This window comes from Diabrotica undecimpunctata, chromosome 6 (assembly GCF_040954645.1).
Source record: "Diabrotica undecimpunctata isolate CICGRU chromosome 6, icDiaUnde3, whole genome shotgun sequence".
NCBI lineage: Eukaryota > Metazoa > Arthropoda > Insecta > Coleoptera > Chrysomelidae > Diabrotica > Diabrotica undecimpunctata.
In genome coordinates, this window is record NC_092808.1 from 22,658,552 (window position 1) to 22,730,640 (window position 72,089).

The 72,089-nt window shown below is 32.6% G+C and overlaps 1 protein-coding gene across 2 annotated transcripts; it reads right to left on the reverse strand.

Moving 5' to 3' along the window:
* Positions 1–2,582: 2,582 nt before the first annotated feature.
* LOC140443282 (uncharacterized) lies at positions 2,583–56,431 on the reverse strand. Of its 2 annotated transcripts, none has more exons than XM_072534436.1 (6): positions 56,247–56,431; positions 24,887–25,041; positions 19,843–21,978; positions 6,798–7,444; positions 3,342–3,960; positions 2,583–3,153 (listed from the first exon to the last, which is right to left on the reverse strand). In XM_072534436.1, exons 2-6 carry the CDS (start codon positions 25,035–25,037, stop codon positions 2,702–2,704), a joined length of 4,005 nt encoding a protein of 1,334 aa, XP_072390537.1. In that variant the 5' UTR covers positions 25,038–25,041; positions 56,247–56,431; the 3' UTR covers positions 2,583–2,701. The 2 variants fall into 2 exon arrangements, with proteins under 2 accessions (XP_072390537.1, XP_072390538.1); XM_072534437.1 differs by lacking the exon at positions 56,247–56,431 and adding an exon at positions 47,225–47,410.
* Positions 56,432–72,089: the final 15,658 nt, after the last annotated feature.

Consider the following 72,089-nt stretch of genomic DNA (forward strand, 5'->3'; position numbering starts at 1 on the left):
CTTTTCCAAATGATTAATTAGTACTGGTTCTCCATGTGATCCACCATATACTTGAATAAAAAAATTAGATTTCCTTCATCATTATACAGCCTTCTGCGTCCAAAATTGGATATAGGCCTCCCCTAATTTCTTCCAGCTCTGTCGGTCTTGAGCTTCTTGCAGCCAATTCCCGGCGATTCTTTAGATGCCGTCTGTCCTTCGTGTAGGTGATCTACTTCTGCTTTTTCTGTCAGCTAATGGTCTCCAAACTATAATTTTTTGGGTCACCGCCCATCATTCATTCTGGGCACATCGCCCCCTCAGTTCCATTTCAGCCATCCTATATGCTCTATGACATCTGTGACGTTTTTCCTTATTTCTTCGTTTCTAACTCTTGAGAGGCAGTCCAAGTAGCGAGCTGAATTTGGTTGCTGTAGCCTGGGTTAAAGAAAGTGTTTCAGCGTAGTAAGTCATAACTGAAAGCACACATTGGTCGAACGCCTTCTTTTTCAAATAATGTTGCTCTTGAACAACATTATAGATAGAGATGTCTGATAGAGCTCCATGTGCGGCCCATGCTAAAATGATTCTTCTTTGCAGTTCAGTAGTTTGGTTGTCCCTAGAAATTTGGATTTTCGCTTGGTACCAGATTTGTCATGTATTGTCTTTCCAAAATTTATGTTCAAACCAACTTCGTTGCAGGTAGCAAACTCAGTAAGAATAGTTCCAATCTCTTTTAAGTCATCTGTTATCAGAACAATGCCGTCTGCAAATCGTAGATGTAAGAGCATTTGGCGATAGACATTGATTCCTTTGGCTTCTTTGAAATCATGTTCCAGAACTGCCATAAAGAGTTTGGGAGACAACCTGTCTTCTTGTCTGATTCCTTTATTAATTTTTATACAGTTTGTACATGTGTGTAGTCTTACGGTTATGGTTGCATTATTGTATATATTCGCGAGCAGTTTGGAGTACCGATAATCTATGTGACTTTCCTCCAAAGCTCTTAAACATGCCATTCACGTTCCGATTTTTAGTCCGACTAGTGGTCCAACTTCCGCTGTTGGATCTGAAATCGGACCGTGAGTGGGCTTGTTAAATTAGTTGGACTAGTGGTACGAGTCGGAACATCTAGAGGGACGACTTGTGACGAAGTGGGAGCGTAAATGGTGAAGTTGGAAGTCGGATCGAAAATTTCCTCAGTTAGTTGACCTTCGGCACCTGTTACGTATGAGATTTCTATGAATTACTTTACGCAAAGATCCCTAGTTAAGCAAATATTTAATAGAAAATAAACTTTCAATTTCACGATTCTTCATCATCTACTTTTTGTTAGAGCAAATCTTTTTCCTTTATCTAGATCTATTTCGGACACTCCCACATAGGTACAATTTCCAACACTTCGGATTGGCTACAGAAAAATTATCAACAAAAAACGAAAATTAAATCATAGTTGTACTGAAATTAGAAGTAACTGTTTCTTTATATTGTTCTGAAGTTGTTTTCTTGTGGCATATTATACAAATTTACTGTTTTAATTGGAAATAAGCCTGAATATTAGTTAGAAATTAAATTTATTTTACGTTTCGACTTCAACTTCGGAATATTTTGATTACTTTGTAACTCATATTTCTTCCCTGTATACAATTTGCTTACATCAGCTCCAAACAAAATCTCAATTGGTGCTGTCTGTCCGACATCGCTAAACAAAGATCCCTAGTTCGCAAATAAATAATAGAAAATAACTTTCAATTGCAAGAAAAATTATAGCCCTACAAGTTTCTGGTATCACCTTTCCCAATAGTTGTGGAGATATTTTACAGCTGAACTTCAGATCCTCAAATGACCTTCCAGTGGCCAGAAAGAGTAAAGTTGCTAAGGCGTTGTTCAGTACTGACACATTCACGCATGACGGTATCTTTTTTGGAAATAAGTAGACCAACTTTTTCCAGCAACAGCGAAAAAGTGAAGTTGTCCATTCTGAGGTAGTTTTTGTAATCATCCTCATCAATGACATTGAGCAATTTCGTGTCACAATGGTACACACGATCAACAAATCTTCATCCAACATTTTTTATTTTTTTCAAATAAGAATAACAAGCACAATGCTGCCATTTTCCTTCTCCTAATTATATTTTGGGTAGTGTTTACTCGATACATTTTTTGGTTAAGCGATGTACACCATCGTGAAAACAAACTAGAACTGAAGTTGGACCGTTAGTGGGATAGCAAGTCGGAGCGTGAGTGGAGACAAAATATCCAACTTGTAGTCCTACTAAGTGGGACCGCAAATTATCAGCTTTATTACGCTGTTAATTTCTATCATATCGAATGCTTTGCGAAAGTCTACGAAAGCTAGGGCCAATGATCGGTTGTATTCGATAGACTTTTCTATAATCCCTTTTATGCAGCGGAGATGAACGTTGGTGCCAAACTTTTTCCTAAAACCTTCCTGTTTACTAGGTTGGTTTTAATTTACCAAAAATTTAATTTTGTTTCCAGTCTACTTGTTATTATTCTTGTGAATAACCTGTAGAGGTGGTTTAACAGACTTATGAGTCGGTAATTTTCGAGATCTGTTGGATCGCCCTTTTTGTGTAATAAAAGATTTGTGTAGATTTCCTTAAAATCATTTATTCGACATAAATAAAAAAAGCATTTTCTTATAATTATTTTTTCTAATTAAATAGTCAGGAAATATATATAATTTAAGAACTATATTTTACAAAATGATTTCTTCTGGATCGCTAAACAACCCTATTCGCTTAAGAACATCTACCGGTCGCACTGCAAAGTAATACTTATTTTTATCTACAAACTGCGTTAATGTGCACGCCATTGGCAATGCAAGGGCTTTAATATCACCAACTTTCCGCCACATATCCGTGCTAGGTGGAGCGCTTGTTTCTTGATACGCGTATAACTGATAGCTTGCTATTGCCTCATAACTATCAAGATTATATGGCATTTTCCATTGTAGCATAAGACCCGTATCAGTTTTTTTAATAGTTAAATGAGGTTTGGGAAGCAACGGTTTCACTGACGAACTGTTTGCTGGAGGAGGTGTATGTGGTAAAGGCGCGGGGTGTTTTCTAGGAAGAACGGGCCTTAACTGCGAATTACTCGTCGTTTTGGAAGGTATCACTGATACAGCCGACCCGTTTAGCGCTGAAGCTGAAAAAAAAAGTTCGTTTAATATTTTTGTAATAAAACATAATTGAACAATTATTTATAGTATTACAACAAACACAATTTCACTTGGATATGTTATTCGTAATGGGTCAAGTTTTAAACGGCGATATAAGTTTGGAATCAGAGATAAAATACATTTTGTTAACGAAATATAATAATGTTTGACTTACTTATGACACCATTTGGGAAATTGACAAGCAAAGCCTTAGGACCATTCGTATTTGTGTTACTTCCGACCCCACCCTGGGGTAGGACATACATAATTTGCGTAGTAGCTGGCGATGTTACAACACCAGCAGGAAGATTTATGCTATTCTTCATTTGAGCTGAGCTTACTCGAACAGTCTGAGGCGTTACTCCTCGAGGGGGCGCAACCTTTGATCCTACTGGAGAGTTTCCAACGGCGACAGTTTTCTGTTGGTTGGTATTTATCTTAGTTGCGTTTTTAACTTTGGTGACCTGTGCGGGTGATTTCTTTTGTATTAAATTAACATTTTTACTAATCATTTTTACTGATGTGCCTAATTTCGTATTTATCGGTTTTTGCTGTACATTGTTTGTAGCTACTGGTTTGGCCGTTTTTTCATCTTCATCGGTTAAATCAATTACTCCTGGAGCAGATGGCTTTTGAGCTTCGCTAGGTTTTATCCTCAAAGGAAGAACTCGTTTGGCAGTTGCTGGGGAAGTAGGGGTTGCAGCCGTGGGTGATGGACGTGTTTGCAGAGCTTGGGATAATATTGGTGCTGCGGCCGGAGGTGTTTTTCGCTGTGCGACAGGGGTTGTAGGAGTCTAAAAAAGAAAAAAGTATTGCTAGAAATATTATTTAACAAAATATAAATGTAGTAAGTTTTACAAAATACAATAATTAAAAATTAAAGGCATTTTCAGAGTTTTTTTTTAATTTACTATTTTTACTAAGAATAAGCCACAATTTTGCTTTAAAATAGGTTCATTTTTTGACGTTTCGATTTCCACTTCGGAAATCGTTCTCAAAATACGAATTAAACAAATTTTGTTTTTGTTACTTGGTAATAAAAAGTCTTCTAATAGTTTAATTTATCAAAATAAACAATGGCATTTCGGTAAATTTCCGTTTCATAAAATTTAAAATTGATCTTTTTCTTTTCGTTCTTCTTAATGCAAGCAAAATGCCTGTTCAATCTTCGGAAGAAGATTGAACCTTGAATCTTTGAACATTGGATCCTCCGGTAAATGCGACGGACAAAGTCATTAGTAAAGGGTGTTTTTTTAGAGGTATATAAATGTAGATTGGTAACACTTTTTTAATTGTCGGTCATTTTGACAGCTGTCAAGTGATTTATGTTAAGTTGGGTTTGGCATTTCAGCATGAATAGACTTGGCACCTGAACAACGCTTCCAAATTGTACAAATTTATATTGAAAATTGTGGTTCTGTCCGAAATACGTATCGCGTAGTAGGTCCATTTTATGGTCCATTAGAGCAAGAGCAAAATTCCATCGGACTGGTTGAAATCTACATTTGTGCCTCTTCCCAAGAAATCGAATTCTAAGATGTGTAGTGAATATCGCCTTATAAGTTTAATGAGTCACACCCTTAAAGGATTCTTGCGTATTATCCATTCCAGAATGCGAGCAAAATTAGAACACAGCATAAGTAAAACACAGTTCAGTTTTAAATGCGGTTTTGGAACTCGAGAGCCGCTCTTTGCAATACAAGTCTTGATTCAAAAATGTCTGGATCAACAGAAATATGTTTACGACTGTTTTATCGACTATGAGAAAGCATTCGATACTATCAAACATGACAAACTCATAGAACTATTACATCTTACAGGACTTGACACTAAGGACATCCAGATTATAAAAAATCTATATTGGAATCAAACAGCCCACATGAAGAATGGACATATGGTGAGTAAAAACGTAACCATTTCGAGAGGGGTTAGACAGGGCTGTATTCTTTCGCCACTGCTTTTCAACCTGCACACGGAACAAATATTTCTAGAGGCACTGGAAGAGTACAACGAGGGCATCAAGATTAATGTCGTACCAATAAGTAATTTTCGATATGCAGATGATACTGTTATACTGGCCGATAACATCGAAGATTTACAGATGATGCTAAATAGAGTAAATACAGCTGGCAATCAATTTGGACTGAAGATCAATAGAAAGAAAACTAAATTTATGGTGATCAGCAAAAAGAACATTCAATATATCGACTTGAATATTGAAGCCGAACAAATTGAAAGAGTATACCGATTTAAATATCTGGGATATACAGTAAATGATAAGTGGGACCCAGACGTAGAGATTAAAATCCGAATTGAAATAGCAAGATCCAAATTCATCAAAATGAGAAAGCTCTTAAGCAACGGCCACCTAAGCGTTAACCTCCGATGGCGCGCCACGAAATGCTACGTACTCTCTACGCTACTTTACGGAGTTGAAGGGTAGACGTTAACAGCAGCAACTATAAAGAAGTTAGCGGTTCTAGAAAGAAATGTGGCTGTATCGACGCATACTGAGAATACCTTGGACAAACATAGTGACCAATACAGAGGTATTAAGACGAATGGGTAAAGAGGTGGAATTGTTAACAACTGTTAAAAGGAGGAAAGCGTCATACCTGGGCCATGTATTGCGTAATGATAGTACAGTCTGCTACAGCTTATCGTGGAAGGCAAGATTGAAGGTAGAAGAGGTTTGGGCAGAAAGAAGAAATCCTGGTTGAGAAACTTGAGAGAATGCTATAGAGCCATGATTACGGCCTTTTTCAATACCCAATTGAACAACCATGTTGTTCAGCAGCTGTCGTTTCAATAAGACGGCGCAACATGTCACACAGCTCGTGCCACAATTGATTTTTTTAAGGAAACGTTTGGTAACCGAATAGTTTCATGTTTCGGATCATGAATTGGCCTCCAAGATCGTGCGATTTAACATTGCTAGACTATTTTATGTGAATATATGTGAAGGTGCTTGTCTACGCCGATAAGCATTAAACGACTACTTGGAGGACAACAATCGCCGCGTTATTGTCGATATACGACAACAAATATTGGAAAAAGTGATCGAAAATTGGACTTCCAGATTAGACTCGGTCAGAACTAGCCATGAAGGTCGTATGCCCGAAATCATATTTAAATTATAATGCCAAAAGATTATCTTTCAAATAAAGTAAATTTCATGTCAAAATAAACAATGGCATTTCGGTAAATTTCCGTTTCATAAAATTTAAAATTGATCCGTTTTTTTTTCGATCTTAATGCAAGCAAAATGCCTGTTCAATATTCGAAAGAAGATTTATCCTTGAACATTGGATCCCCCGGTAAGTGCGACGGGCAAAGTCACTAGTAAAGGGTGTTTAGAGGTATAGAAATGTAGGTTGGTAACACTTTAAGTCAATTTCATGTCAATATATAAAAATCATCTTTATTTTGTTCCATTTTAAAATTCTAAACCTCTAAAAAAACACCCTTTATTTAAATATTTACATAGGAAATAACCTGTACCCCGCACTTCATATTATATCAATTAGAAAAAACTTTATGGTCTAAATCATTATACCGTAACAATAAGAGTACAGTGACTTAAGTTGTTTTGGTCAAAAATATATAAATATAATTTATAAAAATATAATACCTGTGCTCCTTGAACATTATTAGGTTTTTGAACAATTCTTGGACGATTCGCGTTACTTGCAGCAGTATTTGGAGTAGTAGTTGGTGGTTTATTAGTAGCTGCAGGTACTGTGAACGACTTCCTTTTGTTTGGGTCTTCCGAAACATTTAGTTTAACCTGTAAGCCTACCGACCGTGTAATCTTCAAAGGAACTAACGGTTTCGAAGTACCATGAATACGAATGTCGTTCATGAGTTTTTTATGAACAATATCAAGATCTTTGGCCTGCTTAGAGATCTGTTGAACCTCTTTTCTTAAATTATCTATTATTTGTGCTTGCCTTAATATAATCTGATGTAATTCTCCAGCATCTGATTTATGAATTATTGCTTCACAAATTTTTTGTAGACAAAACTGTTCTAAATCGGACCTGGTTAGTGTTTCCTCTCCTAAATTTTTCTCCTTCATGTATTTTTCAAAAGCGGTAAGCGTTTTGATTTTACGCTTTTTTTCTTCTGGTTTCGCCTTTGTTTTGTCTTTGCTTTTTTCTTTTTCGGGCACGGGGTCTTTTTCAGATCTTTTTAGTTTTTTAGTAGCTCCTGTTTCATTATCATTATCACTATCTGGTAACGGCCGTTTTCCGACGGGAGCAGATTCAGTTGGTTCTTCTAAAATAAATTATGTAAATTTATAATGGTTCCAATAGACTCATACAATAAATTTTATAAATAAAGCACTTAAAAAAAAAAACAAATTGATTCAATGGCAACCTCCAGTAATATTTATTTGTTACAAAGAAGTGAAACATCCACCGTGAGCGTTTTTTAAGTCAACTAGGGTTTCACAGTACATTGCATTATCATTAATGTTGATTCTTTTTGGACCGAAAATCAACCAATAGGCCAATTATGTTTTTTTACTCGAGACAAGTGTATAGACTGGTTTGACAGTTGAAATGTGTACTATGAGTACAAAAAGACTCTCATCTAGGAATTCATCAATTTTTTAGTGGAACTATTCTAATAACTCAAACTAATAACTCAAAAACTTGGACTATTTAGAGATTTGATATCAACAGACAACTTTTTCAGAAAAAAAAGGTACACAAAATGAGATATGCTAAATTAAAATTGGTTAATTTAATAATATGGGGGCTTATTTTCTTCGTTAACCCTTCAGTGGACGCAGCTTGTCTAGAAGACCGGTGGGAGTCAATGACGGTCAATTCTAAAGTCAATCGGTAGCTTTCGAGTTTCTCCGGCTCTGTACCTTCTTTTGATTGGTACATTTATCGACTGTATCATTGCAGTGTTGATGCTCAAACTGTAAATTTTTAATTTGTAAAACCGGTGCAGTGGACCGTGTGCGTCTAGAGAAAAAATAGAATTTTGTGACTTTAAGTAATTGTTTTATAATCAAACTTTATTTTTCAGATGGATTATGAAAGAGCAAAAAAGATTGTTAGCACTTTTTGAAGAAGTTTCAACGGGTGATGATGATGAAAAGGAATCGGGAGATCATGTAGAAGAAAACTTGAAGTAAGTGATACTGGACAGGAAAATGAGGAATTAGATAATGAGGCAGATTTTGCCATTGGTCCATATTTTTTGGGCAAAGATAATAAAACAAAATGGGCTAAGCATATTGCCCATAAGACCGTCAGAAATCGAAGTAAAAATAAAAATATTTTAGGTCTCTTATATCTTGCAGGTGTAAGAAAGGCAAGTCACCTTAGAAAAAGGACGACACTGGTATAGAGGTTTTCCGACTGACAATGAACATCACGAGATTCAGAAATTTACTAAGCTACATGCGAACTGATGATATCAATAACCTGAGTTGAGTTAATATGATTAATAAACTGAGTTAGTTTGGATAAATTAGCGCCAATAAGAGATCGTATTACCAAGTGAAACGAAAATCAGAAAAAATGTTTCTCTCATTCGCAATACGTAACGGTGGACGAAATGTTGGAGGCTTTTAGAGGACGGTGCTCTCGTTCCGTCAGTACATACCAATCAAACCCAATAGATACGGTATAAAAATATTTGCACTGTCTGAGGCGAAGTTATTTTATACCAGTAACATGGAAGTATACGTTGGCAAAAACCAAGGGCGTGGTCCATACTATCTAGACACTAGTACCAAGGCAGTGGCCGAACGAGCCTGTCAACATCTCTACGGATCTAAGAGAAATATTACCACCGACAATTGGTTCACCAGCATTGATCTTGGTGCCTGAAGGAAAATGGTTTAATTCTCTTGGGAATAATAAAAGTAAATAGAAGAGAAATTCCTGTATATTTATCTAACAATCAAGGACGACCTATTGGCTCTAGTACATTTGGGTTTGGTTCAAGAGTAACTGGAAAACCAGAGATCGTATTGGCATATAACAGCACAAAAAGCGTTGTAGTAAAAGATGGCCTATGGTTGTTTTGTACAGCCTTTTAAATGTTCCAGCAATAAATTTCTTTGTTATCTACAATTGCAACATTCCAAATTCCGCAAAGACCAGACGGGAAGTTTTGACAAATTTAGCATTTTTAGCTTTATTTACAACTCACCAGAAGAATCGAAGCCAAAATGTCTATATACCAAGACTATAAGGAGTCGACTAAAGGAGATCTATCATTTAGATGAAGATGTCGTGCCAGTTCAAAGAACTCCGGGAGCAATTGGGAGGTGTGGTGACTGTGGATGGAAATATAATAAAAAAACTAAATATTTTTATTCGATTTGTAAAAATTATCTTTGTTTGGAACATGTAAATCATGTAAATAAACATATGTCATGATCTATGGCTAAGATGGCCTATGGTTGTTTTGTACAGCCTTTTAAATGTTCCAGCAAAAAATTTCTTTGTTATCTACAATTGCAACATTCCAAATTCCGCAAAGACCAGACGAGAAGTTTTGACAAATTTAGAATTTTTAGCTTTATTTACAACCCACCAGAAAAATCGAAGCCAAAATGTCTATATACCAAGATTATAAGGAGTCGACTAAAGGAGATCTGTCATTTAGATGAAGATGTCGTGCCAGTTCAAAGAACTCTGGGAGCAATTGGGAGGTGTGGTGACTGTGGATGGAAATAGAATCAAAAAACTAAATATTTTTATTCGATTTGTAAAAATTATCTTTATTTGGAACATGTAAATTATGTAAATAAACATATGTCATGATCTAATTTTAAATTAATTTTAATTTGTTTAGTAAAAAGAGAATAAATCAAACTATTACAAAAATTGTGGACTTTTTTTGTGCTACGTAAATAAACATTCTAAATAAACGAAATATGTCAATAATAATAAATAATGTTAAAAAAACTACAAACAATAGATTGAAATTTAAACAAAATGTATCCAGAGGACTATTTTTATGACCGGTGTAGTAGACCGTGTGCGACTACTGATACACAAAATTAAACTGCGTCTACTGAAAAGTTAAGACGTATACTAATAACCTATGGAAAAAAATTATTAAAACGCTGCTACGTTAATTAACAACATTAAATGCTAAAATTAACCAATCTTTTATAAGAAAAGTCAAAGTTTTTACAAAACTTTAAGCAAACAAAATGATTAAAAATTGTTTAAACAGAAGTGTTGTAATCAAAGAGTACTTTGCGTTCGTCTAGAGTAAAAGGAATGGGGGTAGCCGATTGAAGGGGCAGCCGCTCTCTTAAAAAAATTAGACACGGTTTCAAAACAGAGCGATCGGAGAAAAAAATGACATATCTCGGGCTCTACTGAACTAAATTGGCATATTCTTTTTTAAACTGGTGTAAGACATTGCTCTGGGATTAAAATAATAAAATTTATCGTATTTTCACTGCAAAATTATCCAAAACAAAGCAGTTAATGACTACGAGATGTACAAACCCGCAAAAATGGCAAAAAAAATATTCGGCAAACTAGTTAAAAAACACAACTGTCAGAAAAAAAGGTCCTACGGCCCTTAGGAGCCAAGATTTTTTTAATCTGTAACGTCAATTAACAACACAAGGGCTGAAATTAACCAATCTTTTATGAGAAAAAAAAGTTTTTAATGAAATTTTCAGCAAACAAAATGATTGATAATTCAGTAGTGTTGCAATCAAAGAGTACTTTGCGTTCTGTGTAGAGTACCAAGAGTAGGGGTAGCCAACTGAAGGGCCAGCGGCGCACTCCAAAAACTCACAACACGGTTTCAAAATAGCGCGCGGAAAAAATAAATAATAACATTGCACATATCTTCATTTCAAAATTATCTAAAACAAATCAGCTATTGACTATGGGATGTACAAACCTTTTCTTAAGTCGCTTTTTATTGTTATTTATTTATTTAAAATATAAATATAATAAATTAATGTTATTTAAAACATTATTAAATTGTTATTTATTTTTAACAATTTTTTCATATACTCTTATTAAATTTGAACAAATCAGCTTTTTATTATAAAAAAATTATTTTCAAAAAATCGTATACATAATATTATATTATAAGAAATTATTATAATATAATATCTTCTTAAATATCTTATATGTGGTTTCGACACCGTATTTATGTATATAGTGGTCGGGAAAATCAGCGAGCTACGAAATTAATAATTAAAAAACAATCGGTTGCTATAAAGCTATTGTTAAAAAATCTTCGGGATTTTATAAAATGGCGTTTTAGGTTTAATCTGACGATTCCTAAACTTAAAATTATTAATTTTTCACTGAGGTATCGAATCTTGAAAATGGCTATTTTCGCGCTTTTGAAGATATATTGTTTATAAGCAACGCCAGTTATAAACAATTCCCTCAAGTATAAAATTTAAATTTAATATATACATATATAAATATCATCCCTTTAATTATAGATAGGAATAATTGCGAAGTCAAGGAATAAAAAAAAAAAAAATCAATTGAAGAAAGTTAAAATTAACCAAGATAATGGTTACTTCCGGTATAAACGGAAGTGCTAGATGGTTCAAGATATTTTAACTTCAAAGTGAAGGTCATAAAACATAACTGCTATTTTTTTCAAATATTTTTATACATTTAGATGCATGGTATTTAATAACAAATTCATACATTAGCTTGTACTACTCACAGTATTTTCGTTTTTATTAAATTTTGTGAAATTTTTGAAAACTGTTTATGAAAGTAGATAATCTAATCTTTATTATAAAATAACTTTTATGCAGTATGGATGAGTAAAGAGTAACTAATAGCATTTATTTATATTGAAAATTATACAAACAATTGGATTAATTTTGATTGATGTCCTAGAAGGGTAATGTTTTAACAAATGGTTCAATATTGAGTATTTACTTTCCTCTGGCAAATTCTTAACCACCGCTATTACAAAAATCAGTTGAATTATAAAAATAAAGAAATCGCAAATCGTAAAAAAAAAATGGAGTAAAATATGAAAACTAAACCAGCCAAAACGAGTTAAGAAGTGACAGCTGTCAAATAGTTTGGTAAGGTTATTTGGAGAGGGGAAAGAGCGTGAAATAGCGTCACATATAACTACCAGAATCGGTCTGAAATACTATGTAGTTTTTGAAATTTTGGTTTTGGCCAACTTTTTATGTAAAATGCCACTCCGTGCGTTGATTCTGAAATGTTTATAGTTTTTTTATATAACAGAATTAGCCAAAAATACCACAAAGGCAATTTTATTACATAAAGTTTATGGAAACAGAGGAGCAATCGAAACAGGAACGAGCGTTTTAATGTATTTGGAGGAATTATCAAAAAAACAACCAGGACTGGAAATAGTTTTTGTTTCCGGATAACTGCATCGGACAACAAAAAAATAGGTATGTAAAAACCTAAAAAATTTACCAAATAAATGCTCATTATCATTATTTTATTTTCAAGTTTCTCATCGCAATGTATATCTACGCAGTAGAGCACTTTCAAATTAGTTCAATAACACATAAATTTTTAATACGTGGGTCATACTCAGAATGAAGCTGATTTAATCCACAGCATTATTGAAAAAAAATCGCTAGCTAAGAAACCTGGACCCATTTATACTCCCAAAATGTATATTTCTAAAATTCTTGAGGCCACAAAAAGGAAATAAAATAGATGTGAAATAAATCAGTTTTTAAAGTTTTTTTTTTGACGTTAAGACAGTATCAGATAATATGGGTCTCAATATCAATAAAAATACCGACGGAAAAATTTTAAAATTAACCCTCGTAAGACGGTACTAGATTCTTACGTAAACAACTGTGCGGGGGTGGATTTGCACCTCATCCGTATATCCATTTTTTTTAATCGTATACATCGGGAAATTTATTTGAAAGATAATTAGAATTTGTTTATTATACTATGAAACATAATTTTACAAAGTACTTATTTGCTCATTACAAAAAAAATAATTATCGTTTGCAAGACAAACACATGAAATTTTTAACAGAGTGAGCAATACAAACAAAGATTTTACACACAATATAATAATGCCGGGACTTTTGGTCTTTCAGGCTTATAGGTGTCTTTCAGGTGTTATTTCAGGATTATAGGTGTCTTTTCTTCACCAACATTATCATCAAAATGTTCCGTTCACAAATCGTGGGGTACATTTGTACCTCACAGTCACTTTTCCAAAAAAACACGTAAACGCAATGAGTTTTAAATTTATTGGATGGAAACATTATTCTAAGACCCTAATTGGTACACAAGTAGATATGGAAGATGAAATGAGTACTAACTACGTAGAAGAGAATGAAGTAGAGAATAGAGTAGAAGCTCCAACCATAGAGGAAGGTCTCGAAGCTATTAAGGCCCAGAAAAACAATAAATCCTCGGGAGTTGACGAAATACCAGCAGAATTGTATAAGGTATGTGGCGACCATCTAGCAAGTCACAAAAACTACCGTGGAATTTCTCTACTATGTACAGCATATAAAGTCCTCACGTATAATATAAACCAGCTGCTCCAACCACTAGCAGAAAATATTATTGGAGAGTATCAGACGGGCTTCCGACGGGGAAGATCGACACTATATCAAATATTTACAGTCAAACAGATCTTGAGTAAATCATGGGAACATGACATTGATGTTCACAACGTGTTTGTAGATTTCAAACAGGCATACGACTCAGTCAAAAGGAACAAACTCTACAATATATTGGCTGAATTGGCAATACCATACAAGCTAATTAGACTCATTAAAGCCACAATGGATGAAACTCAGGCATGTGTACGAATACAAAACCACCGGACAGACTTTTTCAAAATTTCGCAGGGATTAAAGCAGGGAGATGGGCTGGCTCCAATTTTGTTTAACCTGGCACTGGAGTATGCGGTTAAGCAAATGCAAACTGGACGAGGAAACCTACTGACCAACAGAACGGTTTAACTGGCCGCTTATGCCGATAATATTAATATTATGAGTAGAACATCAACAGGAGCACAAGAAACATACGCAGAGTTAAAAACGCAAAAATGCAGACGAGAAGAAACACAGTCCCACAAAACATTATACATGAAGATGACATTGAAACAACTGGAAAATTTACATAACTGGGAGTAGAGATATATGCCTATGGATCAGAAGATGGAGAAATCCAGAAGAGAATAACGCAGGCAAACAGAGCTTATTTCGCCCTCTCCCATATATTTCGGTATAAAAATGTCCACCGAAATACAAAGATGAGAATCTATAAAATCCTAATTCGACCAATAGCATGCTATGACAATGAAGCATGGGTCCTGAAAGAAACATCCAAAAGCAAACTCGACACATTCGAAAGGAAAGTACTGAGGAGAATACTATGAGCTGTGAGAGAAAACGGAATCTTCAGAAGTCGAGACAATGAGTTTTATCAACTTTATAAGGAAGCACCACTGTCAGACTTCATTAGAATACAAAGATTGCAGTGGGCCGGACATGTGATAAGAATGGGAGAGGACAGGCTACCAAAAAGAGCACTGAATGCTAGAATGCAGGAAAAGAGACCGGTTGGAAAGCCAAGAAAGCGCTGGTAAGACACAGGAAACAGCGACGCACAAGCCTTTTTAGGAGTCCGTGTATGGAGAAGATCAGCCACAGACAAGAAAGGGTGGGGGCAAAAGATAAAGGAAGCCAAGGCTCAATTTGGGCTCTAGTGCCGTAGAAGAAGAAGAAGATCCTAATCTTTAAAACCTATAACATGAAATTTCGGTTTTGAGGTATGGCAATAAATGTGAGGCATTTAAAATATGCCTAAAAAACCCCGAAATTAAACTTTCACATTACAATCGATCTAAAACGTTTAAAACTGCTCCTTTTTGATTACACACGAACGTTTTTCGAAACTAGATAATTTTAACTACAATTTCACTTAATACTGCCTTCGTGGAGACCTTTCTCATGACGTTTCATTGTTTTAACTTTAAAAGTTTAAATTCTGCGTTTTTAGACATATTTCAAATGCCTCATATTTGTTACCAAAACTCCAAATCGTTATTTCATATTCTCAGTTTTGAAGATTAGGCTCCAACAATGGAAATTCCATAGTGACCGGCCAATGGAAGTGACAAATTTTATTGATCTCATAAGAATCGTAAAAAATGACAAAAATTGCGCAATGTTTATTTATTTAACACCTTTATAAAAACCGACTTTATTATACAAATTACGTATTTTGACTTTTGTCGATAGGACACTCCGATCAGAAATTTTATTTAAAATTGATTCCGCGCGCGTAACTAACATTCAAAATAGCCGGTCGCTTCAAGCGTTGTTTCTGAGAGAACTGTTCATTTTACAGAAAAAATGCTAATTAACATTTTTATTCAGAATTATCTCAGCTACATTTTTTATTTGAAACATTTTTTTCTACGGCGTACATATTCTTGGTGAATCGATCCCCACCCCCCCTACGATGGAGCGTTTTAGGGGGAAGCCTGGGGTAAAAGTGGTAAACTTTTTGCAGTCTCAAAATTGACATTTTCAGCAAAATTCAGCTTGTTCGTATGATTTTTGACGACTGGACGAAGTAAAGGGTCCACAATTTAAAAAAGGAGAAGTAAATTTTGTAACACTTTTGTTACAAAACAAGCTACAAATAAGAAGAATGGTATGAGTAAATTTTATCCAAAGAAAAAGGGGCAAACTAGACTTCAGAAATGTTATTATCACAAAAGCCTACAGCAAAAAAATTCAGTTATATATACAGTGTGTAAAAGTCAAATGGAATAAATTCATTATTTAGGTTACTGTACATATTTATAAAAAATCCCGAAATACGTCAAATTTAAATTATAACTTGACATTCTTTAACGTGAAAATGCAACCCCTACCTTCAACCCCCTTAGAATGACAGATACAACCCCCAATTTTTAAAATAGGAAGTATAGGCTTGTGATATATCATTTGAAAGGTCTTTTCATTCTCCATTCAAAAATGTTGTCGCTTTTAAGTTTATTAAGATTAATTAAGATAAAATAAATTAAAATCATGTGGTTACCGAAATTCGCTACAATACAATCAAAAATTAAAAGTAATGCAAAACGTAATAAAATGTAGAACACGAAAAAGAACTATGAATGTTAATGAAGTAGATGTTCAAAATGTTCACCGCGAACGTCTTGGCAACATCAAAATCTCAAATAAAACTGTCTTCTAACATTATTTAACATAACAGGCGTGATCGACCTAATCGCAAGCGTTATTCGTTCTTTTAAGTCATTTAAATCAGAAGGTTTAGTTTTGTACACATGGCTCTTCACACATCCCCATAAAAAGAAATCTAATAATGTAAGATCAGGTGATCGCGCTGGCCATTCAATCGATCCTCACCTCCCTATCCACCGATTGGGAAATATTGTATCGAGGTACTGCCGGACATTAAGTTGGTAATGTGGTGGTGCTCCATCCTGCTGAAACCATATCGTATTCGCTGGAACTTGAGGGTTTCCTGGATCAGGATATAAATTTGCCAACGTTGGAATGACATAATTTTGAAGTAGTGCCAAATAATTGTTGCCATTCAAGTTGCCCTCAATGAAAAAGGGACCAATGATATTGTTTCCTACAATCCCTGCACAAACATTAACCTTTTGAGGGTATTGAGTGTGTTCTTCTCTCATCCAGTGAGGATTTTCCGTGGCCCAGTAGCGGCAATTTTGCCGATTAGCATGACCGTTAAGTGAAAAAGTACACTTATCAGAAAACATAATGTCTTCTAATTGGATAATATTGTTATCCAACATGTCCATCATTTGCTCACAAAAAAAAGTTCTATCAAAATCGTCTTCCATGAGCTCCTGAGTAGGTATCATCTTATAGGGATGCAATTTATTTTCTTTTAATATGTTTACTATCGATGTATGGCTAGCATTGAATGTAGTGGATGCCTGTCTACTCGATGTATGTGGATTTTCCTGAAACTCAAGCAACACATCTAATTTGAGTTCATCACTCAGTGCATTGGCAGCTGCTTTTTTTATCTGCCTTACATGACCAAACTCGCGAAACTGCTTCTCTATTTTACTTATTGTTCCTTGGGATATAGGCGGTAAATTAGGAAATTTCTCATGAAATAGGCGAGTTACTTCCTGTTGTGTTCGGGTGTTATCTCGGTAACCAATCATTTGTAAAACTGTTATTTTATGCATTTCCGTTAATCTAACCATTTTTCAGAATTGAATTGAACGAACTTTTTACTTAAATTAAAATACTGACAACTTAAATAAAACAATTTACTAATGCGTGTTAAAATAACGTTGCCACGGAAATTCTTTTAATGGTTACCACCTAAAAACCACATTGCTATGGTTTTTGTTCACTTTCTCATTATCAAGACCTAAACGGGAAATAAGTTTTGAGTATATTTTAGCGAATTTCGGTAACCACATGATTTTAATTTATTTTATCTTAATTAATCTTAATAAACTTGAAAGCGACAACATTTTTGAATGGAGAATGAAAAGACCTTTCAAACGATATATCACAAGCCTATACTTCCTATTTTAAAAATTGGGGGTTGTACCTGTCATTTTAAGGGGGTTGAAGATAGAGGTTGCATTTTCACGTTAAAGAATGTCAAGTTATAATTTAAATTTGACGTGTTTCGGGATTTTTTATAAATATGTACAGTAACCTAAATAATGAATTTATTCCATTTGGCTTTTACACACTGTATAATAATATGAAGAGATTTAAGGAGTTTATTAAATGCTGGCCTTATCCCAGCATTTCATAAACCCTATTTTAAAAGTATTTTACAATAATTACCAGCAATTAATTATTTTGTTTTATTTTTTAACTGTTTCTTGTTTAGAATCATAAGTATCTCTTGCTTGCATAAGTCGTATTACTCCTGTCATTTCTGTCATATTTTTATATTTTAAGAATCACTATGCTTTAACGGATCACTTCATTTCACCAAAGTTAAATAAAAAGAGACTGAAATGAATGTATCCGATTCAAATTATTCATTTTTTCCGATAAAACAAAGTCACAACTTCAAATTTCACTTTCAATTTTATTCAAAGAAAAACCATCATTACCTCATACTATTCTTTGCATATTATATAGGCTTACACTAAAATTGAATAGTAATTGGTTAATTATACTCTTAGCAACAAATAAAATTAAAAACACTTTTTCCTTTTGTGCGTCTCCTGTAAAATGTACTGATTTGCAGTTACGTCGATATTCTACTGGAGCAGCGACATGGAAAAATTGTTTATAAATAAAATTTAATAATGTTTATAAATAACATTTATTTATTATAATTATATTTTAAATAAATAAATAAATAACAATAAAAAGTGACTTGCAAGTTAAAAACAATTTAATATTTCAAAAGCACGAAAACAGCCATTTTCAAGACTCGATAACTCAGTGAAAAATTAATAATTTAAAGTTTAGCAATCGCCAGATTAAACCTAAAACTCCAGTTTATAACATCCCGAAGAGTTTTTAACAATAGTTTTATAGCAACCAATTGTTTTTTAATTATTAATTTCGTAGCTCGCTGATTTTCCCGACCGCTATATACACAAATACGGTGTCGAAACCATATATAAGATATTTAAGAAGATATTATAATATAATAATTTCTTATAATATAATATTATGTATACGATTTTTTGTTCTAAAAATAATTTTTTTATACTAAAAAACTGATTTGTTCAAATTTAATAAGAGTATATGAAAAAATTGATTATAAAATAAATAACAATTTAATAATGTTTATAAATAACATTTATTTATTATAATTATATTTTAAATAAATAAGTAACAATAAAAAGCGACTTAAGAAAAGGTTTGTACATCCCGTAGTCAATACAATTTGTTTTGGATAATTTTGCAATGAAAATACGTACAATGTTATTATTTATTGTTTCCGCACGCAATTTTGAAACCGTGTTGGATTTTTTGGAGTACGCAGCTGGCCCTTCAGTCTTCTACCCCCACTCTTTTTACTCTAGACGAAACTTTTTTAAACAATTTTCATCATTTTGTTTGCTGAAAGTTTTATTAAAAACTTTTGACTTTTCTCATAAAAGATTGGTTAATTTCAGCCCTAAATGTTGCTAATTAACGTAACAGTGATTTAAAAAAAAGTCTTGGCTCCTAAGGGTCGTAGGATATTTTTTCTAAAAGTTGTGTTTTTTAACCAGCTTGCCGAATATTTTTTTTTGCCATTTAATTTAAACTAAATTCTACGGAGTTATTGTAATTCTTTATAAACCTAAAATGTGGTATTTATTTTTAAATCATTTTGTGTACATAAAAATTATCTGGAGCAGCCTTGGAAATTAAATTTCGCAAAAACTATTACTGATCTGACCCATCTTTTGCACACAATTCAAACACGATAAGGCACTTAAGTTCAGGTGTATTTAAACAAATTTTAATAAACAATAAAAGTTATTAACAATATTCAAAAATAGCGATTTTGTTATTCATTTCGCAATACCTTTTTTGTTTATTAATCTATTTTAATTCAACATATTATCTCATTTTGTGTACCTTTTTTTTACTAAAACATAGTGATTAGTTAATTTTTAAGTTGAGTGTATATTTGAAAACATCTGAATAATTTTTTGTGGCAATAAAATATTTATATTTAAAATACACTTACCAGCAGTACTCGGGATCTTTTCTGTGGGTTCATTTATATCCCCTTTAAGAGTTTCATCTAAAGTTGATTCAGTCTTAGTATCTGTGTCCAAAATGGAATTATCATTGCTATTCATTTCTGACAAATCGTCAGCGCTCAAAAGATGACTTTCAGTCTCACTCTGTTCATTTTCAGTTGCTTCATTTTCTTTATTTTCGCTATCACTAGTGTTAACACTGATCATATCAGCATTACTCATATCTTGATCACACGAATTAGTGTTTCCTTCATCAAATTCAATGTTTTCATCTTTATCACTTGAAGCTAAGTTGTCATCTTGATCTACTTCCATTTCCTCTAGATCATTATCTACTGCTTCCTCTTGTTCATCATTTTCGATGGTCTGCAATTGTATCATAGCTATTTCTCGTATGGCGGAAGCGTTGTCTTCATCAACGTCTCTTATTACAGAAATATCTAACAAACTCTCGCCTTCATCTTTGTTGGATTCAGCTTCTTCTGCTTTAGAATCAACAGTTTCTGTAGAAATTTCTTTATTGGAATCTGCATTATTATCTGATGAAAGTTGATGTTCATCTTTAGATTCCTTAGAATCAGATACTTGATCATCCTTTATAGAATCAGATATTTGATCATCCTTGATATGTGTATTATTATCGACCAGATGATCAATTTTTTTATCAGCATCATCGATGTCTTTGGATACAAGTGTATCATTGACGGTCTCATCAGGTTTGCTATTTTCTTCGACAATTTCCTTCACAGAAGAATGTGTACTGTCGTCTGTCTCATCCATTTTATTTTCTTCGACAATCTCCTTCATAGAAGAACGTGTACTGTCGTTTGTCTCATCCATTTTATTTTCTTCGACGATCTTCTTCGTAGAAGAATGTGTATTATCGATTGTTTCCTCCATTTTATTACTTTCTTCGACAATTTCCTTCGTAGAAGAGTGTGTATTATCGATTGTTTCGTCCATTTTATTACTTTCTTCGACAATTTCCTTCGTAGAAGAATGTGTACTAGTTAATTCAGTGGCATTTTCTTCCGTAACCTTTTCATGTTCCCTAAGATCTGATTGCGATTCTTCAATTGGACAGTTATCTTTACTACTTTCATTTTCATCATCTAATATACAAAGATCATCATCAATTTCTTTGATGTTTTCTTCCTGTTTATCGTGGTTTTCAATTTTGTCATCTTCGGTAATATCGTTAATAAGTTCTTGGTCTAAAACATTATTTTCATTAGATATGCATCCGTTAGCTTGATCAGTACTCATTTCCGAATCATTATCTTCAATAATAGTAGCTGCATCTGTATTAGCATCTTGATCATTTTCGCTCTTATTTTCGCTTTTTTCTGTTACGTCGCTCTTCTGATCATTGTCATTTGAAAGTTCTTGGTCTAGAATACTGTCTGCCTTAGGTATGCACTCGTTAACTTGATCTATAGTATTTTCTGACTCTTCATCATCAATAATGATAGCTGCATCTATATTAACATTTTGATCATTATCACTTTTATTGCCGCTTCCTTCTCTTAAATTATTAGTCTCTAAATCATGATTCTCATCATTGTTTTCCAAATGATCATCATTATCATTGTTCTCTAAATCATTATCCTTATCCTCTAAACCATTATAATTGGAGGGGCTGGGATCCTCTGAACAAGTCTCTTTATTTTCAGTTTCTACGCAATATTCTATAGAGTTTTCTTTTATGTCTTTATTTACTTCGGTAATTTCATTACACTCTAGTTTAGAATTATCAATATTGGCCTCTTTCGAGTCTTCTTCACAACCGGACTCAGTTTCATTTTTTTCATTTTCGATTTTAGTATCGGTATCATCAGGGATATTTTCTGTTGTTTTCTCTTCTAAAATCTCATTATTTCCTACTAATTCATCATCTTTATTTAAATCATCTATCCGATTATCTTTGTTTAAATTATCTATACCATCTAGTTTTGTCTCTTCTTCGCTAAGTTCAACTTTAAGTTCTACAATATTGTTTTTAGAAACATCGCTGTCTTCTTTGTTGCTACATTCATCCACATCCATTCCTTCATCGCGTATATCAAATTTATTTAGTATAGCATCTTCGTCTTCTTCGTTTAGTTCAGATATTTCCATGCCTAAAAAAAACAAATATTAGACGTTTTACTTATTTGTTAAAGTAAAAATTAGAAATTGAAAGAAAAAACCTAAAATTTTTTGCGAACGTGAACGAATGTATTAAAACCTATCAATCTAAATAACAACACGTGAAAGTTGTGTTTATTAGTTTTATCACGCCCCCTATTTAGTTTTATTATGCCTCCTAGGGGGTGTAGGGTTGTGTTATAGAGGTAGTACCTTTTATTGGAACGACCACATCGAGCGTCATAGACGGGAGATTGTTCTTGATAACTGGTCCTCATAAGACACCTAACTCTCACTTATGGCTCCACGCCATAAGTGAGACAATTGCATTGGTCTGCGGGCTAAACTAAGTAAGGGTAGCCATATATGGCGAAAATTTCACCGAGTGATTGCCGGTATAAGCAGTCCCCCACTTACTGACCAACGGCTTCGGACGGATGAGTTAGTAAGTGTTTAGGGCACTCTTTTGTCCTGAGACTGAGAAATCGGTCTCGAAGGCGGATGATCCCTACAGAATGGTCAAGGGCATAAGGATGCAGAAGGCACTGCATTAAAGACTCATAGAGTACCCCTAGTAACAATCATCATGGCAGACATGCAAAGGAGAAGTACTGATCATGGACATCGGATAACAAGATCCTACAGGGGAAGACAAATAGATAAATACAAGTCTTCCTCGGTCGTAAACCTGCGAAACCCTTGTAATAATAAAAAGACAACCATAAAAATTGCTACATGGAATGTAAGGAGCTTATTCTCTTCGGGAAAATTAGATAACGCCGTGTTGGAAATGAATCGTTTGGGTATAGACATAGTAGGCATGAGTGATACACAATGGCCAGGAAATGGCAAATGTCCCACAAATAATCATGGAATGTTTTATTATGCCGGAAGTGACACCACAACCCATCGATATGGAGTTGAAGTCATCATCTCAAAAAAATGGAAAGATGCCGTAGTAAACTTTACTCCATTCTCAGAGCTTGTAATGTTAATACAATTGAAAGATAAGAAGAACATAATAAACATCATACAAGTGTACGCTACTACAACAGACAAAGACGAAGAGGAAATAGAACAATTCTATAATCCTTTAAACGAAGTGATGAGAACAACAAAGAGACAAAACATTAACATAGTAATGGGCGATCTGAACGCCACGGTAGGCCAGGGTAAAGTTGAAGAAAATGTCGGTGAATATGGCTTAGGTAACAGAAATCAAAGGGGTGACCGTTTAGTTCAGTTTTGTCAAAGTGAAGATTTAATAATAACTAATACATTCTTTAAATTATCCCCAAGGCGACTGTATACGTCGACGTCACCTCAACACACTCAAGAAAAAGTAATCAGAAACCAAATAGATTACATAATGGTGACAAAAAGATACCGTAGGCGATACCAGCGTTAGACTTAAGCCAGCTAAAAAGTGAACACCTACGACAAACGGTGCAAGAAGAAATAAACACCAGCCTCAGAATAGCAGAAAGTCAAATCCGCAGAACAGACAACATAGATGAAAAACTTAAGTATATAAACAGTACAATAAGAACTACGGGAAAGAAACACCTAACCAGATCTGCAAAGAAACACAAGGTATGGATGACACCAGACATACTAGAACTAATGGATGAAAGACGTAAAATGAAGAATAATGCACAAAAATACAGAGAGGTTGATAAGAACATAAAGCAAAGAATAAAGAAGGCCAAAGAATTATGGATTGAAGAGCAATGTGTAGAAATGGAAAACTATGAAAGAAAATATGACACATTCAATGTACATAAAAAAGTAAAAGAAATTACAGGAACTCATAGAAGACATCAAATAAATTTGCTTAAGAACAAAGACGGAAAGATTATTATAGATTTAACAGAAAAAATTAATAGATGGAAAGGTTGTAAATAATATTCGATACGCAGACGACACTGTACCAGTCGCGTAGAAGAATTACAACGATTACTTACAAATATAAATATTGCCTGCTACAATTATGGCATAAGTATCAATATCAAAAAAACCAAGTATATGGTCTTCAGTAAGAGCATGACACAACCAGCACATATTAGCATAAACGGCATTCAAATTGAAAAAGTATCAAGTCATAAATACTTGGGTACTTCAATAAACGAAACTGGAGACTAAAACAATGAAATAAAAAGACGTATCGAAATTGCCAGGGCCATTTTCATAAAGATGAGGAAATTCTTCTGCAACAGAGATATAAGCATCCCTCTCCGATTAAGAATGCTAAGGGGCTACGTATTTAACACGCTATTATATGGTGTAGAGGCCTGGACTCTCAAGCAGAACAATATAAAAAATATTGAAAGTTTCGAGATGTGGTGCTACCGTCAAATGCTGAAGATAAGTTGGGTTGAAAGAGTTACAAACCTGGAAGTAATGCGAAGGATAGAAAAAGACCCAGAAATTTTGTCAACGATCAAACGAAGAAAACTCGAATATTTGGGTCACCTGATGAGAGAACATAAATACGCATTACTTCAAAACATAATGCAAAGAAAAATTGAAGGAAAACGGAACCCAGGCCGTAGAAGAATGTCATTGTTGCGTAATTTGAGAGAGTGGTTTGGCTGTACCACTGGCAAGAAGAAGAGAAGAATGCCTCCTAGGTTGGCGTGCACCTAAGGTTGAGAATTCGAAGCATAAGCTTTCAAAATTTGCAGAGAACAGACAATCTAGAAACTATTGTAAAAAATGGTGTTTAATAAAGTGTTTTATATAACTGGCATCGATTTAGATATGTCCGCGCACGCACACTAATAAACTCTAATATTATTGCCTTGAATTGCCTAGCAACCACGTACATTAGCTTTTAATCTCCGATAATATAAATTATACTATTTAAAAAAAAACAAGTCTAATGGTATTAAAATGATTTACCGTTTTCTGCTTCATCATCACATCCTAATAACGGAAGATGAAAGCTTTCCTCGTCTGACTCTTTGTCATCTTCCTGAGATTTAAAAGTGTCAAAAATTTTTAATGTACTTGGTAGAGGTTTAGCCTCACATTGTTCCATTGCAGATTCCATTGCTCTAAAATAAAAAAAAAATACCTTCATTTATAGTTCTAATCGTTCAAAAGAATTCAAATTCAGTGAAATACATTAAAATAATTAATTACCAGCATACAGTTGACATGGTAACAATGACGTTGTCGGCTACTATGAAATAATATCCCATAGATTTAATGACGTCACAAATAAGTGACACCAATACAATATAAAAAAATGCCTCGTTCAAAAGACTCGCGCATTCCTTAGGTTGCCCTGTACAACATCACATTGTGGTACAATTTAATTCCACTGTAAATCAAATGTGTGAAAATTTTAAGAAATCGAACTTACGTTGTAGAAAATGCATGTCAAAAAATTACATACAAAGTGGAACAGCCCAATGGAATAAATTCGGTAATATAAATGAGGGCAAAGACACTCGAAACACATCGACTGGTATTTTTAGTTCTGCATTTTTTGCAATAAATACTTTTCATACAGGGTGCATGTAACATTGGCCAATACCAACTTTCTTATTTCAAATGCAAATACCCTGTATATTAATCGATTTTTGGATTCCTCAGAATATTCTAGACATACCTCATGTATAATGTCGTATGTCTTTAGAATGTCTGTCAGAAATATTAAGTGTTTTATGATTTATTTGATACAACAAACTCAATGCTTATTTTCCACGCAGGTCTTGCTAATGAGAAAGTAAGCAAAAACTATTTCAGATTTAAAGTAATCAGCAATGTTATAGTCGATATGCGTAATAACTTTTTTTTGGTAAAGAATGTTAGAATATTCAACATTAAAAGTGGATGTTGTTCTATGATTGTTAATTTATGTATTGACAGTATAGACAGTTCTGAAGTAATGTCAAGAAAACTATAGAATAAATTGTCAGTCAAGTTTATTGTCCTACAGTTGAGAATAAATAAATTATAATTGTTGATGGTCAGTTCACCTAAATTAAATTATAACAAAGAATATCAAATAAGCTTATAATTATTATTGATAACATTGTATTGAGTAACTCATTGCTTATTTGGAAAATTTGGATCCTAATTGCAGTTTTTTTGTTATTCTTAACGACTGATTTCCAACCTGAAACTAATGTCATTTTAATGTGTTTACACCCTCATTAAAATTTAGTGTAAATTCTAAACCTGCAATTAATTTTAGTTAGTTCATTTTTTAGTTAAGAGCGTAGGCGCAAAATTTCGGGCCAATGCTTTTTAAATGCATTCATTTTTTTCGAATCCTGAGAAAACTAACAAATATTTTTGAAAAATTTAAACGCAGAATGAAAGATTACATTATTACCGAGGGCCGAAAGTCCCTTAGAATAAACAAAAAGTTTTTGTGAATGAGATATTTGAAATTAAAAATCACACTAAATTTTCTCTTTTTTTTTCACCCCTGTAACTTATTAAAATAAACATAGAAGTTTTCAGGGACTTTCGGCCCTCTGTAATGTATTCATTCATTCTGCGTTTAAATTTTTTAAAAATATTTGTTAGTTTTTTCAGGATTCGAAAAAAAAGAATGCATTTAAAAAGCATTGGTCCGAAATTTTGCGCCTACGCTCTTAAGGTGCGTTTTCACGGTACACTTTGGATGATCATCCCCGATGAATCATCCAAAGTGATTGCGACGATGAAAAGTAATTATTGACGTACGTGCTGGAATTGGCATCATAAGTGAGTATCTTTTAAATGAACTTAGACATGTACTTGAAAAACAGAAGATTAAAAAAAAAGCGACGTTGGTGGGTAAGGCCGTGGATAAATCGACGCTACAAAATAGGGGCGTCAACGTGTTTGTTAAAGGAATGGTCTACAGGATATCAAGCCATGTTAAAAAACTATCTAAGAATGTCTGAAATGCAATTTGAAGAGCTGCTTGCAAAAGTCACACCGTTAATTCAAAAGCAAAGCACAACCATGAGAGAATCTCTTCATCCGAGACTGAAATTGCAAATTTGACTAAGATATCTTACAGCTGGAGACTGATTTTCAACACTCGAAGCTTTGTATCGTGTACCTAAATGCTCCATTTCCTATTTTCTGCCGTTCACTACTCACTGCCGATGAATCACAGCAATAAATGCATGTTTACATGGTTCACTTTGGATGATTTATCCGCGATGCATTCTTTAAAGTGAACAAAAGTAAAACTCGGTTCAACTTCGTTCAATATTCATTTTGGATGATCATTTTCGATAATTAATAGTTTAGGTACACGATTCATTTATTTTTCACTTTGGATGATTCATCCTGGAGGATCATCCAAAGTGTATCGTGAAAACGCGCCTTTAGTTCATTTGATTCGTTGAAGTTCATATCGACTATAGTTATTGTTTTTTGTGTTATAACGATTGAATTTATTAATGGAGAACAGTACTCTGAAACATCCCCAGGAGAAAGCATTGTCATTAGGGAGAGAAACAAATCTTAGTCAACATGGTGAATTATCGTGTAAATCAAGGATATGATTCACTTTCAAAAATAATACAAACAGTGGCAGTAGAAACCAGCATTTCCGAAAAAACAATTTACTCTGTAAGAAAAGAAAATTCCTCGGCACTTGGATTACAACCAGCAAAGAGACGATCCAAGAACAAGCTAACTTCATTATCAAGTCATAAAACTTACGATGAAGGAACAGTGTAGCATTCGTTGAATAGTGCATGATTTTTTTCGTAAGAATACTCCCCCAACATTACAAACTCTATTAGCAATAGTAAATAAAGAGGAACATCTACCTCATTTTTCTAGAACTACACTGCATAGACTAATTAAGGACATGGGATTTGTGTACACAAAACGAGACAGAAAGACAATGTTGATAGATAAACCCCAAAGTATTTCTTGACGCCATCGATATTTGCGAGAAATTCGTACATTTCGGGAACAAAAATACAAAATTGTATATTTGGACGAATCATGGGTAAATATTGGTCACAGTGTCAACTACGAATGGAAGGACACTTCCGTATCGTCACATAGGGATGCATTTGTTCGTGGACTCACTACAGGCTTGAAACCCCTTACCGCACGTGGCCCACGCTTCGTTTTACTGCATGTAGAAAGTAAAGATGGTTTTATTAATGGAGCCGAACTAACTTTTTTAGCAAAGAAAAATACAGCAGACTATCATGACGAAATGGAATTGGTTTAAAACTAAACTTTTTCCAAATATTCCCGATAAAACTATAATAGTAATGGACAATGCGTCGTATCACTCCAGGAAGTTGGAAAGAATTCCGAACAATTCTGACAATAATGAAAAATAAAGGAGTGGTTGCGTTCAAAGGATATTTATTTCGAAGAAGATTACCTAAAATCCGAACTGTTGGACGTTGTAGCTCATTTTGAATCGCAGTAGCGTATCGTAGATAAAGCTGGTATTAGGTGAAATAAAAAGGTTCGTGGCAAGACATAACACAAACTTTAAGAAGGAACAAGTAGAAAATCTAATAAATGAAGCGTACTCTCAAGTTACTCCACAAAAATGGAATATGGAATGGAATTAGCATAGAAAAACAGATGTGGAATATCGATAATTTACTGGACAATATCCACCCAGTTATAATAAAACTTAATGACGGCAGTGGGAAGTGAAAGTGTGGAAGACGGGAGTATAGAAGAAATGTAAAATACACAGTTTAAACATATTTTAATTATTTACGTAGGTACCTATGTATTTATTAACGTTTAACATATTTGTGCGCTTAAATGCATTATTATACAAATGTTTTATATTTATATATAAATATTATTATTAATATATAATATTATTATACAGTGATGAGTGCCTTAAGAACCGGCAACATAACGCAAAAGATAGAAAACATAACACGTTGTGAAATAAAAAGAGATGAAAGTAGTAGAGGTGGGAAATTGTCGATAGAAACCTCTAATTTACATTAAATTACATTAGGACTATCGATAGTTTCCCACCTTTAGACGTTAGCTTATGAGCTAGTTGAATTCAGTCATAATCACGATACACAGACTAAAGTCATAATATTACAAGTATGACGTCGAATATTTATATTTTTTAAATTTCGCATAAAGTAAAAAACTGATGTTGGCAATAAAGCAAATGTAAGTAAACAGTTTAATTAGTAGTAATTTGATAATTAATTCTGTTTTGACGAATACAGAATAACAAGCTATGATAATTCTGTATTGAGAAGAGTGTATGCGACGTCTCAAATCATAGTTTATTATTGATCAATACTTTAATTTTGGATAAAAAAATACTCCTACTTAAACTGTTTTTACCTACATTACGTGATACGTATTACTATGACTGAAATCAACAAACTCATAAGCTAACGTCTAAAGGTGGGAAATTTTCGATAATTCTAATGTAATGTAAAGTAAATTATAGGTTAATAGATAATTTCTCACCTCTACTACTTTCATCTATTTTTATTTCACAACGTTTTATGTTTTCTATCTTTTGCGTTATTTTGCCGGTTCTTAAGGCACTCATCCCTGTATATTATTTTAATTTTATTCACATAAAGATATTTTTAGAAAAAAAAAATGTTTTAGAACCCCTGACAGCCACAAAATGTCCATAATATGAATCCCAAGTTTTTTTATAGTTATCCTATAGAAAAAAGTATATTTGCTTCAAACCAGTTTCTGATAAAATTTGGCATCACTGTTGTTCATAAGAACCTGTACTGTAAAGTTAAGGTGGGACAGACTATAGTCATAATATTCTAATATTTCCTAAACCATGTTATTCCCTACCCAGTCCGTCTTACGTACAGTACTGAAAGCCCCTTACTAATGACCTTGGATGGCCAAATTTTATTGTTAATTGTCTTCGGCTGAAGGAGCAATTACTGTACCACTAGGTTCCGTAAATACACTATAAATATTGTTTCACTTTGATCCCAAGTTTTCATAGAAAAGTCCCTAAAAATAGATAGTTTTTCAGAGTCCTTTTTAGTATTTTAAGATAAAAGAAGAAGTAATAATAGTCAGTAATAACCAGATCTCAGTAATATTAAACACCAACCGGTGTATAGGCTTTCGCGACCGATACTTCGTAATGATAATGGTTTTGTAAGTCAAGTCCATCTTAAAACCCAATAAAACGTTACAAGAAAGTCTAAGACCGGCTGAAGAATCCAAGAAAACCGTTGCCTATTCCAGGTTTAGTTGTGATGTTTAGGGTAGCTGTCGAAATTCAAAAACACCTATTAACTTTTAATCATGAAAGCCATGTCTACACCTAAACAGAATATGGACCTCATATACGAAATATAAAGCCTCTTCCCATGCATGCGCACCAAAAATTCAATACCAATTCGGACCAACGGGCACATTCTAGAAGGAAAAAACTATAGAACCAGCTAAACTTCTAAACTTAGTGGGCAACATACTTCCTGAAGAGTAGTTTGATACACTAGAATCAACTCCCCTAGAATATGTAATCCCCAACTCACAAAGTCTGAGGCTGTGGCGTACTCTGCCCATCATTTGACAATAAAGAGGCGCAAGCCTAAACTAGGTCGTCATAACTTGCTCCACGAGAAATATTAGCAGTGAGAGAAAGAATTTTACCGCTTTTGCTTTGACGGCTTTTACCGTCTTGAAAGTTTGCATAAGTTGAAAATGACATACTACCTCCTATACATCCTGAAATCATTACTTAAATAAGGTATTTGTAATATTACATAACTGGTTTTTAATGCTGCAAATGCAGATACTTAAAAATAAAACTACATTCATACATTATGGAAACGATCGTTAGTGGGACTGCACTTTCTAAGGAGATAACCTTGGGTATTCAAGAACCAATTGAAACTTGTGGTGCGACGGCAAAACAGTAGGAGTATCAAATAACGACGACCACAATGAAACTAAAACTAAATGCATATCGCTGTTGCCTTTTACTACCTGAAATGAGATGTCAGTGACCGCAATTTGTTGTAACGGAGCTATTTTTAGGACTATTTGCAGAAAAAGTAAAAAGTAAAACAAATTAAAGGTCATGAAGTTAACTATCCCTTGCTTAAATTTTGGATTATTTGAATAATTTCTTATTTGTATCTCCAAGCGAATGACTACACTGACCTCATTTCGAAACGTATTCCTCAATGCCAATAGAGTCATGCTGAAGAAATTACAGACGAGAGGTTAGATAATTTATAGACAGGTAATTTAATCTAGAAATGAAAACAAAACACGAAAAATTACATTAAAAACTCGTAAGAAATATAAATATAAGTCTGTAGAAATCACATTTTAATTATTATAAAATAATTAAGATACCAGTAAGATTAAAAAGTAATAAAAAAAAGCATTTGGATAAAGCGACGTCAGATGTTTTTTTCCTTCTCTGTTCTACGACGGTCATACGGTCATACCAATCTTCTCTTAACTATTAGAATATAAGCCTTCGAGATTTTGACAGATCTACTATATATAATATCCGACAGACGAATGGTATATCCAGACCTCTTGTATCAAAGCGACATCAAAACTTTTCATAGCAACAAAAGTTGTGCCGAAACGGCCTTATTGTGTTGAATGTTTTCTTGTATGTCCCGGATTGTGGAACATTAACACCTAGAGGTCCCCGAGGTCGCTTGTCAGTGGCCATAAAAGAAGAAGAGATGAGTTACCAGATGATGGCGAAAAATAAAAATAAAAATTGCAGTTGCAGTATGGCTAGCTGGTTGTGGTGAAACCAGAATTCACTGTAGGTCTTTTATTCTATTTGCAATATTTATTGTTATTTAAGTATGGTATATTTAAAACCTAAAAAATAGCTTATGCTAGTTTAGAAGACCTATAGTAATTTAATTTTAGTATGTAATTTTTTTCTAAAAAATATGAAGCCATTGGTACAAGGTAGTTTTATTGAGTCACAACTGTATCATTTAAGCTGTGAGCCACTGTATACAGAATCAAAACATCACTATACTTTGTCTCAAAGTGACTAGTCTGTACAGGGTAAGATATGCAATGCTAACCTTATGGGAATTTTGTCAAGACGTTGCCAGTTTTATGCAGTGAGCGATGGCGTTCTCTATTGTCTATCTTTCAAAATAAACGAAATAAACCAGGAGTTCTCAACAAGTCCTCACGTACAATTTTATGTAATTTACAAATATCGTTTGCTAATAATTTTACATAATACTATACATTATTTGTTTCTAATAGTAACTTATCAACTTTTATTAGTAGCAGTAGTATAATAAAATGTGCATTAAATAAACATTTGTTTCAAAGTTTAAAATAATTCCGGTAATTTCTACTAACTGCCAAATTTAAAATGTTATTTATGTCCCTGCGGTGCTAATTACTGCCATAATGTGTAAGGAATTTGTAATTTTGGTTGATATCAACTGCAAATACTTTCTTCTAAGTTATTCAGTAATTAAGAAGCAATTAGAGTAATTCTTGTACAGAATATGTTTAAAAGCTTGATACGTCCAGGGCCTTAATTAGTCTTTATTTGTTCTTCGGAGCGCGTAAACATATTCGAGTTACGATTATTTGTACCATCTTGTACTGTTTTGTTATTGTCATTCTTTTTTGGTGGCTGTTGTTGTGATTTGCTCTTGGCAATTATTGTTATTTTCTGATGTTGGCTATTGTTATATTTGACGCCAAATTTTTACCGCAAAATCAAGGAAATTGTTCAATGGAAACGTGGAAAAGCTCTGAAACTTTCAGAGAAGCAGATACTAATGAATATTATTAATTATCATCTTAATCAGGATAACAACGATTCTGTATCAAGTGTAATTAGGAAAGTGTAATAAATGAGTGGTGTTTGCGAAAAGACTCTGTTTCGCATACGACAGGAATATTCATCACCTGTTGGATTACAATCTCCAAAGAGCAGGCCCAAGAAGCGAAAGGTTGGTAATTCTCGTGACAATAAGTACGATGAAGGTGTCAGGGGCCAAATTCGTAGAATAGTTCATCAATTTTTTCGTGAAAACATACCACCAACAATAAACACCATATTAGCTGTTGTAAATGTCGAAGAAACTTGGCCCAACTTTTCACGTGCCACGCTACATCGCTTGCTGAGTGATATGGATTTTGTGTTTATAAAACGTGGCAGAAATTAAATTTTGATTTAAAAACCAGAAATCATCTCGTGGCGTCATCATTATTTACGCGCAATTCGTAAATACCGTGCAGAAGGATACAACATAGTGTATTTGGATGAATCATGGGTAAATATCGGGCACAGTGTGAAAAAAGAATGGGTTGATAAAACAATTACATCTCATCGCAATGCTTTTGTTCGTGGTCTGACAACAGGATTAAAAGTTCCAACAGCTCGTGGTGCACGGTTCGTTTTATTGCAAACAGGATCTACCAGTGGATTTGCTGATGTAGCAGGGCTCACGTTTTTGGCAAAGAAAAATACTCAGGACTACCACGACGAAATGGATGGACCGACCTTCGAAGATTGGTTCGAAAATAACTTAATGCTAAATTTGCCAGAAAAAACTGTTGTGGTAATGGTGCTGCAGTCAATGATTCTCCATTTCATATCCCTCCAATTAATGCACAGACTAATCTTGTTCCATTCAACAATCCTGTTCCCAACAATCCTACAGTCAATAACTCCCAGTCGTTCCTTGCGCCAATAATCCTCTCAATGTATCAAATTTAATATGGACAGACCCGGTAGGAAACTATAAACAATTTAGTTTTACTGGACACAATTGTGAGTGGAATAACTGTGAGTGTTTCTGAACAACAGATGAAATAATAAACGATATAGTTAAATATAAATATAATATAAAATAAATGGTATAGGAAGCTCATAATCGAAATCATCAAGTTCAGTGAATGCTAACTACCTCTATAACGAATTTTCCGTGAATCTAAGCAAGCTAATAATGAGTGAGTTCAAGTTGTCAATCATCCAGTCTCTGTTAGCATGTGGCCGGAGTGAAAACACCACACCAAATTGTCGTCAGTCCATACATCATTTAATTCAACATCCGACTAAAAAATGGGCCAGATGTTGTGTATGTTATAAGAGGTATGGAAAACACGGCGTTGTAATCAAAGGAAAGAAGAAAATATCTTCCTTAGTGTGGAATGTTTGTGACACATGTGAAGGACAACCACATTACTGCAAAAGTTGTTTCAACCAAACCCACTAGTGTATGATATTTTGTTTGTTTAACTTTCATGTTTTTATTTTTTCATTTATACTTAGTACTATTTTCTTGTATTGTTTTACTTTGGCAAATAATGTTTTAGATACACTACTTTTATTCTTTTATTATCTGTTTGTTAGAAGTATTGCTATTTTCCTGTAGAATAAATAGAAAATATTAAAAAATCTGGTTTGTTCATTTTTCTCAATCCCGTAAGTTGTATTCGTCCTACGCCAAAGTTGTACATACCAGAATGATATCACAGGACAACAAAATTAATATCCCATAAGAAATACGCCACAGGGGTATAGTCCAGGTACTGTGGCATTTTCCCTTTAAATTTTTTATAACTGCACTGCAGTATAGTAGAGCAGTATAAGTAACACTATTTCGATCAGAATTGAAATTAAACGTATATCTTCTGCAATTCATTTTTTTTTAGTATTATTTATAAGTTTTAAAAGTTTAGCCTGTTTAAAATGCGTATTTTTTGAAAAAATCAGTTTAAATTAAAAAATCTTTTTTTTTAATTATCTAAAAATTTACATTTTTTCAAAATAAATCTAAAACTATAAGAGATACGTGAAAAATGGTTCTATACCAAAATGTAGTTTTTTTCTTAACAAAAATTTTGATTTTTTTATTTTTTGTTGTAGCTCGAAAAATAATAGAGATATAGCCAATTGAAGTTTGAGATACAGCGGCTGACACACCTGTAATCAGCACTTTGGCCCTTTACTATTTAAAAAGAAAGAATTTTAACATATTTTAATCTACGTAGTCTTGTAGCTTTTGAAATTACCTTCAAAATATTTTTTTAATGGACCCTTTAAAAATTAACGGAGTTATTCTAAAAAAAATTTGGAGCATGTTATTTATATTTTGGAGCATCAACTTATTTTCTGTATATATAAATGCTTTATTCAAGTATATTCGAAAAACTGGTAACAGACACACTAACACTCACACAAATATGTACATAGATACATACATATATATATATATATATATATATATATATATATATATATATGTTATGTATATAATATAGGCACCTCTAAACTGAACATCTGCTTCAGAGAACTAACGAACACAGAGAAGCGAAACTCCTTTGAAGTTGCTAGGGCAAGCCGCCAATGAGTGCCAATGACAGGAGTACTTCAGATCTCGAAGACATTTTAGAAGCTGGGAAATACTGTCCAATTTTGCTGTATGGCCTTGCCAAAGACACCCACATGAACAAAATGAATAAGGTCGAAGATTATTCATCATTACTTGAACAAATGTGATACGAATCCTTTATTAAAGCCACAACTAAAAATAGTGCAGTTAAATTATCATAGTAAGTGCCCAGGATGAGCATATCAAAATAGTTTATTTACAAACTCAGATATGGCTTGGAAACAAAGAGATTGATATAACGGATTGGGGATGGTTCAAGAGTGATGATATTTTACAACCAATAAAAATGAAAAGTTCACCTGCACCAGAAGAACTATTGAAAATGATTTTTTGTAATTGCAAAAAGGGTTGCGGCTCAGCGTGTGGCTGTCGTAGACTAGGTCTATTTTGTAATGCTACGTGTGGAATATGCTCTGGCGACAATTGTCAAAACTGTCCTGCAATAGACGAAGAGGTGGAGTTAGAACACGACGAGAATGACGTTTCAGACAATGAATAATTTAATATATTGTAAATAATTTTTATTTTTGTAAATATATTTTGTATACTTTCTAATGTAAAGTATTTTCATGCATAATTTTTTACAATAAAAACATCATGAGTATACTTAATTTTTTTATTTAGACATTTACCAAAGGGGAATTTGTTTCGTGAGCATAGAGGTGGTTTTTAAGGGTTGAAAATAAGCAACCAATCAAAAAATATTTTATTGATAAGAAAGGAATTTTTGAATATAAATAACAGTAAAAACTTTTGAAGTTGTTTAAAAAGATTTTTTTATATATTTTGATACATATATTTTGGGGGTAGTTTTTAAGGGTTGAAGTGTTGCAATCAACCAAAATTATTTTATATAAGCAGAGAATTACATTGTAGATGATATAAATGCACTACAAAAGCGTTTGAACCTGTTAAACGATTTTTTACAATTATTTTTTTTAAAAGGGGTGGTTTTTAAGATTATTTAAGGGTTGAGAATGTACACAATATCCATTATTATAATTGACAATATTTCAATTACCTAATTTAACACGATTTAAATCCATAAAATGCTTTAATATAAATTTTTTTCATTATTTTCAATAAGGGGTGATTTCACCCCCTAAAAATAAAAAGCTCACCTAGTGCATATATAACTTTTGAAGAGGGAGGTAAGATAAGCCTAATTCCAAATTTTTAGCAAAATCGATTCAGTTATAAAAAATTTAGAGGTATTGACCTCTCTTCCTCCACAGTGACTGGAGTAGTAACAGTTTTGATATACCAGCGTTTTAAGTGAAACGCTGTAAGTGTACATGTACATGTAATGTAACACTTTGGCGGCGAGAGTGTTAACAAAAAACAAAATTTGTTTAATTTACTAATGTTTGTATTTTGAGAACGATTTCCTAAGTTGAAATTGAAACGTCAATAAACGTACTTTAACCTTTAATTGTGGTTTATTCCCATTTAAATAGTAATTACTCTAACATGCCACAAGAAAATAGCTTCAGAACTATATTGAGAGTGTTAACGTTCGTAGATTGAGTTGGTTAAGGTTTTGTGTGTTGGTTGATTCGATAGTACAATTTTATCTTTATGTCCTGTGGTATTACACTTAAATAATTTAAAACATCTATCCATCTATCTAAGGAGAGATATTTTGTAAGGGGTATTGACGTGAGATATGTGAATTGAATTTGTAATAGGAATATTAATTTTTGGGGCGACAAATATCACGTAGCGCTACAACCCTGGGTGGGTCTTGGTTGACTGTACAACTTTTTTCCAATTTGTTCGGTCTTCCATCAACCTAGGGTCAAATGGAAAGTTCATTTTCCGGAGATCTGCTTGGATGTTATCTCTCCATCGCATTCTGGGACGTCCGAGTGGTCTTTTGTCTGTGGGAATCTCCTCCCATACCAGTTTTACAAGTCTCTCGTTATGCAGTCTGTGCACTTGGCCTGCCCATCTTAGTCGCTGTGATTTAATTTCTTGGACAATATCGGCATCATTGTAGAGTCCTTTTAATTCGATATTGGTCTGTGGTGATGTCATGGTGAGGTCCGAAAAAGTATTTTTCGTTCAAAGCGTCTGAGCTTTTCTTCGTTTGTTTTGGTCATGGTCCACGTTTCGCATCCGTATGTTATAGGTCTGACGATGGATTTATAGATTTTTATCTTTGAACTTCTTGTAAGATTTTTTGATTTTATGAGCTCATCCAGTGCGAATAGACAGCGGTTTGCAGATTGGATTCTGTCTTTTATTTCTTCAGTAACATCGTTGTCAGCTGTAATTACGGCCCCCAGATACTTAAAACGTTGTACTCTTTCGAAATTGAAGGTGTTGACCGTCACATTTTGTCCTATTTTGTCTCTTCGTGTCGTTCCATTTATACACATATATTTCGTCTTCTCTTCATTAATCTTCAGTCCTACTTCACTTGTTGCTCCTTCCACCTTGTTGAAGATGTCTTTCGTGGATAGGATGGAGTCTCCAACGAGATCTATGTCATCTGCATATGCGAGTAATAGCTTGGGACCTTGAACCGATAGCAATTCTGTTTTTATTTCGTCCAACCTCATGGCTTCCTCTAATACAAGGTTTAAAAGTAGTGGAGATAACGCATCACCCTGTTTGAGTCCACTGTTGATTTCAAATCTGCCAGACAGTTTATTATTTACACGTACTTTAGATATTCCACCCTCCATACAGACTTTGGTCATCCGAATGAGTACTTAACGCAAAACTTAATATAATATGACTATCTTCGGATTCAGGCATGCCAACATTCACGAAAGTTATTTTGGAAACTGTAATCAGCTCGAATTTTTTAAGCTCTTCTTCGATTATAGTGTTTGGAATGCTGGGGCACACATTTGATATCATTAGTCGAATAGCAGGAGTAATTAATTTCTATATCATTTCTTGTATTGAAACGGATTTGTGATTTAACAGTAAATGTTCTACGATTCTAGTGTTACTAAGGTAAATAAATGCATACTTTGCAAAGTATGCATTTATTTACCAAAAAAAAATGGACCAACTTTATTTTGAGCCTAACTCGCTCAGTTTTGATGCTAGAAAATTGTTTAAAACCCAAAAATAGATCTTTCTTAGACACTTTCAAAAGGTTTTGATTTGAGTTTTCCCGGAAAATTGCTTCTTTTTTGGTTATTTCACGTTGAAATATTCGATTTAGAATTTTACAAATAAGAACCTAGTTTTCATGAGCTACAACTCTGCTTCTACTGGGTCTACAGACTTTTTTTATAAGCTACATTTTTGGTATCTTTTCGGTAAATACTTTTTAAGTTATTTGTGAAAAACTGTCTGAAAACGTGGTTTTTATTTTGAAAAATGAACATTTTCAATCGCAAATGCTTCAAAAAGTTTCTTTTGACTAGTGAAAAAACTCTATAGAATAAAAGTTGCTTAGAATTTGTCAATTTATTCATTTTCGGACTTATTTCATGCATATGTTTTTTCACCCCCGAGAAGAGGAGGCTTTCACCCTCCAAGTAAAAGCAACCCTGGGCTCAAGTCCAAAAGTGACGTAGAGGGTAAGAGGAACCTAAATCCAAATTTTCAAGCAAATCCGTCGTGACGAGGAAAATTACACTCCAAAACGGCCACTTACTGGACTATTATGTCTAGGAGGAACTCTAACAGTTTGCTGCAGAGGGAACCCATGTTGCTGTAATTAGGTTTTGTCTAATTAAGAAACTTGAAGGTAGTTAATTAAGTTAAATGGCAAGGCCTCGAATGGGCCTTTTTTTTTCGTCACCGCCTGGATAAGCTACTGTGTACAAGCTTGGTAGTTTTCCAGAATGGGTATCACAAATAAATAAAACGTGGACACTAAGCCAATTGGTTATGGCATGGCCAGTTTATAACAAGGAAAGAAAAGGAAAAAAAAGTAATACAGATAGAATATACTTCTTAATCATCTTTTATTTTAGAAATAATAATGTTAGGTATAAATATTCATCAGTAAATTGTTGAATGGAATTTCTGTCACAGTATAAAAATAATGAATTCTGTCAGACCAACTTAGCCCCTCCTTGTATAAGTTTACAAAACGTTATATCAAAATCACAATTACTGTTCAACTTTACACCATTTATTTTTATCCAACCTCAGATATTTTATAGCTGATGAGAAAATTATTTCAGAGACGATGTTGAAAAAAATAAATCGTAGGCCGTATCCTCGAAATTATTCTTTGTATTATGCATCTTTCATTTAATCGTATTTATTTGCAATAAAACTTTTAAAAATATTTTTTACCTACGCCCATGATAAGCAATAAATCAATATAATTACAGATTCGATTCATAGCTTTCTAAAAATCTATAAAACATACAAACATGTACATTAGCTGTTCAATATGGTTTTTATGAGTTTCTGGATTTCTAGAGAACTGTTTCTATTATAATCATTATACCAAGGTGTCATTTCTAGGTTATGTCCATTAGATGAACGCATATATGTTTACTGTCTAAAAATAACAAGGCAAAAGAATATTGGTACAAACTGATATTCCACGATCAAATTTCCAAAAAAAAAAGTCTAATGTGTTGATAATTTATTTTCCTTTTGAATACTTGTCCTCCCGCAAGAACAACGATCTTCCAAGAAGTCAATAATTTATCGCAATAATATATGGCAAATAAATAAATAAATATATAATAAATCATAATATATTCCATTTGTTCAAATCTGGACCTGGAGCTAATTAATTACAAAAAAAAATGACGTGACGTGACCTAGATAATTATCCGATTTTTAAAAAACGTTCCTAAGGAAACTTTAAACAAGGGAAAAACGTGAGTGCCAACTACCAAAATTATTTCCCCCATAAAAAATCTTATTTTTTTTATTCCTGTGTTGCATTATTTCTTTTCCAGTAAAGCAAAGAGGAACGAACGATCAATTCAGAGAAACAGAGAGGACGATTTTCGGTGTTGCCGTTATTAGACTGGAGCGTGACGCAAGGTACAATAACCTATACAACGACTGCGCACGCTACCACATTTCTAATCTTCGTCACGGCCTTCTTTCTTTATTATTGCGTTCATTGGAATTTTCCGTTGTCGGCGGGCATATTATACCAACTTGGTGTTGGTATGATCCGATTTAGAGCTGTTGATGTGGAAGTGGGACAAACCTTTTATTTCTTTTTGTCATCTGCCTCCAAAACAGTAATTTATCATCAATTTTAATTACAAATTGCTCTAATTTCGGCCCAAAAAAATTATGTAATCTAGAAAAAATAATAAAAAGTCCACTTAAATGTGGCAAAGCAGTTATTTGTACTTTGTCCAACCTTCTTGTACATTTGGATTCACTATGTGTATGTCTATTAATTTTAATTAAGTAAAAACGCATAATTCGCGATTTAGGACATTTTGGTTCAATTTAGAACATTTTTGAATATATTATAGAAAATATGTCTTCCATTCTTTTCTTCTTGGTGACCTTTATTTTTTGTTATTCAATCAATTCTTGGATTACGTCTTTCCGTTGAGTATCAATAGCATAAAGTGGTGCAATTTTTCGTGTTGGTAATGGTTTCATCCATCATTGCAATAATAAAAAAAAGAAATGAACAGCGGTTACAATGACATACTAATTAATATATTATATAAACACTCGTAGATGAGTTCTTTTATTGTTATAACACTGGGATTATCGCCTAAGATCGTCGTGGTCATGGCCGTATATTCACATTGCTTTTCTGCGCATGATCAGGACCATCATAGAAAATCCCTTGGGGATAAAAAAAGTTAAATATGATAATTTAAGAAAACCGTTAGGTATATGTTACATAACTACTATATTTTCTATCACATAAATCATCCAAAATTGTGGAAAAATAAAACAAAAAAGATTAAAAATACAAAAAAGTAATCTGTAGGTAGATAAATCAGAAGCATTCAGTACAAAAAATCTCTGTAGTGGGTACATTGACAATGGCATTTGATTTTGGAAATAAATTTACAAAATATCATAAAAATAATCATCTAAACTTTGTTGTGTGTAAAACAGTCGATACACGTAAAGTTTTCTATTTCCGTCTGTTACATTATGCTGTTCGATGCGTACTCCCCTACTAATGTTGGCCGAGATGAACTCGTCCGAAGCACTCCGCTCTACCGCTCTGCTGTTTGGGAGGGAATTATGTACCCGTTTGGAATCTGGTTTGATAAAAGAGGTTCTGTCTATCAAGATTTTGGCGTTCCATTTCATTATTTCTCAGTATTTTATTGTTTCTGTATTTTTGTTATGCCTTAATTTTTTGTTCAATTATGCTGCTTAAAACAAATAAAGATATTAATTGCACAGATTAAGTCCCAAGAGTTTTGCGATACATTGATAATGCAATTTATTTATATAATACTTAGTTGTGCACATATCTACGTAAGCATAAATCTGACAACCTAGCCCGATTTATAATTGCGCACTATTCAAGACCATAAAATTTCCACACAATGATGATTATTTTAGATTATTTTATTTTCCAATGTATGAGCTTTAGGTATTAATATATGGACACCTACATCCATACCAGTGGTAAAAAAATTTTAAAAAAATATAGAAACCTTCAGGTGATCAAGGATGTTAGTCTAAAACCAAGAGAGAGATAACAACACCTAACCTGATCTAAGACCAAGATAGATCTATGTTCCTTACGCCACATGTAAAAAGGGCTCAATTTTAGACCAAGACGTTTTACCACTTTATATTTACGACCAACCATGATTGTTGGTAGTAAGGAATGCGGCCAGCTTTGATTCCACATTACTCCGAAAAGCAGTCAAATTAAAATCTAATAGCGGAATATTCCAACGAATGGGTTATGACGAAGACAATAGCTGCATAACCATGATAACAGCAGTGGCGTACCAAATATTTATGATTCATTTTTTTATTTACATGAAGTACCTCGATAATTATGGGTATTAGTACATGTTAAAATTAAATCTAATAGTTAGGGTCAAAAAAATAACGTTTTTTGGGTCGCCTTTGGTCAAACAAAATTATTAGAAAATTTCCACTACTTTGTAATGATTTTGATTTTCATTCGATCTATATGTAACCTTGACATATTTCGTCTAATACTGGCTTAAACAGCAAAATAAGTTGAAAATAAAATATTCTATAACACTAGCAATAATTGTACTGAAAAAGTGGCCGGGTCAGTTCTAATAATATCCGCAGCTCCCTGAATTCTTCTTTATAGCCTATCCGGGCGACTTTCTTTTAACTTTTTTTTAAGAGAAACCTTAAATTTAATGTGACCCAAAATATAGTAATACATTGGGTTGAAATTCGGACTATGAGATGATCAAGGAAACTGACTCCTGGAGCTTCCAGTGCAACAAATAATTGGTTCAGCTAATGTTATACATTATTGTGCTTTTTTGTATCAGACGGTTATTCTTACTGTGGAGTATATGCAGGTTTTATTGGAATTTTTATTGAAGTGTAAAGTAAAATATTAATGTTGCCAAGACAGCTTATTTTTTAAAAAAGAATAGAATTTTTATATTGAATATTGAATAGTGGAGATAATTTTATATGCATTCAAATGTATATAATGTGTATGGTTATATCTATAACTTAACATAACCTAACCAAAATCTTATCACTATGCATTACAATTAACTCCAATCATAGGCATATAATACAACAAATAGACTGAGCGCTGCAATACAGGATCGTTCACCTAGTGTGACAGAGAAAACTGACTCAAATCAGTCCCCGTGTAATGTGCTGAGTTTATCGACCACGTGACCGTCCAATTAGTCATTTAAGTCACGTGGTCGATTAACCCAGCCCATTAGAAAGAGATGCAGGGATTGCTTTGCGTCAGTTTTCTTTGTCGCACTGGAGGAAGTGGCTTGTATTGTAGCTCAGTCTGTTTGTATTATATGTCTATGACACTTTTTTATAAAGGACTACAGTGGAACTTGGATATTACGGCCTTGGTAGTTACGTAATCTCGGTTGTAACGTGAATTTTTAATAGCTTCGGCCAAAAACTATTCGATAACATTATAAAAAACCCGGTTTTATCGGCTAAAAGTAAAGTAAGCCTCGTCTATAGCGTCATAAAATTTGACAGTAGGTTGTCGTTTTTTATAACATCAATCTGATATAGCGTAATTTTTTTACTGGACCCTTCAATGCCGCTATAACCAAGTTCCATTGTGTTAGGCTAGAATGATTTAGTTTATAGAAATCTTTAGTTAGACACCAGTAATTTTATTTTAAACCAATGACATCCAAAGCCTATCAAATTTCAAATACATAAAAATAGCATGTTTTTTTTACTAGAACATTATTTTCAATAGCTGCAGGTTCTTTCAAATGAGGGAATCTAATCCTTTTCTAACACACATTAAAGATTCACTAATTCCAGTATTGGTGTAAGTACTGGTTTCAGTATAACCAAGTATTAAAAACTCTTGGTTAGACTATATAATTTTAAGACATTCTTGGAATTAAATTAAGTTGTAACTGATGGATCATGATGTGAAAAATCTTGTATTTACATGATCTTTTTCCAGGATGTGAGTGTTGATCTACTCTAGCTGCAGCAAAACTAGAGAAATTTGTTCTTGCATAAACACAAATCATGTCTCTATTTTATGCATCTTTCTTAAGAACCATTGAAAAAATTCTAGTCATTCAAATACAATAAATATTTGAGGGACAGAACACAAACACATCAGTCAGTATGTTTCATTTACTGTCTTTCATTGAACACTATTTGCAGCTAAATTAGAACAAACTTCCAAACTAACTAAAGTAGGTCCATAATGTCAACAAACATATTTATTTTTTGATAAATTTAACCACCCATGACAATGGAACAAACTGCAAGTATGTTGCTCAGGATAGAGATCCATGTAAGAAGTTGGGAGAGGTCTATGTCCAAAAATGGATAATAGACGGCTAAGAAGAACTACCTACACAACAGTTTTGAGTCAAATCTTTCATTTTTGACATCTGTATTTATATAGGTTAAAAAAAATCCCTCCCTTTCTGAAATTTGTGCATAAAATGGGCTATTCCAATAAATATGCATAAGTGTTGTGTCATATGTTGATATAATAATCCATATATTATAATATATTTTTGGATTGAGTTCCCCTGAAATTGGTACAAGTTCATGATCTTGGCCAACCAAACATTAAGTTGGTCTATTGAAACAGCAAAAGTAGTTAGTAAAGGGAACTCTGATTTATACTTTATATCAAAAGCTTTTCATAGAATGTCTCCAGACTTGTTTTTGAAACTCTACAAATGTTATGTCAGACCTCACCTAGAATTTGCAGTGTCAGTTTCGTCACCCCATTTGCAAAGGGACATTAATGTATTCGAAGGAGTACAACGAAGAGCTACTAAGCTATCTTTTAATTATGGAAGATTAAACTATGAAACTCCACTAATAAAGCTCAAGGTGTCTCCATTAACTCATAGACAAGAAATAGGTGACATCAATCTACTTATAGAATTCTTAAGTGGGATTTTAGGGGAACATCAAACTTTTGTAATATTAACGAAGATGCTAGAGTAAGAGGTCATAACTTTAAATTGAAAAAGGAGTCTTTTAAAATCACTGTAAGGCAAAACTTTTAGTTAACTGAGTTTTTGATAAATGGAACAGTTGAATTGATGACATAGTAGAAGCTACTAGTTTAAATAGTTTTAACAACAATTTTGATGAAAACTAACTGTATTTTTTTCTTCTGAAAACTGTTAAAATGGTAAAAATATATTTGATATGATTTCTCTTCATTAGAATTAGTTTTGTACTCTTATGTATACTTTGTAATATTTGTATGTTTGTGATTTGCTATTATTGCAATCACTTTTTCTAAGTACTAGTTCTTGTGGATATTATTTTTATTTTTACTTTGTTAGAAAATTTGATTTACATTATATTATTGAGTTTAGTGCCTACAAATATGTTGTAATTTAAGCCACATAAGCTCTGCTTTGGCTTGATATTATTGTATAATAATAATATGTGCTCACAGACCAACCAGTGGTACATAATAGACCAGATCTCATACTAGTTAATACATTTACTAGGCAAACAACACTAATTGATGTGGTGATAACTAACAATGCTAATCTGCAATATCTATATATATAGATCTAGAAATACAAATAAGGAGACAATGAAAAGTATACAGACAATACCTATGGTTTTATTCTGAAAAACCTTCTAGAGAACATAAAACAGCTGTGTCTTATGAACATCTCTATAAAACCATGCTGAGAGCTGTACTTCTCGCGACATCCAGATGTGTACGAAAATTTTTGGGAGATAGCCTCCAGCATACCAAGTCTCCTAGGGCTCGATAACATGGAAAGGGTCCCAATAGAGCTCAATCTTTTAGATACCTACGGTATCTGGAAGAGTTAATGTTTCCCTTAGAGGAAGTGAGCGGTATGGCTAAATCTGTATAATATTATATAACATAAATAATTTTGATATAAATGTAAATTTATCTGCAAATTTTCCAAGAATTATGTTAAACTGAATTTAAAAAAAAAGTAGGTATCCAAAAAAAAGCAAAAATTATGGGGTTAATTCAGTACAATTCATTCATAGTGAAACTACAGGTATAAAACAAAATAGTGAATAGAATTTTGTAATCCAGACCACAAGGTTCTTTTACATTAAGGTTATTTAGTTATTACATTTTGAAAAATTGTATGAAATTATTTGGCGATAATGGTACAGTAGAATATATTGAAGTTGTATAGTATATGAATGATTAAAATCATGTATATCAATGATTTTAAATTTTTGGATGTATTAATTCATAAAATAAAAGATGCGACTAGTGGCTTACATCTTCATAAAGTTGGTGTTTCTTTGGGTTAGAATATGTCACAGAGCATTAGTGATTCCCTTTTTAAGAATTAATTCTAAGACTCAAGGCAGTATTGAATACTGCTACAAAAATGTTTTGATGAGCACATAATAGGTAATGACAGGATTCTCATATCAAATTGTCTTTTAATTTAAAGATATCAAAAATTTAATCTACCTATTTCATCAACTACAACTAATCAACCTAAACATCTACTCCATGTAAGTACCTACACATATAAAATTATTATAAAGACTTGTATTTGGGAAGTCATTTTCAACAAATTTTACAATTTTATGTACATATAGATGAATTATTTGCTACCTTGTTGTGGTATCAATGCTTTAATGGTCTAAGGTATCAATTACAATTATTGAGGTTATAAATTTTATTATTACATAAATAACTTTTGTAAACAAGTAATAAATGTCAATCTGTGGAAGTGGTTAAGGTACCAACTAAAACATAATTTAATCACTTTTTCCATGGGTGGATAAGGAATGGTCAAAATAACCAAAAATAAGGGTTTACCAGTATATATATATATATATATATATATATATATATATATATATATATATATATATATATATATATATCGGTTTATTCTTGAATGGTTTGCGTATGAAAGAAAATATTTAGATTATATTTCTAAATATTCATCTAAAATGTTATTTCTATGTGAGTTTAACAACTATGAAAATTTATTCCAAAAATTGATAAACTTTGCCAAATTATTCACGTTTCGACTAGACAATCAACCAAATTGATATATTTACAAAATTTACTTTTCCTAAATATATAGTCAATTCGCATACTTAATTAGACATGCATCATTTTTAAAAAATAAACAAGATATTTTTGTATTTTGTAAAGTTTTGGTAATATCAAAATGTAGTAAGTTTTAAAGTTTAGGTCATTGTTTGTGAATGAGACAATGAGGTTATGTCAAAACGAAAAATCGCACAACTTCTAAACTAAAATTGAGACGCTTACCTCTATTTTAAATCAACCTGTAGCAAACTTAAAACGTTTGCAATTAATTATTATTTCGACACAGCTAAAACAGCATTGTTTCTATAAACTTTAAGTTTCTAATTTGAATGTAAACTACAGACCGACAAACACCGTCCGGGAGCACTAACGGCAACGGTGGACGCGAACCGTACATATACGTAACAAAACAAAATGAGAAGTCTGCCGGTGCCGGCGACCGACGTTACACCAAAACCAGAAAAACCTTCACTGTATGCGCACGCATAATCAAACTTCGCAGTACTTACTCATTTTGTCAGTACAGCAAATATGTAACTTCGTCAGTACGTCAGTAGTCAGTATGGTCAACTCTAATCTGAGCTATGGCTCAATCTAACAAATGAGCAACAGAAGTTTTTGGTTAAATAAAAATATATAATGGACAGACCTGGTACATGCATCTAAAAATTATTACAAGTTCGGTGGAAAGCCCTTGCTGTTTAATTCAATTTAGATCGTCCTAAACTGCGGATTTTACATAACCTCGATGTAAATTAAATAGTAGCTTATAATCCCCTTTTGCTTAAATTTTAGGTGGTAGGTTATGAAATAATCTGGATGAGTAACCAGAACTTCATCAAACTTTGAGTTGAATACAAAAAAATGGTCGGAAGTTGAAATAAGAGAAACATACAATTGGGCCAATCAGGTAGTGTATCCGGTGGGAGTGGGAGTGCAAACGTAATAGGATAGGCGACCAAGGGCAAAGCTAAGTGGTATTATATCAAAGCGAAACAATGATACCGAATTGGAATAAAATACGGGACTATGAGCAGATTCCAAAAATTTGTTTTTCCAAAAAATGTTATTAAAAATTAATGACCTCGCAGTTATATGGCCTTCAACCTTTATTGGAAATAAATCAATATTTTACACGAAATTTTTTTCCATTAGGTCGTTAATTAACCTACATGGCAGAGGTTATAATATGGATAGTCTAAGAACAATTAACCCGCTAAGTCCGTACATTTTGGTCTCCACGTTATTATAGGAAAAAAATGTATTTCGAGAATTACAAGATACCCCTCCTAATCATCCTAATGACCAAACCTTCCAACCGCAAGATCGGCTATCATCGAGTCCCGTGTTCGAGCGCTCCGATTTCATGCAGTGAGTGAACCGAAAATGGCGGACTTCTGCATTGCTGTCTCGCTAACATATTGGTTTCGTTAGCAGATAGCAGCGGCCTGTTTCTTCACACGATGTGACGATAATAGTTGCAAAATGGACGCTCTGGTGAATTAGTATTATTGAGAATAATTCAAAATACGCTATAGTAGTGGGAAAATACCTTTTTATTGCAAATAACTTGAAAACGTATAAATTTCCTCAATTTATTTCTGCTTCAAATAGTTTCTAAACACACCTTTAACCTTGAGATGTCAGTTATTTTTCCTGTTGTCACATGTATCAATTACAGTTGTTGCAATTTGTGTACTTTGATCAAACCTGATCCACCCTAGACATAATGAATAATATTCATAGATACTTTAGCCATGATATCTTATTTTTTGGCCTTCTCCCAAATTCCTTTCCTTAAATATTACTTACAGAAATTTGTATAATTTTTTCTAATGCTTATTACGTATTCGAGATTTTTGTTTTTATTTATTGAGTCGATATTTCCTCTTTGGACCACTTCCTGATTACGAATATGTTTATTTTTCAGATGATATATCTATCCATTGCGAAATTTTTCATTACCGTAGGTACCTAGCTATTTTCTACATGGTACCGTATCTAAATACAGTTTTTTAAAATATTGATTCTCGTTTCCAACTAAACCAGTTACCTAGGTTTCACAACTAGAACATATTTCTTTTTGTCATAAATTCCATACTTTCGTTTGAAGACTGTTTTATGAATGATATTATGTATGTGATTCAGTGGGGAAGACTTATTAGTGTTTTAATAGCCATTAAAATTTTCTTCGTTAGTATTTTAGAACATTTGGGTTTTATGCATCTCAGGATATTTTGATCAATTTTGTCTTTACCAAGCAGAAAGGTGCATGCAGTACAGGACTGAGCAATTGAGCATCGCCTTTGATAAATCGCGAAGAAATAATTCCACGCTAAGACATAAATATAAAGCGGCTACTCCAAAACAATATATTTTTAGCACTAAGCTTTAATTTCGGCTAATTAATATTGTCTTTTTCTTCTACTTTATTAGCAATTCTGCTTGTTCATTGGCGGATTAATACCTCTATGGAAGGTTCGTCACTCTATCTATTGCGCGGTCGTCCGATCCTTCTTCTGCTGATTGGTGACATCTCTTGCTCTTTTGACGATACGGGTCTCCTCCATTCTGCTTATGTGATTATTCCATTCTCTTTTCTATTTTGTGTCCATTCATTTATACACTGTACGTTACATTTTCTTCTAATGTCTTCAATTCTCTTTCGATTTCTCAGCGTATTTCCTGTAATTCTTCTCAGTACTTTCATCTCTGCAATTTCCAGTAGCCTTTGCGTTGTGGCTGTGTCGGGTCTTGTTCCTGAGGCATGTCATTATTGGCCTTACATTGGCTTTATAAATTCTTGACTTCATCTCTGTGTTAATGTGTCGCTTTCGCCTATAGTATTATTAAGGCATCCTGCCAGTCTATTTGCTTTTTGTACTTGATCTCTCACTTCTTTGCCCAGGTCTCCATAGCTAGACAGTGTAATTCCAAGGTATTTTATATCCATTACTTGTTTAATACTGATGCCATTAATTTCTATTTTACATCTGGTTGCTACTTTGCTGACTACTATTGTTTTAATTTTCTGAGATGAGATTGTCATATTTAATTCTTTTGCTCTTATGTTAAATCTGTGGACCAGTCTTTGTAGACTATCTTTATCTTGGGCTAGTATTATTGCGTCATCTGCTTAACACAGTATTTTTATTTCCTTGTTTCCCATTCTGTATCCTTTTCCGTTGTTAACGCTTTTAATGATTTCATCCATGATCAAATTGAAGAGCATGGGACTCAATCGATCTCCTTGTCTTATCCCGCTGCCTATTTCTATAGGTTCTGTAAGTTGTCCATCTATTCTGACTTCCATTTTGTTGTTTTTTCTTTCTTTAGGTAAATCAGACAGAGAAATGCTGGTCTATTATACTCTAGTTATTTCTCAGTAATTTGCTTTATAACGAATATTGCATCTGTACACGATCTTCATCGGTCTTTTTGGTATAGATAATTACATATATATGTTCCCGAATGATGAGATTATTAAACTATGCATTGTTTATTTGTCAAAGTTCTAAGCCATAGTAAAATAAATACTCTAGAGAATACGGAAAATTTGAATTGAGCAAACTTCCAGAGATTAATGAGCGAAGGAATTGTAAACATCTCAACAATCCACGAGATCTAGAAAAACTAGTTCTAGAGTTTGAAAATATTATAAAATAAGCTCTAAGAAACAGTAACAGAGAAATAGAACATAAGATCCATAGATGTAGGTTTAAGGAAATCAATCCTGAACTAAGAAAAATTATGAGCGAAAAGAACAGAGCCAGAAGAACAAGAACCCAGGAAGACAGAAACAGGACAAACCGACTAAATTGACAAGTCAAACAGACACTAATCGAACACAGAAGCCAAAAATGGAACGAGCATGTGAAAAAAATAGAAGAAATATGGAGGCTACAAAGAATATTAAGGAATGATATAAAACCAATTCCATCACTCCACGGTGACAACGGAATCGTGTACTCGGTGGAAGAAAAAGTAGAGGCGATGAGGAAGACTCTCGACAGGGAGTGTACAATAAACTATCACCGAGATGAAGATATTGATTTTATCGAAGAAGTCGAGGAACCACAAGCAGAAATGCCCTACGACCAAGAGGACATAATCACCCCAACATCTCCAAGGACGAGTTAATCAGGAAAAGCTCGCCAAAAAAAAAGCTCCTGGATGGGACGAAAGAACAAACAGGGCTCTAAAGTATCTCCCAATCAAAGCCATAGTTTATTTAGCAAATATTACAAATGCAATATTGAGATACAGGATCTTCCCAAATCGATGGCCCATGTGATAATGATTCACAAACCAAGAAAGAACAACATTTTTCTCCAAAATTATACCAAACTTACAATTTGGATTCAAAGCTGGACACTCTACTCAAAATGCACTGATTGAAGCAGCCACTTTCATTTCACAATCCATAAACGAACACAAAAGGTTCGTCATAGGTATCTTCGTAGACGTCCAAAAGGCCTTCAATCAAGTCTGGCATGCTGGACTGATTCAAAAAAACTCTACCGTATTGGACTGCCTACATCCTTCAGCAAAATCATACATTTCTATCTCTCCAATTGGATAATCCGAGTAAAGGTAGCTAACAAATTCTCAACACCTAGGTGGAGTACCTCGGGGCTCAATGTTACCTCCTACATTATACACAATATATAATATTAATATCCCCCACTTCATGAACAGGTCAGAATCTATCCTGTTATATGCCGACGATACGGCACTTCTTTCCGCAGGTACCCTCAGAGTGACGCTAACACACTCGTCTGTATTCGATAGAGCACAAAATCAATTAAACAAAATTATAAAATGGTCTAATAGATGGAGAGTCACTCTAAACCCAAACAAAACTCAAGTAAATCTATTTAGATCTCCTCACTGAAAAGCCAATGATAGGAACCAGATAACCAGTTAAAAGAAAAGCTCGAATATAGACCCTTGCTGTCCTATTTGGGAGTTCATTTTAGTAAGACTCTTATGTCCAGTTGCACCAACAAATAAACGATTGATTTTTTTATTTGGATTGCCCGTTTATTTTAGAATATATTGCACCAACCATTACTCAATTATACCCGACAGTTTTTGATGTGTCAAAAGTAACTAACCGTTTTTATGTGGTTATTTGAATAATCTACTGTTTTTAACCTCACTTTTACAATGTTTATATTTTTTAGTGTTAGCTTAGTTTTTAAAGTATCATCAATAATATATAATTTAAAAAAATGAATTTTTATTGTCGTCTTCGCGTTCATCTTCTAACGATTTGGAAGATATACGTAAAAGATATGTTACCAAAATATAAGATCTGTAAGAGGTCACAATAATTTGTATAATAAGTTTACCTATAATCAAGTTGATTTGAGCAAGGTATATAAGTATACCATTATTTATCTGAATAATTAAAAATGCATTTTTAATTATTTTTAGATATCGCCTAAGCAAGAAAACGGTGTTGGTTCAATTGGCAATTCAATTTATTTATTAACGGCATCCATTTACAAAAGTTTTAACAAAGCTACATCTTAACAACAATATGTTTAAAAATTAAACATCTCAGAATAATAAACTATAACAAACTTATTTTAACATACCTTTTAGTTGTTTTTTAAATAAACTAATTTTGCACCCGAAGCACAAAATATATGGAGCTCTAATGGAAAATATCCATATTTTTAAAGTTATACTTCTATACGCGCGTTCGACGTTGTAAATTTGTATGTGAGTGAATCGGCAAAACCATTACATATGCAAGATATATGTAAGAGAGAGACAGAAGATATATTTTCTCTCTCCTTCACTATCGAGGATGTATGACCGAGAGTCAATTTTGTAATACATTACTGTTATGTCTAATTGGCAAATTTTTTGCGTGTTTTGTTCATACGCTGGTATATATGAGTTCGAATCCCAATACGAATTTCCTTTTTTATTTTTGAAATATTTAAAAACCCCATGTTAAAGTATATTCGTTTACCAAATTCCCATCAGTAAACATGAGCACGTGTTGATATTCGCCATCTCATTCGTCAAGAGGCAATAAAATATAATTTATTACCGTAAGCGAGACAGATTCTCATGTTACAGATCCCAACTTGTGATTATTTTAAATTCTAATTGTATCCTGTTGATTTTTAAGTTATTATATTGTGTTATATTTATGTTATAGTTATTGTTAGTAAGTTATTTACTGGTCGTGTTATTTTTTAGAGTTTAGTTTAATTGTGATACAATGATTAAATTTCAAGAAATTCTTACACTAACAGTTTCAAAAGTAAATATTTTTAAAAATCATATGATACATAGGTCGTACATCAGTACGACCCTGTTTGGCTTACACGTGGTTCTGTTGACGACTGGGAATTTGTAGAATGAATAGGGTTTAATCTTATTAAATATATGTATTAGACGCAAAAATGCGAAATTTTAAAATAAAATGAAAATTTACAAACATAATCCGAGTTGTTGGTTTTTTTATTTTTATCTTCCACAAACATTTTTTTGAAGTTATACTTCTATACGCGCGTTCGACGTTGGAAATTTGTACGGGAGTGAATCGGCAAAATCATTACATATGTAAGATATAGGTAAGAGAGAGACAAAAGAGATATTTTCTCTCTCGGGAATAAAAATGTTCCTTTTGTAAATATATTAAATATTTATTAATATTATTATTTTTTTTATTAATATTATTATCATGGTAAATTAAACATATTTTAATGTAAGTAAGTTATGTATATTGTCATTTTTAGATACTTATGAATAATGCATTTTAATTTGTATTGTATTATTATATTGAATTATCTTGCGGTGTATTGTATTGTATTTTTATATTAATCAGAATATAAACAATGAATTTTACTGCAGAGTATGTGTAAAAAATTTTTTTGCATTCAACTCCTTTCATACATATATGAAAATAAAAATATACACTTTCATCAAACTATTTATTCAATCCTTCATTTACTATACTCCTATTAAAGGTCAAATGTTGTTTATATACAGTAAACGATGCACCATATACCTAATTCTGTTTCTCTTTCTGCTCTCTCTTACCTATAGCTTTACATATATGTAATGATTGTGAAGATTGACTCACATATAAATTAACGGCGAATGCGTGTATAGAAGTATAACTTCTACCGGCAGTCTCACTGGACTGCCACACCCGATTGTTTTAATGACCCAAGTAAACAACAGAAGCGAAATTTTTTTAAGGAAGACCTGGAAAAAATCTTTTATAGGGAGAAAAGTATTTAACTAATTATACTTATATGATTTCTTATTTTCATTTTTGATTCATCTTCGTTTTGTAGGTAGATGCTTAAATTTATTCAAAATAAATGATTTCTTTTAAATTATTAATACTTTTTAAAGAAAGCATATGTACTGCCCAAAATGAAATAGGATTGTCCTTTGTAGTAAGAAGAATCTATGCACTAAGTTATAGGACTTTAGAACTTTTTTCCTAAAAAAAAAGGCATGGGAATATGAGCAAAAGAAGACCTATTGCACCAAATTAAATGGAGGTTTTTCTTTGAATTAAGAGGACTCTATGTAGGTATTGATGTTATTAAGTTTCAAAACTTAAGGACTCATATAAAAAAGAAACATAAAAATGTGAGAAAAAAAGAGGATCTATTCCCCAAATACAATAGAATCCTTCCTTAAACCAAGAGGTAAAGGTAAAAGGTATGTAAAAAACTCTAGGAGTTTTTCTTCAAGAAAAATAACGGGTTTAAGGATATGATTAAAGACCTGTTGTTCCAGATTTCAAGATTCTAAAACTATTTCTTTAATAATTATTGAACAGGCAGATGAATGGATTCACAGACAAAATGACACAAACTCAATAAAAACTGCCAGGTTTTAATAATTATGAACACAATTAGGAACTTATAAAAAATTAAAGAGGTCAATAAAGAAATAAATAATTCATATCACTGAATTTAACAACTCATCAAATTGTTGCAACTTACATTATTAACAACAGATTTTATACTGAGACAAAGTTGAAATTTTTTCTCTCATCCAAAAAAATAATTTTTCTCAAGCATGCATATAGAACTTTTCACTTAAAATGGGCCTAAACATGGGAAACTGTTGTGTAGATGAGACTGGAATATATGTGGAAACAGTCTCATAGAAACTCAAGGCAGAGCAAACTTTAACAGAATTCCAAGACTGTACAATGTTGGTGAACTAGAATTTGTGGAAGAAGCAAAATTATCCTTTGAGAAAAATCAATATCAATCATATCATTTTGTCAAAGTAGAATAGCAACAAGGTACAGTATAAAATTTAACAAAGACATTATTACTTAGCTGGAATCTTGAGCGTCATGTTTTACTGTTGGTATTAATTATCGTTGATTTATTTGTCAATGAACCATGTGAACTTTGTGAGTGAACTATGTATTGTACATGAAACTTACTATAACTTAACTTCAATTTTAAATAGGAATACTATAAGATTTCATAACCGAAAATTAAAGGTAATATATTGATATTTTTTGACAGACAGTAAACGTGTTAAAGAGAGAATTTCTAGAATGAGCAAATATCAAAAAAAACTGGACTGGCACAAAAACCTATATTAACAATATAGTTATAAAACTATAATTCACTATCAATGTAAAAAACACACAGTGTATCAATGTAAAAAAACACTCTGAAGTTTATACAAGATTGATATGTAAGTGAAAATATAGTTGATATACAGGAAGGACCCTGTACTTGAAATAGATGAAATATTACCGATGACAATGATGCGAGTAACAGTCAAATTGTTGAAATCTTATTCCATTTGTAAATATTGTATTATTTTTATATGTACAGAACATCTAAATTCGTGTACAAAAGATATCCTGAAATAAATTTATGGGGAACGCTACTGAGTAAAATAATATATTTTTTTATACTATTAATTGAAGCTTGTTTTGATCATGTGACGGTAAACTTATATTAATTTACCTATAGCATAATATCAATGAATTATTGTATTATCGAAAATTTTCCAAAAATATAAGTTGAAAATATTTCCGAGTTCGAAACACTAGCTGTCACTTAAATGAACATTAGGTATGTACTAATTAAAAAAATATAAACAACAAACACACGCTAGGTTTAAGCTAGGTTTGAGCCATTCGGCAAATTTCGTTTCCGAATCCGACAATGAGGTTATGTCAAAGAAAAATCTAATCTATCCACCCATACAATAAAATTGACAGACTTACCTCTATTTTTGATCACCTTGTTGCAACATTTACACATTAAAAATAGTACATGAACACATCTAAAACAGCATTGTTTTTAAAAACTAATTTGAATGTAAACTACAGCCCAGTCAATAATCTATCTACACTGTCAACACGGAACAGTAACGGGAGAACGCGAACAGAACATTCATAAAAGAATGAGGGGTCTGGTCTGCCGACAACCGGTGTTGCCAAGAATCTTAGTACATGCTCGCGCATAATCGAACTTTCACAGTACTCGTTTCGTCAGTACAGCTCGTAATCTCCCACTTCGTCAGTATGGTAAACTCCAATTCTGCTCAACAAACGATAAATTCATCAAATAAAAAATGATTAAGGAAATGTAAAGTTTTTGGTCAAATTGAAAATAATGGGAAGTCCTCGTATATTAGATAGCTGCAGCTGCTATTCTAATTAGGTAGAACATTTCATGGAAAGGCTTTGTTCTTTTAACCTAATACAGTTTCACCTATGACTATGACTTTAGGTTTAGAAGAAACACTCTATAATGGGACATACATTAAAACAAGGAAATCTTCAGAAATTTTCTTTAAAAAAATAGGTACATTTTTAAAACGCTGTAACATCTCAACCATAACTGCACCAGGTTAATATTTGGCCTTTCTTTACAGACATTAAATATCATAAATTTTATTTTCTGAAATGTGCTGGTCTTGGCTCAATATAGCTATAAAATCTTACCCGAAAATAAATAAAAACCGATGAGTAGTCAAAATTTGTTAAATTTGCAAAAGTCCAATCCAAAAGGTGTTCTGGATTAGTTCAGTAGTTAACCTAATTAACCTAATTTACGCTACTACAGTATGACTAGTTATCGTTAAAATAATTAACTACTAAATATGTGGAAATTAACATTCGTTTAAATGGCTTGGCACTGTTTACACAAACCAGTTTTTAATGATATAATTAATATTCAATATAATGAAATAATGGAAAGATCATAAGGAGATTTAATAAGAGAATCAAGGAAGTTGTATTTCTTGGTTAGAATATAAGGTGAACACAAATCTAAAAGGGCAAACTAAGCGGCAACAAAGCGAATCGACGACCGTGAACGAAATAAAAAATTTACCAGATGGATCTTCACATCTGATATCAAGTATCAAGTAGTACTAGTACTACCTAGTGTAGAGGAATGTCAGCTAACTCATTTTAAATTTTATTATGATGTTCATTACTGCTTAAAAGTATTGTCAGGAGAACAAGAAATTTATTTTACTGAACTCTCTGTATATATCATGTGGGCTGAAAAAATTTATGTTTAGACATTAAGTTGTAAACAAAAGAAATAAGGCAAATCCATAAAATTACTCTCGTCAAACAGAGTAAGTACACTTGGTATAGAAACAACTTGGATAGCAGAACGTTTCCATTACATTTCCTCTTATCCCTTGTTGGAATTGATCGCCACCAACATCAAGGGAACCATTCCTCGCGCATGCTTATAACGAAGTAATAAAATATAGGGAGATCGTAAAACTGTTTATAACTGGATAAAACTCGATTTCAAGGTCACATTGTGTGTGTTGTGAGGAAAGCAAGCCCCACGGATCTAGAATGCGTTGTTGCCGATACTTGAGTTGCGCGGTACCGAGTTTATTTAGATGACTTTATTTGACCTTTTACGAAAGAGACAGATGTAGATATAAATACGATTAAAGCAAGATGTAGTAATACAAAACGGGGGAATAATGAATTCACAGCTATTTTTAGACAAAAAGTTGTGAAATAGGTAAACCAAAGGTTTCCTAAATTTTTGGACTTCGAAGAGTTCTTGGTATACGAAATTCCTCAAAGTATACGATACAAGCTGCACAAAAGTATACCACAATCTTCGAAAATTAAAATTTCTTTTAATATATTTAACTTTATTGAGTATCCACAACTATGACCTTGAACCTATTTCTTTGTAGTCGTTAAAAAAGATCTTACTTCGAAGTTTTGTTTAATCTGAGCAAAATTAAATACTTTAGCCGGAAACCTCATAATTCAGAGAAACAAAATTTACTGCTATAAACCACGTGGCTTAATGGATGGGAGAGGATATGCGTATCAAGGTGACCTTTAATATACAGCAGATAAACATATCAAGTGGAATAATTTTTGTAGGAGTTAACAAGCTCTCATCCGGATAGCACCAACGGAGCATTATTATAATTTTTCGTAACATCACTTAAAGTGATTAAGCAAATATGGATATTCGTCTACGACGATTACATTTTCAAACAAGTTATCTAAAGAGGTTCAGAAATCAGAAAGGATCAGTACAAATAAAATTATGTTTATGTATGGCTTGCTGTTATATTACCTGCTTTGGCGTAAAAACAAAAATATTCGGTTCACACCAAACAGGTCGATCTAGGTATGTGACCGCAGAGCATGCGCCCTTCGTGGTCGGCCAAAATTAGGACTTGGGGTCCCTGCCGGCGTGGGTTGTATTCTCGTTGATAAAGAACGTAAATAAATAAAACCTTATTTTTACTTTAAAAAATATTTATTACAATGCAATTACATGCATATTCAATTTAGAACTTGTTTTTGTCAAAAACGAAAGTAGATAAAAATATTTAGGGACGTCATAAACACCAAACAATCAATGAGTCATTGATGACTAAGTAAAATTTATTTGTAAATAATTTAAACTTAAAACATAAAATTATGAATAAATATACTAAACAGATACAATTAAATCACTCTATAGGTAGTGATTGCTTTAAATAGGTAAATCACTTAATAATTATAATCATAAACAAAACATAATTCATGCCAATTTACCATTCATTATAAAAATAAAAAAATTAAACTACATATTTACTAATAAAAAACTAGATCAAAATTATTCTATACATTTTAATACATTAATTTTGGTAATAAAATTTCTTAATACCCATTTAATAGATTTCTAATGTACACTGTTTAAGTATTCCTAATGTAAAACTAACATAAGAGATAAGAGATAAGTTTCCTCCATAATAAAACGATATACATTGTACATACATAAGCTCAATTCATAAGTTTCATGTACAATTAATAAGTTCACACGCATAAATTAAAGATACCTAATTACCGATACTGAAACGTGATATCCATGCGTCCAATCAAATGATGAATATAAAATACATGTTGGGCTATTGCAAATGTATCAAACATTTGCAATAACCCGATACAAAATTTGATGACATTAATAGTGCTCTTATGTAAGTCAACACTTGGATGTACTCTTGAGTGTTACATCCGTCGGTAATTCTTTTTGATTTATGGGTGTAAACTTTATGAAGTGCGCTTATCTATTAAATCGTTTGATTATAACGAATCTTATCGTAGACAGCGGATGTATATAGGAATACTACAGTACATTCAACCAACTAACACTTTTAAACGATTAATGGAATTCGCAGAAAACTTTCGTTGTAGTAAAAGGCACGGAAAATTGCACTGGAGTTCTCCATAATCTTTTTAATTACTTACTTTGTTTAGAATATTTTTGCCTGTATTATCAGTTAGATTGGAGTTAATTTGTATAAAATGGGGAGCAAAAATTCTAATGGAATTTTAAATATTATTGTTTATTTGGCTAATAATGAATGTATAAATATAATGGTTAACCTGCTGTACAATTATTTTGTAAATAACATTATAATAATGTACTTACTGATTATTTAAATTTATAAATCATCATCATCGTCACTAAATTCACTACTGCTGTCATTATGTAAATCTATAATGACTGGATTAATTTCACTAATTTTATTTTCCCCGATCCACCACTCTTCTATTAATTTTTCACATTTATTTACAGTTTTGGTCCATATTTCTGGAGTTGCAGTTTTAAGAGCTTTTTGTCACATTTCCCTAACTGCATCGTCACTGTATCCACTACATCCAACGTGATTATCATAATACGTTTTACATATACCCCAGATGTGTTCGATGGGATTCAACTGGCAGTGATACGGCGTTAACCGTAGTACTTGATGTCCATAACTTGATACAATTTGGTCAACTACAGTCGGTTCACAATTTGTTGATAGCTCACTACAAGTTTAACCCTAATTAGAAAACTGAAATACAGAGAGGATAGGTAATACGATATAATAGTAAAAACCAACCTAAAACTGACGGTTTAAGACGTTTTCGACTAACCCACCTTATATCTGAAGGAATACAATACCTTATAATCCTATTACGGGGGTATTTTGAATGGTTAGAGATGAACGACCAGTGTCGTAGAGTATATGATTGAAACATTTATTTGAACTAAATAAATATATTTTTTAAATTGTACTTATGTAAATTGTATTTTTTAATAAAACTTATTTATTTTATTCAAAAATAAAAAGTTTCTTGCCATTTGTAAAAGATACATTTATTTAATTAAGGAAAAAGGCGCCAAATGTCGCCTGGCAAAATTTCCAATGTGTTTTAAATGTATCCATTATTTTCGAATCCGGAGAAAACTAATAAATATTTTTGAAAAATTTAAACGCAGAATGAAAGATTACATTATTACTCAAGGCAGAAAGTCCCTGAAAACTTCTACAATGTTTATTTTAATATGTTATGTAACAGGGGTGAAAATAAAAGAGAAAATATAGTATAATTTTTAATTGAAAATATTGCATGCAAAAGAAACTTTTTATTTATTCTAAAAAATATTTCATTCTGCCTTTAAATTTTTAAAAAATGCTGTTTAGTTTTCTCAGGATTTGAAAAAAAAATGGATACATTTAAAACACATTGAACATTTTGACAGGCGACATTTTGCGCCTTTCCCCTTTAATACCTTACGATTACAACTATTATTACTTACCTTATATAATTACGATTAGAAAACTATTCAAATTCAAAATAAATAGGATCAACTTCGGAATCCGAGTCATCTTGAGGGTTAATAATTAGCGGTTGTGTTTCTAAGGTCGCATCAATTATGTTATCAAGATCCCACATTTTTTGTTCTTATATTACATGCCTTACTGCATCTTTCCAGTTTTGTTCTGTAATATGTTGTAAAGACTCGTATAACAATTCACGTACAGCTTGTATTTTATATAACATTTTTTCTAGCTACATAACTTTTCATTTGTGCCCAAATAAGTTCAATTGGATTTATTTCGCAGTAATATATAAACTGTTGGTTTTTCGTTACGTTTCGCAATTTCCAGTAACTCTGATTTGAAGGCGTATTCCTGAAAATTTATATCATTTTTAACTAACCAATTTTTTATGCTCGGTACTTTCCACGACTGTTTTGGTTATTTCTCCAAAATATCCGAATGGTAAGGTGCATTATCTAAAACTATAACTGATGGTTCACTCAGACTAGGTAACAGTTTCTCCTCAAGCCGTTTAACAAACATATCTGCATTCGGTTTCATGGTATCGGCAGATTTTGATTTTGAAGAAAAAATGATGTGTCTTTTGCCTTCGCTATCTGTGTGTTTTATTGATTTTGTGCTGTCGTCTTGCCAAATTCTTTTAATTCCACCCTTTCAAATATCCATGTCTCATCTAAGTATAAGAATGTAGCATTTTCAGATTTAAGTCTAGTATATTCTCTTAAAATTTAATTCTTTTGTGAACCAAACCACTCCTTTCGCATAAAAGTAACCTATTATTTTATAGCACTATTATAGCATTTATAACACTTTCCAAAGGCTAGTCCTCTTAATTTCAGAAACTTGTCTTTCTCTTATTTTGGCCAGTAAAGTATCTAAACTGACATGTTGATTGTTTTTACACATTCGATACCAAATAGGTATTATATTAAAGGTTTACCATTGTCTCTGTCCATGGTAAAGTATTTATGCACATCTGCAATTAATTCATTAATATCCAACTTGCGTCTAGGCATGATGGTCACTTGAAACTACCCGTTTGAATTACAATATACAGAGTTTAGATCAATATGACAGAAACTTTCTAACTGTTGTGCTTGAGAGGTGAAATATAATATAATCGCTTACAAAGATCCTAAACATATTAAGCAAATTAGCCTAATGACCATTAGGAATGCCGATTGTAATTTAATTATGTTTGATAAAAAGTTTAGAAATGGTTGAAAAACGTACATAAACAAATTAAAATGTTTACCACAATTAATTTAGTTTTAGTACAAGTAATTTTATTTGAAAATAAAAAGTATATATATAAAAAATATAAATATAAAAATATATTTACCAAAACCCTAACTTTAACCCGTAATCTCAGACGTCTCAAAAACGGTATACTCTAACACATATATTTATTTATTTATTAGCAATAGTACAGTGTAAATACAAATACTAGACAATAAATCACATTTCAGTAATAGAATAGTAGTAAAAATTAACAATAATTTAGTTTCTCTTACACCTCCTTAACACTAAATCCTACTGCTAACCGTTTTGACACACAATGATATCTAGGATATTGTGAGTGTGTCATTTCCCATATCATTTACAATTAACTAATGAGGTTTTTATCAATCATTTAACAAAAAATAATAAAAACAATATAAATTAAACATACAATTTTTCTAATAAAATTAAACTAAAAGTAATTTTTTGTTTTAAATAATTCCCTATTTTATGTTGTCTCTAATCCATTTAAAGATTTCTTTTTTTACTTTATGGTAAGGTTTTGCCCTAATATTCTGTGGTAACTTATTAAATAATTTTGGTCCTACAGTATATATATGGTTCTGACATAGTGTATGTTTAGGACTGCTCACTTTTACGTTATTTAGGGTTACATTTCTTGTATTTATACCGTGTTCTATGTTTACTTTATAATATGTATTTTTTAACATAAATCTAATTACACACTTATTATACAGTTGATCAATATTTAATATTTCACTTTCTCTATATAATAAGTTAGTTGCATACCTTCTATTTTTGAACAGCATAATTTTTATGACCCATTTTTGTGCTATTCTGAGTTTTGAAAGAATTGTTGTACCCGCATTTCCCCAAACTACTATGCCATAACCAATTACCGATTCTATAAACGCATAATATACCTGCTTAAGTACTTTAAAATTTAGTATGTTTCTTAGTTCGTAGAATTTAAAAATAAGCTTTCTAACTTTATTAGTTACATAATTTATATGTTCTTTCCATTGAAAAGTTTCATCAATGTATATTCCCAAGTACTTTAAAAATGGTGTCCTTTCAACTATAGTGTATTTTTATGTATGAGAGAGTAATAAAACAATAAATTATGTATGCAAATCCCTAAACTGTTGATACGGGTGACTCAATGAAAAACAGATTGAGTATGACCACCAGGTATAAAGGTTGGAGCAGAATAGAATACAATAGTTGTGAGGCTTACTAATCCCTAAATAAGGTTGCCAGTGTCGGAGTGATGGAGGTTAACAGGTACTAATGAATTTGCAAGAAATGTAAGATGTTTATTTTATTGGTTATATATAACCAATAAAAGTTTAATAAGTACCTACCTATTTGCAAAATAAAGTTTAATTCTTTAGATAAAATAAAACGTTTTATTTTATCTGAAATGAGTGCATTCCACGAAGTAAGGGTTTCAACAATCAAACATTTAATTCTTTAATTCCAGGAATCTACGACAGTAATTGACTAGATAATTACCTTCTAAACTTATTCCACATAAAATGTGATAGTGGGTTTTTCCATTTTGTAGGAAGGTCCAAGTGGCGTATTCAAAATTCTTAACAGTTCACTAAAAGTAGGTACTTCAGTTGCAAGGTGCAGTTTATTGTGTATACTAGTGTTATGGAAAATTTGGAAGTGCCGTGTAAACGCCGAAAAATTGGTCCTCTAACAGTTAATGAAAAAACATTAATATTTAATTGTTTTAAATCATTTACAGACAAACGTTTATGTGAAAGTGTTGATGAGACCGTTGAGTTAGTTAGCAGTACACTTGGTGTTGGGAAATCTACGATTTACAGAGTTATTAAAGAAGAGAAATGTGGTAGTTTTCAAATGCCACGTAATGCTCCAGGGAAACCAAAATTTCAAATAGAATATCATTTTAAAGAAGGACTTCGACGGAAAGTGCATGAATTCTTCTTTAGACAAGAATTTCCAACATTGGATAAAGTTCTTGTCTCAGTTCGAGATGATAAGGATTACCCAGAAATGAGTCGAAGTACGTTATGGAAACTTTTAAAAGAAATAGGCTTCCGCTGGAAAAAGAATCCCAGAAAGTCTATTTTATTAGAAAGAAGCGATATTGTCATATGGAGAAGACATTTTCTAAGAACCATAAAGGAAATTAGAAAGCAAAAAAGAAAAATATTTTATCTTGATGAAACATGGATCAACGAGGGTCATACACCAAATAAATTTTGGCAGGATGAAACTGTTACAAGTCAAAGGCACGCTTTTGTAAATAACTTATCTACTGGTTTAAACCCACCATCAGGAAAGGGACGCAGGCTGATAATAGTACACATTGGCAGTTTAGACGGTTTTGTTGAAGGTGGTTTATTAACTTTTGAATCAACTCGTACCGGTGACTACTATGAAGACATGAACGCTGATGTCTTTCAAGAATGGTTCGAACAAATGATAGATCTTCTTCCTAAGAACTATGTAATAGCAATGGATAATGCAAGTTATCACTCCAGACTTATAGAAGGACTGCCCACAACCAAGTGGTTAAAAAAAGACTTGCAGAATTGGCTGAGTTCAAAAAATATTACGTACCATCCCGGATCTATAAGAAAGGAACTTTATTCGTTGTGTGCCCTTCATAAAGAAAAATTTTAAAAATACGAAATTGATGAAATTGCCAAAAATCGTGGAATGACAGTACTTAGATCCCCACCATATCATTGTGAATTAAACCCGATTGAACTGGTATGGGCACAGATAAAGAGTGAAGTTTCAAGAAAAAATACCACTTTTAAAATTTATGATGTTAAACAATTGTTTTTGGAGGCCGTAAATAATGTAAAACCTGAAAACTGGGAAAAGGCAGTAAATCAAACTATTAAAGAAGAGGAAAAAATGTGGAAGCTGGACAATATTACTGATAAAATGATCGAGCCAGTTATTATAAATCTTGGTTCTGAAAGTTCATCTTCTGAATCTGATTTGGATTTGTAAGAAGTAGCTGTAAGTTTTATATTAATATTTTTATTCATCTATTTAACATACCTTAGACGGTTTTAAAAACTCTTTTTCTCTTTTGTAATTTTTAAAAATTAAAAAAAATGTGAATTTTTTAAAACCCTTTTTAATGTAGGCCAGTCAGTTCTAATATAGTGTGTGATAAAAGAGGTCACTTTTGTTTACATACACATAACACTTTATAACACTGAAATAATTCATTTATTTTTTACAATTATTCAAAGTAATTTTTCAATTAATCTTGAGCACGCCCATGGAGTGGTCGGAGCTACCAGTTAAAATTATGCTAATTACTCTCTCGTTCATAAAAATAAACTATACTTTATTACAACTATCGTTATTATCTAATTTACAGCCCACTTTATGTAATTTAATGTTTTGAAAATCTGGCAATGAATGAGTAGACATCGAGAAAGTGATAATCTTAGTTTTCTCAACATTTAGTGAGAGTAAGCTATCTTCTAACCACCCATTAATTTTTTGAAAAGCCAATTCAGCATTTCTTTTTACCGCGTCCCAATCATCTCCACTAATTACAGCCACAGAATCATCTGCATAACAAAAGATGTCATCTTTATCTAGCAATGACATAATTTCATTTATATATACATTGAATAACAGAGCTGACAACCAGTACCCTGTGGCACCCCTACCTCTAGTTCCAGTTTTTCACTTTCTGTCTCTGATATTTTTACACTTTGTTTCCTGCCTGTTAAATAAGATTTTACTAAATTATTAGGAATACCTCTTATGCCTATCATATCTAAACGCTTTAAAAGAATTGGGTGTGCTACAGTGTCAAATGATTTGCGAAGATCCATGAATATATATGGACAATCTAACCACCACTATTTAAATTGACAAAATGTTCTAGTTTACTCCGAAGTAATTTCTTACAAAAATTAAAAGTGATATTTTAGTACTTTGTATATCTACTTTGAATATAAATTATCCTTAGTACGGTAGTATTTGTTTTGGAAAAATTATTAAACAAGTGGGTGAAAGAAATTCACGTTAAATAACATTATGCAAGAATACTATTTATTAAAAAAAATGTAGCAAATATGCAAAACTATGAACAACGGGTTAATGACACATATATTTATTTTATAACTAAAATTTAGCAAAGTGTTAAACATTATGGAGAACACCAGTGCAGTTTACCGTGCCTTTTACTACAACGAAAGGTTTTCTGCGAATTCCGTTAATCGTTTAGAGGTGTAAGTTGGTAGAATGTACTGTATATAGGCCAGCAGCTCATATTTAAAAAATGCTATAGAAATCGAGTAACTCCTTGGAAAAAAGTAATCGGTCCTGACCAATTCCATTCTATAATAATATAAGTAATTATATGCATTAAGACACCTTCAATTTAAAATTAGCTAAGATTAGACGGGGGAAATATAAATAAACAATCAAATTTGTCAAATTATAAATTTTTCAGATGCAATGAAATTTCAATTTTACCTCGAGATATTTCGGCCATGTTTAACAATATCCATTTCAAATTTTAATATCATGATACTATACAGAATGTTTCAAAAAGGTATGTCATAAATTAAATCACGCATTCCGGGGACAAAAATAAATTGATTGAATCCAACTTACCTTAGTACAAAAGTGTACACAAAAAAAGTTACAGCCCTTTGAAGTTACAAAATAAAAATTGTTTTTTTTGCGTTATCTCCTAAACTACTTGACATTTTGTAATAAAAATGGAAACATTACTTTCTTGTTCTGAAAGCATTTTTCATACAAAAGAAACAACAAAATCTAAGCGCACAGAAAAATTTTAAGGGGGGTGTGCAACCCTAAATCCCCCCAAACTTTTGAGTACGTTCAAATTAAATGAATTTTGTGGCATCATTAGTTTAACACATTATTTTTAAAACTTTTTTGCCTCCTATTACTTTTTCAAAAAACTAGTTTTTTCCTATTTGTCCATAAAATTACAATTAGTTTCTACGGATACAATAATTACAAACAGTTCCATCAATAATAGTCAATAATTTGAAGCTATCATTTATTGTGTGAATAAGATTAATATTAAAAATTTTGATATTACAATGGCCTACACATTTCAGGAAATCGCAAATATGCATTTAATTTTGGGTAAGTTGGATCAGATTAAATTATGAGTTCAATAAACTATCGGGAATATCGTAGGTGAATGTCAAGGAAATAGTGCAGCAGCCGCAAGGTGTTATGCAGTAAAATACTCCAATCGAAATACACCCGATGGACGATTATTTCTGACCATTGATCGTCGTTTACGGGAAAGAGTACATTCCAACCGCAAGTTGCTGTCAATAGTGGTCGTCCAATAATGGATGCAACTGATGAAGACATTTTAGAAATCATTAAAGAAGTCCCTGAAACAAGTACAAGGATAATAGCTGCCCAACTAAGAAACTAAGAAACCATTATGCAGATCCGAATGAAGCCTGACCTACAGATACTGTGGAAATAAAGGCCTTAATTGGTTTATTACACCTATCTGGGGTTTTCAAAGCAAGCCGCCGAAATTGCAAAGAATTTTGGGCTACTGATGGAACAGACGAAGAGGTGTTTCGAGCTACTATGGCTCATAGGCGATTTGTATTCTTGCTGCGTTGCTTGCGTTTTGATGACGTAAATACTAGAGAAGAAAGAAGAACCATAGACAAACTTGTACCAATAAAAAACGTTTTTGACAAATTTAATCAGATATGCAAACTTAATTACGTTCCTGGATCTTACTTAACATTAGACGAGATGCTTTTTGCATTCCGTGGACGTTGCGGATTCCGCGTCCGAATAAGCCAGCCAAATATGGCATAAAAGTATTTTCCTTAGTGAACGCCAAATGTTTTTACACGGTAAATATGGAAGTATACGTTGGAGTTCAGCTTCCAGGGCCATATCGCGTTAGTACTAAAACCACCGATTTAGTGGAAAGAATATGTGAGCCTGTGTTATGGATAATTGGTTTACAAGTTACGAAATTGTAAAACGAATGCTGGAGCAGCACACAATTACAATTGTTGGAACAATTCGAAAAAATAAAAGGGAGATTCCACCCAGCAGACCACAGTACTCGTCTATGTTTGCCTTTTCCAAATCCATTACTTTGGTGTTGTATATCCCAAAGAAAAAAAAGTCGTGACGCAGTTATTATCCTTTCAATATGATGACTCGATTGATGAAGATTCTGGAGATGCCTGTAAGCCCGATATTATTACTTTTTATAACATTACAAAATCGGGCGTTGACTCAGTCGATCAGAAATGATCAATGGTCATTTTTTATAATTTACTCAACATTCCAGGATAAACTCTCACGTCATACATAAATGTAATGTAAATGAAAACGACCTAATTTCGGAACGAAGATTGTTTCTGAAATCAATTGGCTTAGCCTTGACAAGAGAGATCGTTCTAACCAGAGCAAGAGACCCTCATTTATAAAAGGATATCAGAAATATCGCCCAAAAATTAAACGGGGTACATGCAGACCCAGCGTCTCCGCGTCCAAATATACGAGGTCGTTGCGTCTATTGTCCAAATCGTAAAACACGATATTTTTGGGTCAAATGCCAAAAAATGGCTATGCTTAGTGCAGGTTAAACCCAATTGTGAAGACTGCAATGAAAATTGAAATTAGGAATAGAATTTTGTTTATTTAATGTAAGAGAAGTACGTTTTTGTTAACTTTTTTTGCATTTTCTTAAAGATGTTGTTTATTTTATGATTGGGTTTAAAATGGTTAACATCTATTAAAAATGAAATAAAAAAAGATTGTACATATATCAAATAGTTTTATTTTAGTCTTTCCTATTGTATTGTGTAAAATAAAAACTGGGCCTCATAGACCGCACCCGACTGTTTATTTAATTTGCATGTACCCGAGTACTCAAGGGTTCATATTTGAGCATCGCTTCGAGGATGACTTTGTAAACCGAAAGCGCTCAGCTAGGAATTAAAATCTTTTACTCACTTCAAAAATACTTCCCTTTTCCATAGAATTTCATCTTTTGAATAACAATATAGCCCAAAAAATAATTTAAGCCATTTGGAAAAATAATTGATAAATTGTAAAAATTGGAGAAATGTGACTTCCAACAATTATTGCGTTCTATATATTAGAGCGAAAAAAAAAATTATTCCTCAGAGACTGCTTCAAAGTAGATCTGCACTACAAAAGATGCAAATGAATTTAATGAGAAAACTATGTCTTTTTTGGACAGTGAAAAAAGATACTAATCTGACAAAACATCAAAAAACCAAAAATACGGGTTTAAGCACTCGAGAAATTCATAGTCATTTTAGTAAAGGATCCCCCACACCGACTCGAAACATTCGCTCTCGTGGCGGACATGGAATCGCAGCAGAACATCAAATACGGCGGTATATGGACAATTCATACTGTGACAAGAGCGAAGTGAATAAGAGTGTACCGCAAAGGTACACAAAGGTACACGTGCAGGTTTTTCCGTTACCGCTGTTCTTCCGCCGAGACGGTTTGGAATTGTTGAGTACGAATTTGTTTGGAATAGTGTTTAACGCGAAGATGTTTAAAAACTAGAAACAGTGAAAATATATTCCATAATTTATCACCTCTTTTTGCAAAAATATAAGAAACAAGATTAACGTTTTATACAGTAGGTAAATTTTTCAGTTTCAGCAAGTACCAATAATCACAGAGCTTCTTCATCATAATCAGACGAAGACACTGTAACCCGATACCGTTAAATATTATTAAAAAAATAATTTATGGTGGGATAAATTGTATAAAAAATAATTTTTGATGGATTGCCGAAACAATCAACGAAAGACCAATACAGAAAATTTTCGATGTGAATGTTGGCTGCATCGGTGTGGAAGTGGAAATTTTTCTCACGAACCGTTAGATGTAGAAAAGTTCTGAGTACGGCAGAAGAGCGAGCGGCCAATTTTATGTAAGAAATGTCCATTCGCTTGACTCTCCGACCAAAATTGACGCCAATATAGCCGATTAACGAAATTTGATAAAAATCCAAGGGTACCCCCTTTGAAAATTTTTGCCAAATTTCCAAAAAAAAAAATTTGTTTAATGTTTTGGTACATGCACTTGGTCCAGCTTATTCCAAACATGTGTTTTTTTCTGATCCCTTAACCCCAGTTTGCAGGAAAAATGGAAAAAATCGAATTAAAAAATCCACAGTTTTTTCGATTTTCCGGCAAAACAGTGCATAATTTCTAGCCACACGTTTATTTTTTTTTAAACAGCAAGCCACCCTTAAAGGAAATAATTCAAATTTCGAACAAAATATTAACTTTTAATTTTCACGAAATTTTCAGCAAATACAGACATACAAGTGGAAATTTTTCTCACGAACCGTTAGATGTAGGAAAACTCTGAGTATAGCAGAAGAACTAGCGGCCAATTTTATGTAAGAAATGTCCATTCGCTTGACACTCGGACAAAAATTGACGCCAACATAGCCGATTAACGAAATTTGATAAATATCCAATGGTCTACAGTTTTTTCGATTTTCCGGCAAAACAATGCATAATTTCTGGCTACATGTTAGGTTTTTTTTAATCAACAGCTAACCCTTAATCGAAATAATTCAAATTTCAAACAAAATATACACTTTTAATTTTCACAAAAATTTCAGCAAATACCGACATCAAAGTGGAAATTTTTCTTATGAACAGTTAGATGTAGAATAATTTAAAGTATGGCAGAAGAACGAGCGGCCAATTTTATGTAAGAAATGTCCATTCGCTTAACTGTCGGACCAAAATTGACGCCAACATAGCCGATTCACGAAATTTGATAAAAATCCAATGGTCTACAGTTTTTTCGATTTTCCAGCAAAATGATGCATAATTTCTAGCCACATCTTTATTTTTTTTAAACAGCAAGCTACCCTTAATCAAAATAATTTAAATTTCAACCAAAATATTCACTTTTAATTTTCACGAAATTTTCAGCAAATACAGACACACAAGTGGAAATTTCTCTCACGAACCGTTAGATGTAGGAAAATTCTGAGTATGGCAGAAGAACGAGGAGCCAATTTTATGTAAGAAGTGTCCATTCGCTTGACTCTCGGACCAAAATTGACGCCAATATAGCCGATTAACGAAATTTGATAAAAATCAAATGGCCTACAGTTTTTTCGATTTTCCGGCAAAACAATGCATAATTTCTGGGCACATGTTAAGTTTTTTTTAATCAACAGCTAACCCTTAATCGAAATAATTCAAATTTTAAACAAAATATACACTTTTAATTTTCACAAAAATTTCAGCAAATACCGAGATCAAAGTGGAAATTTTTCTCACGAACCGTTAGATGTAGGAAAATTCTGAGTATGGCAGAAGAACGAGCGGCCAATTTTATGTAAGAAATGTCCATTCGCTTAACTGTCGGACCAAAATTGACGCCAACATAGCCGATTAACAAAATTTGATAAAAATCCAATGGTCTACAGTTTTTTTTATTTTTCGGCAAAATGATGCATAATTTCTAGGCATATGTTTATTTTTTTTAAACAGCAAGCCACCCTTAATCAAAATAATTTAAATTTCAACCAAAATATCCACTTTTAATTTTCACGAAATTTTCAGCAAGTACAGACATACAAGTGGAAATTTTTCTCACGAACTTTTAGATTTAGGAAAATTCTGAGTATGGCAGAAGAACGAGGGCTAATTTTATGTAAGAAATGTCC

Excerpts from the sequence above, each read along its gene's own strand:
- LOC140443282 (XM_072534436.1), bottom strand. The coding sequence starts at position 25,037 with ATGGAATCTGCAATGGAACAATGTGAGGCTAAACCTCTACCAAGTACA. Across the intron at positions 21,979-24,886 it reads TGATGATGAAGCAGAAAACG|GCATGGAAATATCTGAACTA; the intron begins GTAAATCATTTT and ends TGTTTTTTTTAG. Across the intron at positions 7,445-19,842 it reads AAAGATCCCGAGTACTGCTG|AAGAACCAACTGAATCTGCT; the intron begins GTAAGTGTATTT and ends AATTTATTTTAG.